Source organism: Poecilia reticulata, chromosome 16 (genome assembly GCF_904066995.2).
Source record: "Poecilia reticulata chromosome 16, P_reticulata-male-v2, whole genome shotgun sequence".
Classification (NCBI taxonomy): Eukaryota; Metazoa; Chordata; class Actinopteri; order Cyprinodontiformes; family Poeciliidae; genus Poecilia; species Poecilia reticulata.
In genome coordinates this window covers 28238104-28309770 of record NC_088845.1, presented here as the reverse complement: position 1 = coordinate 28309770, position 71667 = coordinate 28238104, and the positions used below count along the sequence as shown (strand labels likewise).

The window sequence follows — 71667 nt, the reverse complement described above, 5'->3', positions numbered from 1 at the left end:
CCTTCATGAATATTTATGACTTGTCATAAAGTGTCATTCGGTAAATTATGACACTTTTAATACAAAGTTGACATTAATCAAAATGTCTTTGTTATGACAACTTGGCATTAACCAAGAAATCATTCTTGGGCTAATCATAAGTCTGGCAACACATTGCTCCCAGAAAGAACTGTCATATCTGAGGAGACAGGTAATATATTATGAGACAATCAAAAATAATAACGTAAAAATAACAACTGTAATGCCATTCTGAAAGAATACAGAGTTTCTACAGACTCCATAGTAAGGAGAAACTGAAACAAAGTTTCCTCTCTGTCAATAGAGAGTCAAATCCGGTGTTCAAGTCATAAATTTGTTACCTTATTACAAATGATCACTACATGTTGCTTACACTGCAACATGTAGTGTAGGCATGTTGCTGTGCTTACACAAAACTGAAGTAGTATCAATTCACAGCCAGAAAAGGATTCCTAATTCACAAGTATGTAATTAAAAAAAAGCCTGTTAGTCGACTGAAGGACCAGTTGTAGACGAGTTTAAGCTGAAATTAATGAAATATATCAAAATAACTCAATCAGTTGGAATAGTTCAGCTTTCTCCTTCCATAAAACTCAACCCTAAAGGTCCTGGTAGATTAAAAAGGTCTATCTCGATACCAAACCTGTTTGAGGGTAAATGTCTACCCTGCTAATCAGGTATTAGCCCGTTGGAAGCAGTGATAAAACAACCACAGAGGGAACCTGCAGGAGAAACATATAGATCACTCAGTCAGTTGACGCCTGGCATCAAGTGGCCAAATGACCTCAGGAAAAAAAAATAAAAGGAAACTAAAGTTGCAGTGATTTCGAGTTGACAAATGTTGCAAAGCTATCCACAAAGAGTTATTCTTGAATGGAGAAACAGTAAACGGTAACCCAATCTGTGTCCACAGGCATTGCAAACAGAGCCACAGTGGCAACCCGGAGCTGTGTGGATGTGATTACCAGCCAATGTGAGCAACACTGATAGCGTAACTGAGCAGCGGAGCAACATGTTTCCGTGAACTCTGGGCCAAAGGTGTTATCTGGGCTCCATCACTTTCCCAGACTTGCAAATCCAAACAGATGGCAGCACTTAATCTGCTAATTTATATGTAATTTCCTTACTTACTGACCTGATTGTTGTTCCGTAAACATCCAGCTCCGGTGACATCAAATCTCTGCTTTCATGTGTCAAAGGGTAAGAAGGATCGTAGCTGTCACCCAAATGTAGATCCAATGTGCCACAACTCTGAGGAAACCATCACTCGTATTTACTTGGACTACACTTATGCTCAAATGTTTTGGAAAGATATATTTTTATTTATAAAAAGAACATTGGAAATGAACTGTAAAACTATATTAAGTCTCCTTTTTCTGTTTGAACACCCCAAATAAGAAAGTCTTGACATAAACTTAATATTAAAGGGGCAGAATTTATTTTCCATACACATAGAATCATTTCATAGCACAATCAAGTAACTACAGTACCTTCAGTTGTTATAAAAATGGGAAATACATCAAATATGAGTAAAAAATATATATGTTGTTGTAATCTGATGCTTTGGAATTGGGTCTGCCAGGGTCTGTGTCTCTTTAAAACCTTCTGCTTTTTCTCAAACTCCACCTCCAGGAAGTCATCACAACATGGCTCCTCTATCAACGCTTTTACTAACTTTGCACCGAAAAGTAGCTTGTATAATGAACTTGGCAGATGCGTTGTTCCACCAGGTGTTTGCTAATTGCTTCTGGCTAGTCTGAAGGAGTTGAGTGAGGGAGTCGCAGGGGAAGGCTGAGTAGTTTGGAAACTGCTGCTCTGAGGAGGAGCTGCGTGTGGAAGGCGGGGCTAGATTCACCAAGGCGTTTTGCTCAGCTGAATGGTTGACTAGTGAATGGGACAGCTGAATGGGAGACTAAAGGATTTCTCAAACATGCATGAAACTAATCAAGGCAACATGATTTTTTTAATGAAGTAATAACATTGTAACATGAGTAAAGCTCAAAAATGTGATTCTTACATGAAAGTGCCCCTTTAATAATAGTAAAATTTCATATCTACAACTGTACATTTTCTAAGCTAAACCCCACATTTAATGTTTTTTTTTGGCCTAAGTATCTTCCTATTTGTCTTATTTAAAGTACTGTACTAATACACAAGCCTTAGAGACTGTATCACTTTGTACCGGATATATAATCTAATCTGCCAAAACTTGGGTTTAATTTCCCCTTTTTCTGTTTGTAATCCTGTTTCTCTTGCAACATTCCTATCTTTGCATCTTTGTAATTTGTTGTACATGTTTTGTATAAGTGAAAATTTTTTTTTAAAAAAAGGATCATATATTGTGATTATATAATGTTTTTGCAAATTTTCAAAAAAAAAAGAAGCAAGTCTCACTAACTGCTTGCAGGAGCTCACCATGAACAGCAGCGCTCGGGCTGTACGTTTCTGCACAGGAAAATCTATCTGGGTTGGTTTATGGCAGCGGTGTAGAGGCTGCCTTTGAGTAATAGACGTGGCAACAAGCTGCCAAGAGTTTCAAGTTTGAGTTCAGAGGAAAAATCTTTCACGAGGCGAATGAGACTGGGCCAATTGATCAGACCAGCTATTGAGCACTGAGGAATCAATGTGAGAATCACCCATGTGTGCCTGATAGATTGTTCGTGGCTGAGGTATGCAGAGTGAAGAGCGTTAAATTGTGAGACGCAGACACAGATCTGTCACAGAGAGGGACAGACAGATTCATAACTAAAATGTGACGTAAGGCATAAATTGATAGACAACACTATGATTTTTGAAAGGTTTATTTTGTTTTATATCAACAGACTGGAGTTTGCATAAAAATAAAAACACGAGAATAAGTCAAAGAAATTGAGTTTTACACCCCGAAACATTCCAGCGATAAAAGGTCACACAAGAAATACGTATAATTTCAGAATATCCTTTTTTTTTTATCTCCGTCGAACTGTCTGGCATCTCTCCACCTATGCATTTTCCCTGCTGCTTTCCCTGCAGCCCGTGCGGCAGATGCCACGGCGCCGAGGCCGGGCTGCTGTCAGCTCAGATCCGTCTTTGTGTAGGCAGCCGCTCATTCATTAAGCGCGGCGTGGACGCCCTGCCTCCCGTCGAGCCATGTCGCGCTCGTGTGTCATAAATCATAAATCCGCTTTACGGAAGGTGATGAGGCTTCTCACATGCAGCCAGAGACGGCCCAAAATGTAGGGGGAACCCTGAAAGGAGTTAGGTTTGGGACTGGACCTCCGGCTAAGCCCATCACCTTCCTAAGAATTACTTGAGTGTTGTGCCACAAATTCAACACATTTCAGATCACTCTGCATTTCCATCGCAAATGTGCAATAAACTTAGTTGATACTCCGCTGATGTTGAAAGGGCACCATTTTAGTATTTGTTGTCCTTCCATTTAAAAAGAAACACAATTAAAATCACACGTGAATACATTTGTTCACGTGACAAGATGTTAACAAACATGCTAAGCCATGATTCTCCAACAGCTTCCTGTCGTCTTCTTCTTTGTGGTTTGTGCCAGTGGCAACATCTGGTTGCTAATCATTTGCAAAATAAACCGATATTGATATGGCTAACAAAACACTTCACCTTAGCGCTAAAACCTTTTATCAAAGACAGATTTTTTTTTCAAATAAGCAGATTTCCATTAAGCAAATTTATTTTGTCATTGTCAAATTGCGCAACTGATATCATAGTGACATTTTGTATTACTGCGATAACACTTGGAATACTTCTTCGAAGCAATATTTGGTAAGTTGTATTATTTCAAGTACCTTACAATAAACTTTGTTTTCTCCATCTTCTGTTGCTCTGGAGGAGAGACAGAGACTTTCCCTACATTTGTATTGATCATATAATTGCAATAAAACATTACAACACTTTGATTTGCTTAATGGAAACGCGACAATTTCAATAAAAAAACAAACAAGCTTTTCACTAAAAAGTAGAGCTAAAAAGAGAGTAGGAGGAAGATGATGCAGTGTGTTTTTAATGACTTCTTGTGTCAACTAAACGTATTCACGTGTGATTTCAATTCTTATTTGATGGAAACACAATTGCGAAATTGTGTTTTTTTTTTTTAATATTAGCAAAATATTGACAAAGTTTTGCACACATCTGTAATGGAAATTCACCTGTAATTATTGAGTTAAAATATTTCTAGGAATGATCTTGTGCAGATGAAAGTGTTTTGAAACCAACAACTCACTTCAGAAAAAACAAAACCGTGCCCAGGCGGACATGGACTGAGTTTCCCTCCGACTGGTATTCAGGATCCACATTCTATGTTCTTGAGGGTTCCCTACTGACCTTCCGGAATTTATTGGGAAAAATTGGGGAGACTTACGGCTCGGGTGCTTTCCATCCAAATGACAAGGAGTCAAAGCCCGGCATGCACGTGAAGATCTCACATGACTGCCGTTTGTCCCGTGAGAACTGGGAGACTCTCTTGCCACACAAGACTTCCATTTACATAGCGCGAGTTTTTTCAAAGGGAAAGGTCAGCCGCAGGGGCAGCTCGCCAGGTGTTTGTGGAGCAACAGACCAGTGCGGTGTGGTGAATGTAATTACGGCACTCTGACAATCCTATAACCTGGCAGTCTGTCTTTCAACACGGTGAAAGTATACACTGGCATATTAAATGTGGCTCTGCAAACACAGCCGTGAGCAAGAGAACAGTCCCCCATCACCCTTTACCCCCATGGTGTGGGCCACAGGCTACAGGAGGGAGGGATTTTAATGACTGTGTTTTAAAGTTTAATACTTTCAGCTCTCATTTTGGAGGTGTTAACCAATGCCAGTCCTCTATCTTGGTAAAGTTCCAATTGTGTCCACCCAGGGTGAGCGAATGACTGCCACCGCAATCATCTCCTCCCTGCTGGTTTTATTACTCATCCATCTCAAGTGCCTCAGAAAAGCTTATGGCCTGACAATAACAAGGAAAGAGATTTTTTTGGGGGTCTTTTTTGCTCTCGTCCTGAAGGCAGAACTTCTCCTCCGGCTGGTATGCCACTTGTCTGAAAGGACGACTGAAGTCAGAGCGAGGAGAGAAAGAGAGAGAGAGACTCGGGGTCTCATGGGAGTGCTAAAGCCACAGATTACATGACAGATAGTAACATAATTGGCTGCAGCCCCGTTCTGTGAGATGGATGTGATTCGCGTCTCGCTGGGGCTAAGAGACTCAAGCAAGCTTCAGTTAGCCGCATGAAGAAAACGGGGGGTGGGAGGGTCTTCAGAAGAAGCGGTGGTGGCTGATGTTTGAAACAGGGATGCAGAAATGCAAAGTCAAGTGGATTTGTAAGAAAGAAAGACTGACAATTGCATCACACGTAGCAGAAATGTCTAAAGATGTGCTAGTTGAAGCTCTTAGAAGAACAGAGACAATATGAGTATTTTAAAGATTTATAGAACAAATATTTGAACTCATCTCTAACCATTAACGTAGAGAAACAGTGGCCACACAAAGTTAAAAAAAAAAGTAAATGCTACTTTATAAAGATGTTAAGATTGATTGTGTAAAAAGACACACACCCTTTTTCCATTGAAAAAAAAAGATTGTAAACATGAGAACGCCATCAGATAACACTTTGAGGGGGTGGGAAATGTGCTTTTAGGAGTATTTTTACTATAGCTGCACTTTTTTTCTATGTAATATTACTATGAAGTATCACTGCTCTTACTTAAGTAAAATTTCTGGATCCTCCACCCACTGTAACTTCACTGAATACATTGCAAGCACATTTTAACCAAAAATTCACCAGTCAGACACGCACACACCTGTAGGTTTTGTTACAATTTCAAAGATTTTACATTGAAAAAAACTGATTTGGAAAGTCAGTCATTTTTCCAGATTTTATTTTTGTAATTATGTTATCTGCATGAATTATTCCCATTTTGGTCAACATTTCTACATAACTTTATATTTTAGTCTGTCTGCATTTTGATGTGTTTAGTTGCTTACTGTAGCCTTTTTATCAAACACTTTTACACTCTTACTCAAGTAATTTCTTGGACAACAACTTTTTACTTTTACTTGAGTAAAAATATGTGAAAATGAAGCTTTGGCGCAAATTCAATATGGAAGACTCTCTAGCCTCACCTGCCTCATCAATCAGCGCCTCCCTCTCATCACCCTGGACCTATCGGCACTGGATCAAGCCACGCCATGGCCAATCATCGATCAAGCTCCAGTGGATAAAGGCCTTCATCCATGGCCTCCTCCGCTTACCAGCAGCGATCAACCAACCTCTGCCACATCTCCACCTTCAGCTCCCAGCTCTTCAGGCCACATCCTTCTTCGACCTCCGCCACCAGTATAGGCCCCCGGGGGATTACATTCCTATGCAGCATCAGGAATGTTTATCGAGCTTATCAAAGTTCCAGCTCAACGTCCTCGGCCGGGGCCTGAATGCCAAAGGACTTTAATGTTTATTTGTCATTAAACTTTTTTAATCGCTTTCTTTCTCTGTCTGAGTCTCTCCAGATTGAAGTAGAGCTATGTACTCTTATTTCAGTAAAATTTTGGGGTACTCTACCCACCTCTAAATAACAATCTACATTTCTATTGATCATATGGAGGTTTGCAGCATCATGTTGTGAGTGTTTTGCTGCAGGAGGGAGTGGTGTGCTTCATAAATAAGACAATATGTCTGGTTAAAAACAATTGACACAACATCTCAAGAAATCACTCAGGATGTTAAAAATTTGGGCACAAGTGGATCTTCCAAATGGACAATGACTTGAAACATACCGCCAAATAAGTTGTAAGGTAATGTAGTAACAAAGTCAGTGCGCTTGAGAGTCCATTTCAATGCCTTGTTCTTAGCCCTATTGGAGTTTGTTTATATTTTTCTCTATTTATTCCGGCATTTAGCAAATATAAATAATTTTAGAGACCATAACTGAGCTAAAACAGAAAGGGTTTATTCCTATTATATGTCAGTAGGTGAGCATTATGAGTGTTTTAAGATTGCATTTCAATATCTGGTTTTGTTTGATATTATCACTCGCTACATTTGGTTTAAAACTTTAAGAGTGACAATACTAACAAACAAAAAAACCCGAAAACTATTTTACATCAAGCTGTTAAGATACCGTAGGCTGTTGGTAATTACAGAACCTATTTGCTACCTTTTGGCCTCAAGAGACATGTGTGAAAAGCTCCATTGCAACGTGACGGGCTGGCCTTTTTCTGTATGATGTTGCTCACAGACTCATTTACATAGCCAGGACATTTTAACTACACGTTCAAACAATTTTCATTTCAAAGTTTTTACCTCTAGAGGAGATTTTTTTTTCTTATTGCTTAATGCAATAAGCAATAAGAAAGAGGGTAGTGGTACCTAATAGCATTTAAAGTCATAAAGTTTTTTTTATTTAATGTCCTTTCAGGGTGACATCAGAGAATGTGCCATAGTGACAATTTTTCATCCATCCATCCATTTTCTTTACACCCTTGTCCCTTAGTGGGGTTGGGAGGGTTGCTGGTGCCTATCTCCAGCTAATGTTCCGGGCGAGAGGCGGGGTACACCTGGACAGGTCACCAGTCCGTTGCAGAGTGACAATTTTTGTTTTGTCTTTTTTTTTCTCTGTAGGGTGTATGGAGCATAGAGTAACTCAGCAGCGCCCCTCCCTGCCTGTTGCTGCTGAAAGAAGTGTAATATAAATCTAAACGAACGTGCCTTTTTGGTGATATTTTCAGCTGTGAGTAACACATACAGGTGTCACGGTGTAGAGGATAAAAGACTGGTTACTAAGGTAACTGCTGACTGCTAACTACAGTAAACAAGTTAAAAGTGTCATGTCGGTTAAGCAGCTGACTGCAGGCTAAGCTAGAGCAGATAGCCTGACTAATCAACCAGCTTGTAATTCTTGTGTTACTCCATATAGGAATAATATTAACTATACTAACTAATATTAAAATATCCTCAGGCACCGGTCTACCCATGTCTTATGTTGTTTGTTGTACAATGACAGTAGAGGCTGATTCTGACTTAAATTGAACAAATTTAAGTCTACAGTCATGGCCAAAAGTTTTGAGAATGATTCAAATGTTAATTTTTACAAAGTCTACTGCTTCAGTTTTTATAATGGCAATTTGCATATACTCCAGAATGTTATAAAGAGTGATCAGCTTAACAGCAATTAATTGCAAAGTCAATATTTGCCTAGAAAATGAACTTTATCCCCCAAAACACATTTCAACTTCATTGCAGCCCTGCCTTAAAAGGACCAGCTAACATCGTTTCAGTGATTGCTCCATTAACACAGGTGTGGGTGTTGATGAGGACAGGGCTGGAGATCAATCTGTCATGATTAAGTAAGAATGACACCACTGGACATTTTCAAAAGAGGCTGGTGCTTGGCATCATTGTTTCTCTTCTGTGAACCATGGTTATCTCTAAAAAAACATGTGCAGTCATCATTGCACTGCACAAAAATGGCCTAACAGGGAAGAGTATCGCAGCTAGAAAGATTGCACCTCAGTCAACAATCTATCGCATCATCAAGAACTTCAAGGAGAGAGGTTCCATTGTTGCCAAAAAGGCTCCAGGGCGCCCAAGAAAGACCAGCAAGCGCCAGGACCGTCTCTTAAAAGTGTTTCAGCTGCGGGATCGGGCTACCAGCAGTGCAGAGCTTGCTCAGGAATGGCAGCAGGCAGGTGTGAGGCGGAGACTCTTGGAGCAAGGCCTGGTCTCAAGGAGGGCAGCAAAGAAGCCACTTCTCTCCAGGAAAAACATCAGGGACAGACTGACATTCTGCAAAAGGTACAGGGAGTGGACTGCTGAGGACTGGGGTAAAGTCATTTTCTCTGATGAATCCCCTTTCCGATTATTTGGGACATCTGGAAAACAGCTTGTTCGGAGAAGACGAGGTGAGCGCTACCACCAGTCTTGTCTCATGCCAACTGTAAAGCATCCTGAAGCCATTCATGTGTGGGGTTGCTTCTCAGCCAAGGGAGTCGGCTCTCTCACAGTCTTGCCTTCAAACACAGCCATGAATAAAGAATGGGACCAGAATGTCCTCCGAGAGCAACTTCTCCCAACCGTCCAAGAGCAGTTTGGTGATGAACAATGCCTTTTCCAGCATGATGGAGCACCTTGCCATAAAGCAAAGGTGATAACTAACTGGCTCAGGGAACAAAACAGAGATTTTGGGTCCATGTCCTGGAAACTCCCCAGATCTTAATCCCATTGAAAACTTGTGGTCAATCATCAAGAGATGGGTGGACAAACAAAAACCTAGGAATTCTGACAAAATGCAAGCATTGATTGTACAAGAATGGACTGCTATCAGTCAGGATTTGGTCCAGAAGTTGATTGAGAGCATACCAGGGAGAATTGCAGAGGTCCTGAAGAAGAGGGGTCAACACTGCAAATATTGACTTGCTGCATTAACTCATTCTAACTGTCAATAAAAGCTTTTGTTACTCATAATATGATTGCAATTGTATTTCTGTATGTGATGAAAACATCTGCCGTACACACATGAAAACCAGAGGGCAGCAGATCATGTGAAAATATAATATTTGTCATTCTCAAAACTTTTGGCCATGACTGTATATGAAAATTCAAATCACAATAGGTAAAAATTTTAGAACAACATTAATTGTTCTATTCGTTCATGGCAGTAATAACAGGGAAGACATTTGCATTTGAATATACATTTCCTTTAGCATATTTTAAAATAGTATTTGTCTGTAAAATTCAAGTATTTTAATAAATTCAAGTGTCTTTATCATCATGGTTTAATTTTTATGATCATGTTTCATGACCCACTTCTTTGAATCATGAATTACATAAATACAATTGATCTGTTTGCATACAAACACTTGCTGTTCTCTTTTAGAAAACCATTATGTTATATATTTTGTTTTTAGATCACTTTCAGTAATCTAAAAACAGGATAAAGGAAGCAATAAGGTACTTCCATTATTTTTTTTTTAATTTTATTTATCAATCACCCTATATATAACTGATATTCATCTGTAAGCGCTCTTTTGACAGAATTCTCCTGCAGACATCCATCCAAAGATAATTCATCATGTAGCTATTAATGTTAAGACAAGAGGCAACAAATGGACAGAGTCCAACGTCTCCCGGTCGGTGTCCGTCTGCAAACCCAGCCGAACCTACGTCGGTCCTGCTCATGTCTAGAAATCTCCTGCCTTTATTAGGCGCTGACCCCAACAGCTGAGGAGCTGACCGAGACCCTCCGCCTCGTCCCTGGACCTCGGCTGACACCGTGACTCAACTATAGCTCGGCTATTTAGACATCCAAGCTGTTTGGGGACTTGTGCTAAGAGGAGCAGAAGGAGTCGGCTGATGGAGCCGGAAGAACAGAGAGCTGCTCTCCCTGCGCTCATTTATTTTACTTCCCCCCCACTTCTTCCACCACCCAATCACTCAGGCATTCATTCTCTCACCTCTTTTCTCTCTCCCTGTAATTATACCTGCTCTGCCAAGCGTGGCTCGAGGAGTGGCCGGGTGAAAATCACTTGTTAATATGACTGTGCGGTCGGTGTAGGTGATGAAGAGAAGGCCTCCTCGCTGGCTGTCTCTGTGGAAACATGCGGCTGGGGGAGCAGCCACGCAGCCTCCACGTCCCTCCTGGGACGAAGAGGTGCAGGAGGCCTCGCTTTGGGGAATAATAACGTGAGCATTGTGAGGGGCTATACGTTTTCAAAATGTGCCCGCGACAATTAAAAATCCATAATGAGGCGAAGCGGCGTAACCATGTAACTGTAACCGCCCTTTTGTCTTGGGATTGTTGAACAGCTCAGATTAAACAGGCAGAGCTGTACGGCGGCACGAGGAAAAAGTAGAGACGAATGATGGCAGATTCTCTTCCGAAGCTCCGCCTTTGTCGGAAAGACGACGAAGCGTTGCTACCAGCAGAGTCAGCATGTCGGACAGAAAGCATTTCTGTTTTTTAATGTCGGGAACAGTAAGCCTGGAAGGTATAGGCACTCTAAGCTGCTGAATAGCACCACCAATCCAGCACATTATTTCAAAACTTCACTTTTCTAGCTTGATTCAAAAATTAGCTTTCCTTTAGCTTTATTTCAAAGGTTTGTGAATAGAGAGTACCCACCAATCACACTGTGGATGTCATTAAGCAATTTGGAATTGACTGTGTTGTCTGGCAGTGGTGCTTCTTTTTGTGCAAGAGAACTATTCTTCTCCTCTAAGCCAAATAAGATTTCAGTCGGATTTTTCACATTTTGATTTTAAAAAAGGGTCAAACTTATAGTTTAGAGTCACGTGTTATTTTTCTTTTCCCTTCTGCCTCTTCTTACTTAATTATTTCATACTGGAAATAAGTTGATGATCTAATCTACAATGTGTAACCACCGAGGAGATGTTTTGTGTTTGACAACCGGCAATTTTAAACATTTCTCTGTATTTTGCTTTAAAGAAACGTGGTTATGAGTTCAATAAATGTAATCTACCTGCAGTTGATCACAGCTGATTATCTTTGATATTTCATGTTTTATAAGAGTCACTTATAAAAGTGATTACAAATAAGAATCAGAAACAAAATAAATAAGAGCATGACGTGATATAAAAAAAAAATCAGATAATGTACAATTTAATTATATTAAGTGACCTGTTACATTTAAGACTATTCATCACCTCAAGTCATGAAATTGTTTAACTTAAATGAAAATTACAATCCACAGCTATTTTTTTGCTATTAAGAAGAAGTGAACCATGTCATAAGATAAATTGCTATAATAAAATGTGCAAACAATCAAGTCTGGAAGGTTTCAGCATTATAGAGGATGGTAGGCTTACCTAGTAATGGGACCCTCAAATCAAACCATCCCTTGGGGCCTCAAATAATCTTTGGCCGCCTCTGTCCGTACCCATTGAAGAAATTGGGTATGGAAAAAAAAAAAAAGCTTACACTACATCCCAGCGAGAGCACACGGACGTGCAAACGACGTCAGACTGTGTTGGCGGCACACAGATGTTGCCAACAGACTAGGGAGATCTGGCCCATCCCGCGCCGCTGCGGGCGCTGTGTGGCCGCAGTCGTAAGGGACGCTGTGGGTTTGTGACAGGAGAGAAAACGGGAGAAGGGAAAGGACGGCAATTATTATTTTCCGTGCCCTCACCGGAAAAGGCAGAGAAAAGTTCACAATTCTTCCCGCGCAGATATACAACAAACATCATTAATTTGGACTCCTTAGACAGCAGCACGCATGGTCCGGCCTTCAAAGGAATACCACGCATTAATTATTAATCCCCACTACACTGGACAGCATGAAAAGAACAGCCTCTGACAGTTGGTTGGAAGCACTAATAGGAGACTTTTTTCCCCCCCTCCACTCTTCCCCATAAAACAGAGCGACATGAAAAAGCCAAGCGGCTTGAGCTCATTTTATTACAACCACAGTGTGGGCCCCCTGGAGAACCTCGACTTGGGTTTTGCCTTAATTTGCATGACCCACAGAACACCACACACTTTCCTCACCCGCCCCTCCCACCTTTCTCTGTAACCGAGCACTTTGAAATTACACGCTGGCATTCAATGACTAAAATCAGGTTATCTGTGGAACGTGCAATTTTGCAGCAGCTTGGTTGTTATAAACATTATCCTGAAGGGATAGCGATGACTTTTTTCTTTCTTTTTTATTAGATTCTCCCAGCAGGGAGCAAATTGAACAGGAGATAACAGCTGGCTACTCTCGTCACCTCTGCACATCCAGGTAGCAGCTCATTTACATTCCTCCAGAGGAGAGCGGATCCTCTGTTCGGTCTGTTAACGCACTGGAGGAGCTTCAACTTGCTCGTTAATGAAGATCACACCTAAAACTGTTACCGTGGAGATGAGAGTGTCGCACATTTTTCACCCATCGTTGAACTTGTTGACAGTTTGGTGAAAGGGGGTGCAGAGATTTGGCACTTGGCATGTGATTCGTCCCTCAGGAATGAACTGCACCCACCCCTCCGCCCCACCTCCATCTTTGCCCCACCACCAACGGAAATCCTCCTTCAAAGCCTCACATTCTTTTTAAGGGCCTTCACTTCACACATGAACCAGCAATCCAAATACTTTTTGTTTTTTTAATTTAGCTAAATATCCTTACAGGAAAAAAGAAAACAAAGCAATCACATAAATCTACAAAATCCATATACTATGCTATGTGTATTATAATCAGTCCAGAAAAAGGCATAGTCTGCACTGCATATGACATCTTTACATCCCAAAAAAGGACAAACTCAAGCAGTATAACATCTCTCTGCCGCAAGAGTCTCATCGTCAAGGACGCAATTGACAGGTGGTGTTTCACTTAAAAGTTGCAGCACTCCATTCAGTTGTCCTTGTAGGCAAGTAAAAAGACAATTGCAGGAGGTTTCCTAAAAGAAAAAAAATTGCCTTGATTCATTGTCCATGCAACGCAACACAGGAAAAAAAAACGCAGTTGGCATGACGGCCGCCAAACATTTGGGGTGAACATGCGGCAGAGGTCGATCAAAAGCGTTGACGGATGCAGCATCTGAATGGCGTTGTTGTGCTGTGTTTGTGGGGGGGGGGTCAAAAGAAGAAAGGAAGACTTTCATGCAAAAGTTGAACAGCATTGAGTCATTTAATTGCCGAGTGCCGAGTCCATGACAGTGCCCCCCCAACTTATCCCCTCCCACTATTTTGCCCACCCTCACACGTCCGAGTTGATGCTCAGGTTGGCCAAGCGTGGGTCAGAGTTGATCTCATACCGGTAGTGGTAACCCTCCATGTGGTCCCTGCAGGCGTCCCGGATGTTGTACATCCATCGCTTGATGCCCTTTCTGTTCAAGTAGAGCACCAGCAGGAATATGACCCCGATGAGGGCCAGCACCAGGCCCAGGAAGACGTACGACGTCTCCAGGACCCCCTCCATGTCGCTCGAGCACTTCAGCTGGGACTGCTGCACCTGCAGAAGGGGCTGGTGCCTCACAGCCTCAGGATCGGCGCAGGTCAGCTCGCCTGCGTCCACCACCTGGGTGGAGTTCTTCAGCCACGCCAGCAGGTCGCTGATGAAGCAGTTGCACCGCCAGGGGTTCCCTGCCAGCTGGACGCGAAGGTCGAGGCGGAGGCCAAAGTCCGTCATCGTGGCGGCGGGCAGATCCTTCAGGTGGTTGTCCCTCAGGTCGAGGTGACGCAGCGCCAGCAGAGTCTCGTTCTCGTCCACGTTCTGGAACATGATGAGGGAGCTGTTGCGGAGGTTCAGGGTGGCCAGGCTGGGGAGGCCCTTGAACATGCCATCCGGCAGAAAGAGCAGGTCATTGTTGGACAGGTCCAGGGAGGTTAGGTTGGGAAGGTTTGCATGGACAAAGAAATCAAGGGTGGTGTAATTGTTAAGCGACCTGCAGAGGTTGAGGAACTGCAGTTTATTATCATCAGGGAAAGCGCTCTCGCTGAAATTCTGGATTGTGTTGTTACTCAAGTCCAGCCGTACAAGGTTTGGCAAGTTTTTGAATGCCCCTGCAAGCACACCTTCCATCTCATTGCCACTCAGATACATTTCTGCCAGGTTTTCCAGACGGGTTGGGAAAGAGGAATCCTTTATTTGAGCGATTCTGTTTCCAGTGACGAACAGGAATTTGGTCTTGGCCGGTAAGGAAGGTGGAATCTTGACCAAGCCCTGGTTTTGGCATTTCACAGTTTCTGAAGTGCACAGGCATTTGTCCGGACAACAGCGGCAGGACAAGGCGAGCGCGAGGAGGAGCAGCAGGCGCGTCATACCGGATTTGTAAGGTCTCCCCGGGCGCATTTTTGGGAGGCGCACAAATCAGGGAGGGAAAAAAGACTGCTTTTCAACAAGCCACCGCTTCGTCACTCCGTCTGGAACAAAGTTTTTCATCAGAGTTTTTCTCCTTAATCCGATTAAAAACGGCTTCCTGTAGCACCTCCATGTAACCGGCCGCGTGGAAGAGGGGGGGTGTTACAAAAACTTCTGTATTAGAAGAGGCTACACTTTCAAGAAACTTCTGCGCACCTTCTCGACAGTTTTCACAAACATCTGCTTTTTTTCTCTCTCCGTCTTTAAAGCTGCGCGACGATCCTTCAGGCTCTGGGGAAGCGGGAGAAATGAAGTCAAACGCAGAAAGAAAGACGGTCCTAATACGTCACTCTGGCAGCGGGTTTCCAGACAAAGCCACTTTTCTCCCAGACAGAGGTGCAACGTATCTCTCGCTGTCTCTCTCTACCAAGTGCACTTCCAGCTTTCTGACCGCCCAGCAGCAGGAGGGAGCACTACATCACAAGGAGGGAGCGTACCATTACTCCCCCGACAGGAGGGGTGGAGAAAGAACGGGGCTTTTATTAAACCCCAACACCCAAACGTGTACTTTCCAACAAGTCTTCCTCGTGTAATCCCTGCACGTTTCCATTTCTGTGGAAAACCGCTCAGGTTTAAAGGGACAGAAACGGTTTGTGGAGCGCGACAGAAAACCCTAATAAATAAACCCGAAGAGGCCCCCGAAGGAACCAAGAAGCCAAAGGGCTGTTATTAAAACATAAATCTTCTGATTCACACTGATACTGTCACTTTTGACTAGGCTGTAGCAGTTGGGTGGGGGAAAACAGATTTAGAAAACAAAAAATAAGTACTTTGTAAAAACTGGTTAAAACATCCAAATTATTTGATTATTTTATAAACACAGTTCAGCCAAACCTAAAAACAAAATCTGGAATGAAAGAAAATAAACCTAACTCATTAAATCTTGTACATACACACACACAGTGGTGATTCTAAACTAACGGGGTGGGTGGGGGGGTGGGGGGTATTTCTTGGGGCCAGAGAACAAAAAAAATAAAAACAAAAAGCAATATTTCAATGGTGAGATGAAAACTTTGATCCTATCTTAAATATGGCTGAAGTACAACGTACATACTTGGAAAAAATAAAACAGAAAAAAAGAAAGTTAAGCTCATACTTGAAAAAAGTCATAATATTACCAAAATAAAGTTGTAATATTATAACTATACTTGTAACACTATGACTTTATTCACATATTATTTTGACTTTATTCTCATACAGCTTTATTTTGTAAATAGTATGACTTTGAAATATATATATATATATATATATATATATATATAAAAAAAAAAAATTCCCTTCTCACCCTCCGCGGGTGGTCTGTTTCATCCTCTGAGCTCGGGTCCTCTACCAGAGGCCTGGGAGCTTGAGGGTTCTGCGCAGTATCTTGGCTGTGCCTAGAACTGCACATTTCTGGACTGAGATGTCTGATGTTGTTCCTGGGATCTGTTTGAGCCACTGCTCCAGTTTGGGGGTGACTGCCCCGAGGGCCCCGATGACCACAGGCACCACTGTGGTCTTCACCTTCCAGGTCTTTTCCAGTTCCTCCCTGAGGCCCTGGTATTTCTCCAATTTCTCATGCTCCTTTTTCCTGATGTTGTAATCACTTGGTATTGCTACATCCACCACAACGGCTTTCCTCTGTTCTTTATCCACCACCACAATGTCCGGTTGGTTCGCCATTACCATCTTGTCTGTCTGGATCTGGAAGTCCCACAGGATCTTAGCTCGGTCATTCTCCACCACTTTTGGGGGTGTTCCCCACTTTGATCTTGGGGCTTCCAGTCCATATTCTGCACAGATGTTCCTGTACACTATGCCCGCCACTTGGTTATGTCGTTCCATGTACGCTTTCCCTGCCAGCATCTTGCACCCTGCTATTATGTGCTGGACTGTCTCAGGGGCCTCCTTGCACAACCTACACCTTGGGTCTTGTCTGGTGTGGTAGATCTGAGCCTCTATTGCTCTGGTGTTTAGGGCCTGTTCCTGGGCGGCCAGGATGAGAGCCTCTGTGCTGTCCTTGAGTCCAGCTTTCTCCAGCCATTGGTAGGTTTTCCTGACATCAGCCACTTCAGTTATTTGTCGGTGGTACATCCCATGTAGGGGCTTGTCCTCCCATGATGGTACTTCCAGCACCGTGTCTTCTGTTCCCCATTGCCTGAGACATTCGCTGAGCACATCGTCTGTTGAGGCTTTGTCCTTGATGTATTTATGGATCTTGGATGTTTCATCCTGGACAGTGGCTCTCACACTCACTAGTCCTCTGCCTCCTTCCTTACGGCTCGTGTACAGTCTCAGGGTGCTGGATTTGGGGTGGAACCCTCCATGCATGGTTAGTAGCTTCCTAGTCTTAACATCCGTGGCCTTCATCTCTTCCATTGGCCAGCTAATTATTCCGGCAGGGTATCTGATTACTGGTAAGGCATAGCTGTTTATTGCACGGATCTTGTTCTTGCCATTGAGCTGGCTTCTCAGGACTTGCCTTATTCGTTGAAGGTATTTGGCTGTGGCTCTTTTCCTTGTGACCTCATCGAGGTTGCCATTTGCTTGTGGTATTCCCAGGTACTTGTAGCTGTGCTCTATGTCTGCTATTGTTCCTTCTGGGAGTGAGACCCCTTCTGTGTGGGCGACCTTTCCTCTCTTTGTAACCATCCGACCACACTTCTCTAGTCCGAATGACATCCCAATGTCAGTGCTGTAGATCCTGGTGGTGTGGATCAGTGAGTCGATGTCTCGCTCGCTCTTGGCGTACAGCTTGATGTCATCCATGTAGAGGAGGTGACTGATTGTAGCCCCATTCTTGAGTCGGTATCCGTAGCCAGTCTTGTTGATGATTTGGCTGAGAGGGTTCAGGCCTATGCAGAACAGCAGTGGGGACAGAGCATCTCCTTGGTATATGCCACATTTGATGGACACTTGTGCAAGTGGTTTGCAGTTGGCTTCAAGGGTGGTTTTCCACAGCCCCATCGAGTTTGCAATGAAGGCTCTTAGAGTCCTATTGATGTTGTACATCTCTAAGCATTCAATGATCCAAGTGTGTGGCATTGAGTCATAGGCTTTCTTGTAATCAATCCAAGCGGTACACAGGTTGGTGTGTCGGGTTTTGCAGTCTCGGGCAACTGTGTGGTCTACAAGGAGTTGGTGTTTGGCTCCTCTGCTATTTATGCCTATGCCCTTCTGTGCCTTGCTCATGTATGTATCCATGTGCCCGCTTATCTTAGCCGCTATGATGCCTGACATGAGCTTCCATGTTGTAGAGAGACAGGTTATTGGCCGATAGTTGGATGGGACTGAACCCTTCGAGGGTTCCTTCTGTATCAGGATTGTGCGCCCTTCAGTTAACCATTCAGGGTGAGTCCCATTTTGTAGCAGCTGGTTCAGTTGAGCTGCCAGTCGCTCATGGAGGGCAGTGAGTTTCTTAAGCCAGTAGGCATGGATCATGTCAGGTCCTGGTGCTGTCCAGTTTTTCATACCCGAGACTCTGTCTTGGACATCTGCCACAGTGATGGTTACCGGGGCTTGTTCAGGGAGGTTGCTGTGGTCCTCTCGTAGAGAGGTTAGCCACTGTGCATTGCTGTTGTGGGACGCCTCCCTTTCCCATATGCCTTTCCAGTATTGTTCAGTCTCCAGCCTGGGTGGGTCTGCTCTATTGTTATTACCCTGCCATTGAGAGTACACTTTAGCTGGTTGGGTGGCGAAGAGCCGGTTAATCCTCCTGGCTTCATTCTCTCTCGTGTATCTCTTTAGGCGGCTGGCCAAGGCTTGGAGCCTTTGTTTGGCAGTTTCGAGTGCTTCAGGTATGGGCATCTGGCTGTACTTCTTGGGTACTGATCTTTTCATTGCACCCCTTTGGAGCTCTGACAGTTGACTCACTTCCCTCCTTGTTATCTTGATCTTAGCCTCTAACCGTCTTTTCCATGGTGGGTATTGGGTCTCATGGTTGCTCTTATAACCAAGCATCTCAAGGATCACTGATGCTGAGTTGTATATCAGCTCATTGGTTTCTGTTATGGTGTTGGTAGGGATCGTTCTCAATGCCGAATTCACATCTTCAATGAGACTTTCTGATGGTACTTCACTCAGCCGTTGTAATTGGCGTCGGGGTCGTCTGGTGTTCATTCGGGCCATGATTCTCTCTCTCAGGTCAGTTGCTGCCTCATTCAGCTCAGATGGTTCGTTCATTACTGGGGCTACATACCCAGTCTCTGGGCGGGGAGTTGTAGTTGACTCCCTTCTGACCTGGCATCCTGGCTCCTTCCCGTAGCACTTGTGTCGTACCTCGTCAATCTCCAGTTGTGACAGCAGTTGCCGTTTGCGGATGTTGGAACACTGAGCTACTAGTTGTTTGGCAGTTAGTGTTGACTGGGGATGTCGAGCTAACCATTCCTCCCACAGTCTTTGCATGTAGCCCTCTGACTAGGATTACTTGAGTAGTAGCATTCCAACAGATCCATGTTTTCATCTCTCGCCCATTTCCGTCTTGTTCCAGTAGCCCACTTTTCATCAGGGTGCTCTGGTCCCCCAGCACCTGACGCAGACCTTGTTTGACCGGGCGACGTCTGAGCCGGCATGTCATGCTTATTTGTGTCTCTCATGGTATGAGGTAGGCTATATAGCTCCAAGGGTCTTGCCTAAGGACCCACACTGACAGCTCAATGTCACCGTTGTAACTTTTTGCCCCAGCCCCCAGCCTGGCCTCGAACCCGGGTCTCCCGGGTGGAAGACTGGTGACTTACCTATTGAGCTATACAGTCAGCTATATATATATATATATATATATATATATATATATATATATATATATATATATATATATATATATATATATATATATATATATATATATATATATATATATATATAATATATATATATATATATATATATATATATATATATATATATATATATATATATATATATATAGTCCAGGGTGTACCCTGCCTCTCGCACCCCACTACGGGACAAGGGTGTAAAGAAAATGGATGGACGGATGGATTATTTTGTCATACTGAAGCCAAAAGTGCAACATCATATTTTTTTTTATTTTTAAGTAAAATCTGATTATTTGGATCTGATTAAATCTTGTTGTTTTTAGACAATTTTGCTAACAGTATGTTAGCATATCTGGTTAGCATATCACTTAGCTTGCCTGACTGGCTTTCAAACTTGAAACTAGAACCTAAAGTTAGATTTAATGTTTTTTTTATTTATTTTTTTTATCTAAGTTCTAATTTCAAAGACAAAGGAACACATGGAACGATTTTTTCCTCTTTTACTCTCATCTGCTCCAGTTTGTACTGAAACATCTCAGCTTTTATCTGGTGTACCTTGGTGCTGCAGCACACTTCATTCAGGTGTGTTTACTTTGCACAAGAACTGATGTCTCTCCAGGAAGTCCAAGCACCAAAAGAGGTATCAGTAGAACTGTTTCATGAACTCCTTCATATTTGAAAAGGATTAGAAAACACTTGTCTACCTGAATATTGATAAACAGTTAAAAAAAATATATATATATATATATATAAACAGTCCCTCTCTTTGCAGTACTGGTTCAGTGACAAGATTTGAGAAAACAACTTTTTTTTTCGTTCCCTGTTTTTTTAAATTCTATTTTATTTTACAAATCTCTGGAAAATCCCTACATAGAATAATTCTCTGTTGGTTTATGCAGGATTAAACCACTGAGCAGAAAAAGAAGAAGCAGAAGAAAAAAAAACTGTAGATGGGTTTGTGCTTGAATATTGATGGAGAGCCCGCTCCTCAATATACCATATTTGGAAGCCCCCTGATGGTGATCCATTGTGTGTAACCCTATAGCTTTTTACCTCTGTCTGGCCCCTCTCATATTCTTAGCCCTGGGTCAATGGGACAACCATCTGAGTAATTCCATCACACCTGGATTGTGGCTGAAACCGATACCCTCAACGTCTGCCGGGCCTGACATTGTGTTTTCCAAGAAGACGCATAAACTTTTGACACTTGACATCACCTGCTCACTCAGAGGCCAGAGTGCTCGAAAGATTTTTCTATGTAGGAAATAAAAACATGTCATCCATAGTAAATATTTGAAGGTGTCGTATTTTGTAAGCGCTAACTCGATTCAAAATTAAACTAGGGAATACGTTGTTCCACAGATAACTGACAGTTTGCTAATGCAGCATAAGCATCAGTCGCACTTCATTCAAGTGACAAAAAACAAAAACAAAAACATGAAAACAGCTATGGGCAGCAGTGAGAAAAGCTGTTGAATGGACAAAAGAGGACTAGAATCAGATGTTGGTAGTAGTAGCAGTCAGACCTCAGAAATATTTTGAAAATCGCCTGATGATGCAGCATAGCAACAATTGTTTCCTGCTTCAGGTTTATTATATCTTAGTGACACTTAGCATTTCCTTACTATGGTAGCATACAAAAAAAGACAAATTGGAGATCTTCTCTAAATATGTAGTCACACAATTAAAAGAAGAAAAATCTTTTCAATTTGTTTAAAATTTGTTTTATGAAAGTTGAGGAGTTTTTGATACCCTTAAGCCATAATAATCAAAGTGAACAGAAATCAACTCTTAATACAGTTTCTGAGTTTGTCGCTTTAAATTAAATTACTCAATTTGCTGAAATAAATTACTCATTTGGGACATTTTATTTATAAGTCAAAGACATACACTGCATTTTCTCATGAAATAAAGTGAGATTTAAATGAAAATTCTAATGCCATATTTAAGTATTTTCAACGGAAAGTCAAGGCCATTAACCAGAAAAAACACTATGTAAGGAAGAGACTAGAAATAATAATATTTGTGTAACTTTGAAAGTAAACTTTTAATAATGAAATATAATGGTTCAATTTAACAGTATTCATTATAGCTATCTTTTTAAGAAAATAATCCCTATTCTTCTTAAAAGTCTAGAAGTATATTATCTATAATTTTAGTTATTATCAATGCATAAGATTATGAAAAACCAAATTTGCATATGACATCATCTGGCAACAGGATCCTTCACTCGTTTGACGTACCCCCAAAATGAACCAATTGGAGATTAGCATGTTTCCATTTTGACCAATCGCAAGTCTTGATGTTAAGTGGGTGTTGTTACCTAACCTGCGGGATTTTAGCCTTGACAAAACTGGGCACAATTTCAAAACCTTCTAAAGTTTCTCATTTGCAATTATGACACCCTGGATATACGTCGCTAAAGTTACTTTCTCCGTATCCTCTTTTTTCTTCATCTAGCGGAAGGTAAGAGAAAAAAACATCTATCTATCTATATATTTTCCTCTACCGCAGTAGCATCATCAGGCTAGCTAGCAATGTTCCCCTAAAGAAAGCTAACACAACAGTGTTTATTAGATACTTAAACTAACGAGGAGAACAGTAAAGACCCCTTTATGTGTTTTTTTCCTGAACAATTGTCTGCTTCTATATTTTAAATTACACAACATTCTGAAACAATTTGAGAAGCTAACAGCTAACCGTTAGCTTGTGTGATAGCTAGTTGCAAGGTAGCTTAACGGCAAACATTTCCTATGTAATTAATATTCAATAAACTTTTATTAAGTTGAATTTGTTTTACGTGCATACAGTATTGGGATATTTTAGAAACTCAAAGAACCTTAAACTTGATGTTAGCCGGCTAATTTAGCTTGTTACATAATGCTGAAGTTGTGCATTTGTAACTTCGCATCTTACGTGTCCACACTCAGCAGATCTAAGCTTTTAAAGTTGATAATTAGGTCAAAGTTGTTATTACCCGAGTCATTTTGACATTCCGACTATGTTCTAAGAACTCACTCACCCTGTTCTGATACAGTAAATGCTTCACTAGAATGACTTCATGGTGTTAAAGGAGCCAGGAAAATATTTTGAAGTAGCAAAACGTTGTTTCCACACACAGAGTGTAAGTTTTTGTTGTCCTTTCTTAAATACTGCCTTTATTCTTCTCCCCAGGTGCATTCTACAATTATGGAGTTTTAAAACCAGGAGCGTGAGTTTTGGGGGGGAAAGGTGGCCTTTCCCCTCAAGTTGGATGGTTGGGTTGCTGGACGTGGTGGTCAGGGGGTTTTGAAATTGTTGCTATTTTTTTATTTATTTATTTTTTTTCGTAAATGGTTGGATAGAAAAACTATTTTTGCAAATTTTTTGAGATGTACATTTTTGTATGACGTGCATGTTAAGTTTTGTATTTATTGAATTCATCATGCCGGTGTATGCCGCAAGCAGCCTTGTGTGTGTTCGACCCTTGATCGAAATGGTGGACTGAAGGGAGCCACGGAAAAGGCTCTTGGGGTCGCTAGGGTGCGGTGGAACCTCAACACAAGCACAATTCTAGCGCTCCAAGCCACTTCGACAATTTTCAAAAACTTTCCTTTCCTCCGAGAGCTTCTTTTTGTTCTGCAAAATAATTGAGTCGCAGTGTTATTGGTTTGTTGCGACGAGTCTTGTTTACAATTGTGGGTGGTGGGCTGTCAGAAAGGCTCTGTGACAGAAGCGCAAGAGAGAATTTATTTTTTTTTGAAGAGGCCAGGATGAGTCTGGCACCTCTGGACTGCACCCCGAAATGCCGGTCCCAGCAACATGCAGACCAGGTGGTGGCGGCGCTGACCAGTGGCTCCGAAGGGAAGCTTCGGGCATTCCTGGCTTCACACTGCCACAATGCAACCAGCCTGCGCGACGCTTTTGGTCGCACGGCCCTTCACCTGGCGGCCTCTTTGGGAAAAAAGGCTCTGCTGGAGTGGCTGCTGAACGCCAAAGGGGCTGATCTGATGTTGAAGGATAAAGAGTCCGGCTGGAATGCGCTGCACCGCAGTGCCTTCTATGGACACATCCACTGTCTCATATCGTTGGTCAAGGTACGTGTTTACGAATTATGAACTCTTCTTAATTTTGGAGATTTTCTACAAAGTGATCTTTTCCTCTAATTTTTTTTACCACACTTTGCATTGCTGTAAACATACATTTCAATGTATTTTATGACTACTTTGTTCATTCTCAAGTGAAAGTGAAATAATGCAACGTTTTTGTATTTTTTGCTTTCTTTTAAACTTTGCCTCAGAGCGGGACAGCAAGACCAAATCTCTATAGCTGAACCTGCCGTAGATCAAATAAAATTCATGTGTTACAAAGGCCTAGTCAAAGTCCAGGTCTGAATCCAATTTGGAATGTGTGACAGGACTTCAGTCTGATGGAGTTTGAGCCATTTTGCACAAAAAAAGCTCTCCAAATCCTCAAATTTGTTGACATACCCCAAAAACGTTGCAGCCAAAGGTGATTCTAAAAAAACATCTACTCAAGCAGGCGGAAAAAAAAATTGCTTACCAATTTACAAACTTTATTTGCAAAGAACAAGATGAAAATCATTTAAGATATTTTTTTCCCTTTTATTTCTGTGATTCTTGATGCTGAACGATCACATTAAATCCTCATAAAATGCTTTTGGTAAGTCGGTGATAATTTGACAAAATAAAAAAACATGAAATGAACTGAAAGTGAAAGAAGCAAAGAAGCGATGAACAGAATAACATTGTGACACAGAAGTTGGTTGGACTAACTTCTTCCAAAGTGAATATTTTTATATTCATTTATCTTCTCTTTAATTATTGTTGTTGTTAATTTTTGATCATGTGTAGCATGGTGGACTTTTGTCCACCCTGGACAAGGAGGGTCTATCTGTCCTGGACCTGACGATGAAAGACAGACCTGCACATGTTGTCTTCAAACACACCGGTAAGAACATTTGAGACATTCTGCATCATCTACTTTTGTCTTTTTGGACATTAAACTATGCTTCCTGTGTAAATGAACATGTTTTTTATTTAGCTGCATAGAAGAAGAACATCAAAAGTCTTCTAATAGTTAAATAAACGTGTAGAGACGGTGTTATTTCCGTTCTTGTAACGATCTTTCCTTCACTGCAGACCCAACCGAAGTGTACATGTGGGGAAGCAATACTAATTTTAGTCTGGGCCACGGCAACCAGGACAGCCGACATCACCCTGAGCTGGTGGACGTGTTTGCCAGGACCGGAGTTTACATCAAGCAGGTAAGAAAACTCCTCACTCCTCAGGAGAGATTGACTCATTATTTCCAGCTCACTGCACTAAAAAGGACTTCAATTTCACCTTGTTTATCAAGAGATTGCCAACATATGTTACATCAATGTTCTTTAAAAAAAATTGCACTTGTGCTTTGGAGATAAGTTGCAATTGAGGCTTAGCAGATAACCACTCCCCTCCCTGGAGCCCAGCATTACACAACCTTCTCCTTAGGGTTTGTCAGCATGTTTTTTTCCCTTATGGCTGACTCATGCTGCCTCTTGCTTTTGAATCTGCAACCCTTGGGAATATAAGGTATTTTTTTGAAAGTTTTGACACTTTTTTTTTTTTGCTAGCAAGCCACTAACATTGATACTAAATGACTAAATGATTTTATTTTTTATTTTTTTATATGTTATGTTAACTGTCTCCACTGGCCTGGTCTCAGTTTGTGACGTAGTAGATTCGGGTTGTACTTTAACTGTTTAGAAATTTGAGGTTTGAGTTTGCAGAATCTGTTCTCTTTATGCCTAAAGGATAGAAATTTGAGTTTTAACATTTTAAGCTAAGAACACGCCATGCCACTCTCTTTGCAGATATACAAAATATTTGGATGTTTTTTTTACTGAGTGTTTCCAGTAAATCTTTTGACAATGTTGACGACACAATTTTTCAAACCAACTGAAGATGTTAAACTTGTGAGGGTGTAGGGTTAACACTTGAACCACCAAGTTCAAGGCAGATGTAGTCAAACGGAGCATGATCACCATCATTTTTCCTGGGAGGAAATTTAATGGAAAACATTTTATCATTTGCTTCATTTTCAGCAATCTGTTTGAAAAATTTATATCACCATGCAATTAACTGCTAATAATTTGTAGATTTGTGTGCAAAAGTACCACTCAACAAATTCCAAGTTAATAAAACAGACACTAAATAAGCTATGAAGTTTTGTGTTTTTGCTTCACAACTTGTGGAAGTTTTTCCAGGTAAGTAGTATTTCGCTCGCAAATATCGAGACTGTTTTGAATTAAATAAGTTTTGGCTATTTTAATGTCCCTTTTATTAACAGAAGAAACTTTCTCTACATGTTTCTTCTCGCAAAACGGTTTTCTAACATTCCCCGTGGGTCGGGTAGATCCGATGTCATGGCCACACAATGACCTGGCAATGTAGAGTGTAGGCTTTGTCTTTCTAACCTAATCCAGCAGGTGCTAGAGGTTAAATATTAATTCCACAAATGACATGCTTTTAATTAAATGAGCTACGCCGCTGTGCACGCGTGTGTGCGAACGTCCACATCAATGAGATTCTTCAGAAAACATCCCTGCGCTCTATTGAAGGCTTGAGGGGCCCAATGTATTAATAATGATGTTTGCTTTTCCACTTGTGCCCTGGCCTTTTATTGGTGTAGTGTTTTTAATGTCGCTACATGAGAGCTTGGCTGGATGTCATGGAGGGAGACTCATCAGAGCCTCCAACTGCGAGGTCAAAGTTCGAAGTATTGCCCAGTTACAAAAAGCTTGCTCAGAATATTGCTTTGTACAACTACAAGAAACGGTGAAAAATCCTAATTATGTATTTTCCTCCTGTAGGTGGTTGTGTGCAAGTTCCACTCTGTGTTCCTGTCTCAGAAAGGCCAGGTGTTTACCTGTGGACATGGACAAGGTGGAAGACTGGGTCATGGGGATGAACAGACCTATCTGGTGAGGTTTGACTCATCACTCAGCACTTCGTCACATACCTTTCTCAGTAACTACCAAGAAACACCTGATCTCCTCAGTCACTATTCATCCTATGAGCAGAGGAAGGCGTAGATCTAGATTGTTATCAAATTTGTGTTTTACTTGTGTTGGGTTTTTAAGTTTCCTTTATGTTGAGGGACAACATAGAGAAGTCTCAGTGCATCCACACATAAGTTCATATGTCTAAATTTAAGGTTTTAATGTCTTAAATTAATGTTAAGAAAGTCACTTTGCCTTAAGTGCATTAATCACAGGTCTTGAATTTTGTCTTGACAAGACTATTTAATCATATAGTCTCTGGACGTTTTTTTTTTTTTTTTTCCTCATGGGACTTTTCTATCAGGCAAAAGTTTCAGTCACACCCAGACATCTACATTTTGTGTGACGCTGGACGGTTGAGGCTACTAGCAACTCACTGCTAAAAAACCCTTGCTAGCTATTTAATTAGCTCACTTTTTTGTGTCTGTTGTAAGTGCAAATTTATCGCCAGTTGATTGGACGAAGTTCTTACATTTCTGTGGAGATACAGGTCTTGTATGTTTTTGCTCACATTGGTCTTAAAAAATCTTAAATTTGAGCAGGTGAAACCTGCAGAAATCTCGTTTTATGCTCAGTATTTAAAGCAGAACACAGCTTTGTGCTCTGAAGTTATTTAAACAGCAAACTGTAACCACCAGCGACTTGGCAAAAAAGAGACACAATTCTGATGTTAGGCTGCAGTTAATAGTAAAACTTATTTAAAGTGACAATATTCTAATGCATCCAAATATTTTCAAATATATTCTTATTCATTTACCTTAATTGTGTTTAATTTTGATGTTTATGTAAAGACCCATTCGATAAAGCAGAATATTGAACTTTCGCTAAGTGAAACACATTATATAGATTAATTGCACACACATGGATGTTTGAAAGCCTTCATTTTTTTGTTAATTGTGATTTTCCACTTACAGCTAGTAGAAACTTGACATTTAAAATTAGAATATTGAACAAAAACAACAATTAAAAAAAAAAACAGAAATGTGGGCGTAATGACTTGCTTAAAGGTTATTTTCAAAACCTTCGTCAAAACTCTGACAGAGGTTGTCCCAGCGTTGTTTGTCCTTCAATAGAAGGCAGCGTGACCCCAGGAGTTCTCTCAGCTGACCTCACGGCTTTTCTCTGGTCCTTTTTGTCTGAAGCGTTGCTGCTGTCACGTCAGAGAATGATGCTCTATCAATGGTGCCTCTGTGGAAAATGGAGAGAGATGCCGGACTGAGATGCGGCCTTTTTTTTAGGGTGCAGAAGTTTAAAGGAGGATTGTGTAATAAATCAATATCCCGAGCTTTGGACACGTTAAGGCTCAGGGTAACTCTACAGAACTCAAATTTTCCTTTTATGAAGGGAGCAAGAAGTTGTTGAAAAAACACAACAAGAAGTCATTTTTCTCTCTTTGACACAAGCCATGTAAGTGGCGCGGTCAGAGTTAATAGGAGGATTGTTAGAACTACATGGAAAGCAATCCTGGAAGAAAAGCTTTTAGACACAATAAAGGACTTGAGAGTGTGGTGATGCTTCACATACTCATAGGAGAGCAACTCTAAACATGAAACCAAACATGCGGTTGACTAGTTTATATCAAATAATAGTTGTGTGTTAGACTGGTCTGCTCATAGACCGATGTAGGACACCAGTCTTTTCAACAATTAATAACTTTTCATTGTTGAAAAGTTATTACATTCAATCGGAACTTAAGCTACTTTGTATAAAAAAAATTTAAAATAAAGGACTTAAATTTCAGTCTCTACATATGTAAAGATGGTAGAGGCAAACCCAGAAAGATCTGTAGTTGCAGTTGGAACGACTCCAAAGGTTTTGTTCGGGGCTGGATACGAATACCTGCCACACTTTTCATATATTTGTAAAATAAATACCATGTACTATTTTTCTCTCTGTTCATTTTTAGTCATTGATTTTTGTTGGTCCATCAGTCAAATACCTGCAGCTTGCTTTTGTAATGTGACAAAATGTGAACATTTTAAAGATGTACACATACTTATGAAGGCACTCTGTTTGCAAATATATTGACTTTTTTTCTGTTTTGTGATTTATTTATTTTTTTCTCCTTTCTGTTTGTAGGTCCCTCGCATGGTGGAGGGTCTGATGTCCCACCATTGCTCCCAGGTGGCAGCAGCCAAAGACCACACTGTGGTGCTGACAGAGGAAGGCTATGTTTACACGTTTGGTCTCAACACCTTCCACCAGCTGGGCCTGACTCCTCCCCCTGCCTCTGCACACGCTCCTAAACAGGTGAGGAGGGGGGGTAGCTGACCTTTCAGAACAACAAACCCCCCCCCCCCCCCCCAAAACAATGGGTCATGGCTTTCCTCTTTTTTTTGTTTTGTTTTGTTTTTGTTTCACGTCATACATGTGCTGTTTTTTATTTTTATTTATTTATTTTAATGTTGTTATTATTATCAGGTGTTCTCCAAAATGCTGAAAGGCAGGGCGGTGATGGGAGTCACTGCAGGGAGGTTCCACACGGTGCTGTGGACCAGAGAGGCGGTGTATACAGTGGGACTGAATGGAGGGCAGCTGGGTAAGACTCGGCACTGAAATCAACAAAACTATTTTCAGATGCAAAATATGACTGAACTATCTGGTTCGATTGGGATGAAAGCCTCAACATGTAGCACTGAAGTGTAAAAATTAATCGAGACTGAAATATTATGCAAAAAAACCTTAGCATGGAGCCTTGAATAATCCTTTTTTTTGTGTACTTCATAAAATAATTGGTGTAAAACATTAAGTATGAAGTATTAAAATGCATGAATGTGATCAGTGTGTAGCTAATTCGGTAAATTTCAGATGGATTTTTGCACCACTCTGTGTGATCTCTAGGTTACCTGCTCGACCCAAACGGGGAGAAGTGCGTGACGACGCCCCGTCAGGTGTCAGCTCTGCACCACAAGGATGTCGGCATCGCCATGGCAGCGGCTAGTGACGGAGCAACTGTGGTTGTGACTGGGAAAGGGGACGTTTATCTGTTGGCTGACTACCAGTGCAAGAAAATGGCTTCCAAGTAAGAAAAACAAGAGTAGTTATAGACATCTCAGCTTGTTTTAAAAAAACAAGAAAAACACTTAAAATAACTGTGGATTTTTTTTTTCTTTTCAGGCAGCTTAACATCAAAAAAGTCTTGATCAGCGGTGGCAGTCTAGACCATCGGGTACATCCGCAGATCTTGAACGACAGCGGAGGGGAAAAGATTGCCATCTTGGCATTGGATGAAGCAGGGAGAGTAAGTCAGAGCTTCTTACACACATATAAGCTGTTTATATAACTTCAGAAGCCTGAAGCTACAGATTTTAAACGCTGTCCTCCAAACACAACGGATCCTGTTTTCCTATATTTTCATCACCGCCTCACTCCCCCTATAGTTATCCAACCCTTTCTATACAGTTTAACAGGGGAATCTCTAAAAACAGCCGTACCTTCATGGTACAGTCCAGGTGTCGGCGATGACTAAGAGTTGTGTAACTCTCCTGTCTCCGTCAGGTGTTTTGCTGGCGTTCGTCTGGCAGCGCGGTGAGACAGTGCAGGTGGGCGTATTCGCGTCAGGTTTTCATGTCCGACATCGCCCTCAGCAAGAACGGCATGATGTTTGTGACTCCCGACGGGGAAGGCTTTAGCGGCGTATGGGCCGGGGAGTATAAAAAGTACGGCGAGAAAAAAGGTGAGGAGTGACCCCCCCCCCCTTTGTTCTCCCATTTAATTACATTTTATAATCCACTAATAAAGTGTTGTGGTTTATTTAAATACGAAGCTTAATCTGCTCCAGTTGTCTTTCTTCTTTTATTTTTGTCAGAAATATAGACCAAATATAGATCTGATTTGTTTGGGGGGTTTTTTGTTGTTGCTTTTGATTTGGTCACTTCTTACCTTGTTAGTTTTGCTGAACTGTTGATTTTTCCAGAGGTCAGTGTGGAGGTTTCTGGGCCATCGGATGCTGGCACCATGTACGAGCGAATCCGCCTGGAGAAACTCCCTTTGGTCCACAGAGCCGTCAGCATCACCATGGACTCCAAAGGACGAAACTTTGGAGTTCTTCAAGCTGACCCCAGAACCAGGTGTGAGATCAACCAGTTGGAGCACAAATTCACAAACTGTACAACTACTCATCCAGCCAAAGTGAACTAGTAGGGGGAGAATTTTTAATTTCTTTCAGATTTTTATTGAACTTTTACAAAGAAATGCAGATTCAGTGATGTCTTGCTACCTGGGGAAGTAAAATGTATTTTTAAAGTTATTTGCAGGTGCAATTTCACCAGCCAACAGAGTGACTTTTTAAAATGTTGACTTTAATGGATGTGGTGAGTGAGGAGTCCAAATATGACGTTGGCTTTTTGTGCATAAATGTAGCTGTTCTGAGTATGAGGGGCTGTTTAGGACAAAATCTATGTTTTGTCTCTCACACTACGAAAGACTCACGCACACTCAAAAAATACTCAAATTGCGCATACACACTACTAAAATGTCCCACACGCCCACAAGTTTTCTCCCACATGCATACACAAAATCCCAAAATTGCACATACACCACTAACATGTCTCACACGCACACAAATTTTCTTTGTCGCACATAAACACTGTACTAACATGTCGCACAAGCACACACAAAATACCAAATTTGCGCACACACGCATACAATATTTCTCTCAGGCATACACAAAATACTACAATTGCGCACATACACTACTAAAATATCACACACGCAAGCAATTTTTTTTGTCTTAGTCACAAGAGTAAGATTGCACATATAAACTAATAAAATATAGACCCATTATTTTGCATGTGAGAGACTCAGTTTTGTATGTGTGAGGGACATTTTTTGTATGTGTGAGAGGTGTCACGGAAGAGGCGGGGCATAATTTGGAAATCAGATCGCGCATGCGTTTTACCACCGTGAAGTTAGCTTCAATTTGGATATTGGAGCTCCTCAGTGGAAGCGACGTCTGCTCAAGGTTAATCCGATTTATGAACGCTAATTTCGGCCAGCCGTTTTCTACCGCTCCCTCCTCAAGGGCTCATCGGTTCTCTTAGGGCTCTACTCCGGCTTTAGAGCCGAAGTAAGCGGCCTTAGAACCAGCGTTATAGAGCCGGAGTAAACGGCATTAGAACAGGCATTAGAACAGGCGTTAAAGTCAGCGTTAGAACCAGAGTGAGCTGCCTTATAACCAGCGTTAGACCCGGCATTGGAACCGAAGTAAGCGGCCTTAGAACCGGTGTTATAGAGCCGGAGTAGATGGCATTAAAACAGGTGTCATAGCCAGCGTTAGAGTCAGAGTGAGCGGCCTTAGAACCAGCGTTAGAGCCGGCGTTAGAACCGGAGTGAGGGGCCTTAGAACCGGTGTTATAGAGCCGGAGTAGATGGCATTAAAACAAGTGTCATAGCCGGCGTTGGAGCCGGAGTGAGCGGCCTTAGAACCAGAATAAGCCCTAGGTGAACCTCCAAGCGCTTGAGGAGGGAGCGCTAGAGAACATCTGGCCGAAATTAGAGTTCATAAATCGGATTAACCTTGAGCTAAACGCCTCTTACTCTGTGGAGCTCTAATAACTAACTTGAAGCTAATTCACTGTGGTACAACACATGCGCGATCTGACATCCAAATTGTGCTCCGCCTCTTCCGTGACACCTCTCACACATACAAAAAATTAGGGCTGTAGTGATGCAATGATCTCACGATATGATGCACAATATTCTGCTCACGATACGATGTATATTGCGATATTCAGCAAAGGATACAATTCGATACGCTTTTGCAATTTTCTGAAAGATTTTTAGAGGGACGGAGTGATTTTGGTGACATTTTGTGACTGTTTATAGAGTTGGATTGAATTAATTTAACGGAAAACTGATTAAAAGCACAAACTACACAATACCTGGCTCTGGTTGGACATGGACACAGACTTAAAAGTCGACAGCTGGACAAAATGAATCAAAGAAGTGGTGAGAAAACATGTTTCTTTTAATTGAAACAGTACAAACTGTAGCTTACATGCATTTGTGAAGTAAATAAAGTGCACCAAGTACCCTGCTCTGAATAGTTTGATACTTTTTTAACCTTGACACTTAACATCTGAAGGAATCACTCTAAGCCTGATGACCTAATCACTCTCCTGGCAAAGCAAGCAGTGAGTGAGCAAGGTGATAGTTGGATGTTACGATACTTGCGGATGAATATCGTTTTTTTTCTAGAAAAGAAAATATCGATGTATATCGCAAAATCGATATTATTACACAGCCCTACAAAAAATGTCCCTCACACATACAAAACTGAGTCTCGCATATAAAAGAATGAGTCTATATTTTATTAGTTTATATGTGCGATCTTGTGGGTAAGACAAAAAAATTGTTTGCGTGTGTGATATTTTAGTAGTGTATGTGCACAATTGTAGTATTTTGTGTATGCCTGAGAGAAATATTGTATGCGTGTGTGCGCAAATTTTAGTATTTTGTGTGTGCGAGATGTTAGTACAGTGTATGTGCGACAAAGATAAAATTTGTGTGCGTGTGCGACATGTTAGTGGTGTGTGTGCAATTTTGGGATTTTGTGCATGCGTGTGAGATAAAATGTATATGCGTGTGTGACGTTTTAGTAGCATGTACGTCAATTTTAGGATTTTTTGAGTGTGCGTGAGTCTTTCGTAGTGTGTGAGACAAAATATAGATTTTGTCCTAAACGGCCCCTCATATCTAAGAGTCACTATCTACTTCATCAGAATTTAGTATTAATAGTAATTTTTTCTTTATGCGGGCTGATTATGAATTTGTCACAAAGTTGACAGTTATAACTCATTAACTCTTGTTTGTTTAAAAATATTTTTGGTAAAATTTTTTTTCCCACCTGTTCAAACATCTTCATCAGTTGTAAAAAAAAATCCTCTTACTGGAAAATCTGTGTGCCTTTTTCTTTATTTTATTACTGATTCCTATATTCTTTAAATGCAATTGTGTTAATCATAGAAAATTAGGAATATTTTCTGTCTAAAAGCTGGGCCAGGTTAATTAAATTGTTCTTAAACTGATTTAAGTTTTTATTTAAGTGTAGAAAAACGCTGAATGTATATAAATTAATTCTAATTATCCACATGGTTCCATTATGTAGGTTTAATCGGATTTCATACATCTCTGGATATGAATTAGATTCATTTGTTTAGTAAAGTGCTTTTTAACTGAATTGAAATTGAAAATGGATCAATTTCAGTGGAAAGTATGAGCTTCAGAGTATCAGAGCTAAAATACAAACAAGACAAGAAATGTGTAGTTGATTTGTTGTTAAGAAACGGAAGCGAGATGAGAAATCTCATCTCTACCAATAGATCATATTTTTACTGGTTACTGCGCCATCTAGGGGCGGAAACAGGGACATGTTCATCAGACATTTCTAAAAGGAATAAATGTTTACAAAAGTGCAGCGTCGCATAAGGAAAAAGTGCAATAAGAATTGTGACATGTTAACTTTTGAAAAGCCAGTAACGTCTTTCTGCTTTGAGTTCATGGCAAATATAGACCAAATATAATGAGCAGGACAGGAAACAAAATATCAATGCCAAATGTATTTATTAATATAGCACATTTCCATTAGCTGGAACATTTGCACAAAGTGCTTCACAAATGAAGGAAATTTGATTAGTAGTAAGTGAAGCATGAATAAATATATTTGATGTATATTTCCTTGATGATTTCGGTGGTGGGATTTGAGAAAATGCATTGTTTCGTAATTTGTGACTGTATTGTGTTTTTGTGATGTAAAGCACTTTGAACTGCCTTGTTGCTGAAATGCTATACAAATAAACTTGATGTGACTTTAATAACTAGCTAACTTTTACTGCAATTAAGTGAAATCTTTGAGATCTGCACTGTTCAATGAAACTGCGACAACAATAAACTTACAGTATGTAATCATTATGAAGACCGTAGCACTATATAGTCATGTTTCTAACAGTTTATTTATAATCATAGGAATAAAAATCTTTATTCCTATGATTATTGTTCAAAATGGCTTAATCCCAATCTGTCTGAAAATGTGTATCTTTTTGTTTTCCTTCTCTGTATCTTCCAGTTTGTTTGAGGTGCCCAGCATCTCTCCGTCTTCCTTCGCCCAGCACTTCCATAGTCTTCTGGAGGAGGCGGACGAAACGGACAGCATCCACGACGTGACGCTTCAGGCCGGCGAGCGCAACTTCCCCGCTCACAAGTACATTCTGTCCATGAGGTCCGAGTTCTTCCGGAAGCTGTTCATGTCTGAACGCTGCGACGTTAAAGAGGAGCTTGACAAGGAGGTGAGACGGGGCGAAGACGCCGTTGGGTGCGACTTGTTCATTCTGGAGAAGATCGCGGTGGACGTGCTGGAATACGCTCTGCACTTCATCTACACGGACTCTTGTGAGCTTCTGGTGCACGGGGCTCGACCCAGAGGCTCAGGGACGTCAACAGGCCAAAACCAGGTTAGTGGAGAGCTACATTTATTACATGTATTTTTTCTTTCTTTCTTTTAGGTACAAGATTTTTTTTTTTCTGAGGTTAGTGTGAGAATCGAGCAGCAATTACAGCCTGATCCAATATTATGTTTCTTGAGAATCTATCCCTGAATCGGTAAGATCAGGGATAGATTTTTGCTTATGAAGGCTGTTATGATCATGTTGTGGGAGATGAGGTTCCTTTTAATACATTTGTGTCAGACTACATTTCTCTGAAAAGTTTAAGATTCAGAATAACAAACTTTTTAAAGTAAAGTTTTAGTGTTGAAGTACCTGAGGACTGAAATATTATACCTAACGAGGACATTGTTGTGATTGTATTCTGGATTTGCTACATATCTTAAATACTTTGTTTATACGCTGTACCTGTTTTGTTCAATTATATACATTTAATCATTTAAAGTTTTTTTTTTATTATTCAAACCTACATAGAAATATAAAATAACCCAAGGTGGTGGTGGTGGTGGTGGTTGTTTTTTTTTTTTTTTTTTTATCTGTGCACATTCTTAATTCCTTAATCCTTAATTCATGTATATAAAATTAAGGTTTTAAAACATCTTAAATGAATTTTAAAAAAGTAAATTCACTTCAGATACATTAATCACAGGTTTTAAATGCTGTCATGATTTCACTATTGAATCTCATTCCATAAAGTAGTTTTTTTTCCCTCTGGACTTTTCTGTCACTCAAACGTTTAAGTCGCTTCTTTATTGCCTTCTGTAACTTGAGGTGGTCAAGGCTACTGGTAACTAGCTGTTAATATATTCTTGTTAACTAGCAAAGGTCTAGTTATAAGTCTTTAATAGCTGTACCCAGTATTGCTAGCAATTTTGCCTTGCTAATACTGCTGGCAAGGCAATATCAGTGTTTACATAAACCTACTGTGAGGAATTATGATCCTTTAGAGAACTCTAGGTGAGAGTTTAAAGCCCGCCGGGTTAGCTCTGGTTGCGCAGCTCTATGTGAACCGTAGGAATAACTCATAGCGAATTCGGAGGTCGCATTGTGGAGCGGTGAGAATGATTTATCTTTGTAAACGAACAATTATATGCGCCGTTTACATCTCAACACACTGCCCAGCGTGTGGCTCTGTGTCTGTCTTCCCTGTAAAGTTTATGGTCCCGGTTGGCCGGAGAGTTTGTGGATAACGAGCAGCGCTAACCTCATCATGCAGGTTCAGCCCGGTGAGGAGCTTTCGCGCTCTCCTCGTAGTCACGCATCACGCTGATTTTATATTATTTTATTGTTATTTTTAGTATTATTTTTCCGGTTACACGATGCATCAAATCATATCAAATGCGTTGTCTACTTAGAGTCAAAGCGCGCGGCCGCACGGAGATCTGAGAAACTCGTCCCATAAACTCAACCAACCAAAATAGTTTCTGTGACGATTAAAAACCTCAACAGACACAAAATGAAAGAGTTACTAAAACCACATTAGCAGCACTGAATTAAATCTCCCGTTTGTTGCGCATACCCATTGCTGTGTAGTGCAGCAGATTACCTCATCATGCAGGACCGGTCCAAGGCTGTATGAGGCCTTGAGCAGACTTTGACTTAGGGGCCCCTCTTGCTGCTAAAACATCAGCACCTCTAACAACTTTTGTGTTAGATTTAGTGAAATATGACAGAAGGAAGAAGTTTAATTGGCCAGCCTAAAAAGCAATAAGTTGTAATCGCAGTTTACTAATTTGTATTTGTAAATTCAAAGATTAAACTCACAGCAACAGATTGTTGCTATGGTAACAAAACAATCTAACTATGAATATTGTTCATTGAAGTTTTACAAAGTAACCTTGCCAGCTCCTTAAAATCTTGCATCTAAATGTTAAACAATTTAAAATCTTTTAATTTATGTATGCCTAAACAATTGAATCAAATTTAACAGCATTGATAATCTCAATAAACAAATGTTACATTTATGCATCTGTGGTCTGTTTTAAAATATAAGTGTTTATGGGGCCCTTGGGGGCCTGATGGAGCCACTGACTTAATTTGGATTAAACAGAAGTGCAAATTTGTTGTTTTTAGTCTAGTTGTGGGTTTAAATAGCATTTCACTGGAGATGTATTCCCGTAACGTATAATTACACAGTAATACTTTTACATTTCCTGTCAACTTAACATCTTTTAATACAAAAACATGGTGGACCTCCAGTGGACCGACTCGACGCCCTGACCACCGGGCTTAGCAAGTTTTCTGGGGGAAACCCTGCGATATCATACCCTTGCTAGCTAGCAAAGTACATTAGCAGCTATATCAGCAGGAACCATTGGTTCTGGTTCTGGTTCCTGCAGTGGAAAAACTGTCTAGCTAGCTCTTTTTTGTGTTTATCATGGTCTAAGTGCAAATTTATCACCACTTGGTTGAATGATATTCGTCTTTGCCATTGGCTCACTTCTGCTGCCATCCCCTATGATGCTACATTCATTCTGGCACTATGATGGTTAAAGTTGTTTCTTTTGCACGTTTCTGTCATGATACAGATCTTAAATTTCATCCATAATGTCTTAAATTTGAGTTGCTGAAACCTGAAGAAACCCTGCCAAGCTTGATTTTTTTTTTTTCTTCTTCTCTCGTCCATCTTCGGGATTCACCTGAACAAACCGTTTCCTCTGATTGTGCCAGGCTTATTTCATTTAGACTGTGTTCCTCTGTCTCTGCTGGCCAGGACTCAGAGCACGAGAGGCTTATCAGCAGTCTGCAGGACCTGGGGCTGAGAGGTTGCTCAGCCCTCGAAGTGTACCAGTCCCTTTCACCTTCAACCAAAGGTGACGCCGACAAGGCGAAGAACAAGGGCTCCAAGTTGAGCAAAAAGGGGAAGGGAGGCAAAGGTGACAAGACCAGGGCCAGCGAAGGAGGGGCTAACCCGGTGAAAACCTTACAGGCTGTGGCTAAAAAGCTGGGCCTGGGGAGCCTGTCGGCACGGTGAGCAGCTGTTTCCCCTCTCTAAGACAAAGGCAGAATTGATTTAATGCCCTCAGTTCTAATAAATAGATATTTTTATTCCCTCCCTTCAGACTGGATGGTGTGAAGTATGAGAATGGAAAGATTAACGTTGTACAGAAGAAAACTGGCAGCAAGCTCAAATTTTTCCAGAAAAAGTGGTACGTATAAGAGTTAATTTTAGTTTAATAAAAGTAAAAAAAAGAAAAGAATGGTAAACAATTAAGTATATACTTGTATGTTGTATTGTTTGTGCAGCACCTATCTTTGTGATGTCACTCTAAAATCTGATGATGGAAAAGAGTTTCCATGTCACAAAAGTGTCCTCTGTGCAAGACTAGGTAAGAAACCAAGAACGACTGCTGATTGGTAATTTTTCCTTACAAATTATATACAGCATTTTACACGGGGAAAGCCAATTCAGAAACAGAATGTCTTAGGTCGGGAAGATTATAAATTTCAATCTTCCCTAAAGTCTTTCCAATACATCTCAGTTCCCAATCATCCAAATTAGTTTGGTCGTTCCACTGAGCCGAAACTAGCAACTTCTCCAAGATCGATTCCATCCGGTTAGTGAGTTTTGGAGTCCTCATCTCTGTCCACACAAACAGCCTGAGTGTTTGCTAGTTCAGCCAAGTCCGTCACAAATTTGTCGATAAGCCAGGAATACACAAACTCCAAACAGCAGAAATCCTGTTATCATGAGTAAATCCAGGGTGAATCCCGCAGGGTGTGTCCCTGCAGGACATGAGGGCTCTCCTGTGCCCAGACTTCTCGTCGAAAATTTGATCAATTGCATTGAGAGATCGGTTGACCAGATCCATAATTTGTAGATTTGGATGAAGTGCAAAGAAAGGCTCCCAAAATCTAGAAAAAGACAGGACAAGAACAGAGCAAGCAGGGCAGACAAGGGCAGGGAGGGAGCAGAGGAAAAAAGTGTCCGCCTTCGAGAGCAAGAGAGAAGATTAGTTTTTGTTTTTTTTATCCTTCCACTATAAATATGCTCTACCTGATGCTTTTTCATAAAGTTACAGCAAAACTTAGTTAATATCATCATAACACGTCAGTTCAGACATTTTCAACAATTTCTGAAATTTTTTGCGAATATTTTGATCCTCATCCATCATGTTTCTGCTTTGTTCTTGTTTTTTTCTATCAGAATACTTCAACAGCATGCTTGGAAACCCCTGGATTGAGGTTCGAGATTTGAAAAATAAAATATTTCTGTACTCTTTACCCGCTGAGCATTTCCTTTAGCAGTTTATCTGACGTGCTGTGCTCCTCTCTTTCAGGCAACATCGTGCTCAGCTCTGGAGATGCCCACCAGCTCAGAGATCCTCCAGGTCATTCTGGAGTATATTTACACAGATGAGTCTCCCACCCTTAAAGGTCCTGACTCACATTTTGATTGATTTTTCTAACGGTTGCCGGATTAGGGTTGGTCATAATGGCTTTATTGTTGCTTGTTCTGGTCCTTATCTCAACAGAATCTCCCAACGTGGAGTTTGTGTGCAACGTGCTGGTTGTGGCCGACCAGCTGCTCATCACGCGGCTGAAGGAGATGTGCGAGGTCGTTATCACCGAGAACCGTATGTTCTTTGTCTTCCTCCTTTTTCCATCCACAGGAAGTGCTCTGCTATTCTAACCTGTGGGTGTCTTTAAGGGGGGTTTTATGTTAAAAGAGCAAATTCATTTGTCTTCCATTAGAAATTCTAAATTGGTTTAAGATTAATTCATGTTGATACAGTGTTTTTCTTTCTTTCTTTTTCCCCAGAGGGTATTTGGCTAATTTGCATATAAGCTGTTCAATCCAGGCAGTTTTTAATGTCTGAAATCAGTAGCTGGAAAGCCATTTCAGGATCAGAAAGCGAAGAAATCCTTTGGCTCTTTATTAGATTTGAAATTAATTTTGTGTGTTTATTTAACAAAGATAAAACGGCAAAGTGAAGAAGCAGTGCATGAACAGACTTTTGATTTGAATAGACTCCCTTTTGATTGTAGAGTAGTTTGGTTTACAGAGGAATTCGTGATGGATTCAGTTGCAGCAGGATGCTTAGGTCATCAGCCTTCAGCCACCAGGATTCACAGTTCAGGAGTTTGTTTCAAATTAATGCTTTTGTTTTTTGTGGGAACTTTACCACCCAACATGCTGATTTAGGGTTTTAAATACTAATATTTGGTTGTTTTTAAAAAGTGTCCTTTTTTTTAATTTCTAACTGCTTAATGTTTTGCAGAAATTAACCTTGATGTGACATTTCAACCCTTCTTACTTTGACCTTCCAGGGTTGGGGGCTCACTTGCAAAAGAGTATTTCTAATGTCTTTCTGTCATTTCTTCCCTAATGTCTTATAAACCTGGGGTTTTCAAACTGAGAGCTGTACAGCCTCCTCTTTTTATACATTAAAAAAAATTCCTGGGGCTTTACAGACATGTGCACAGTTAAGTTTTCTGGCTTACTTTTCCCTCATGTCATGCTCCCCATGCCCCACATTTTGAAAATCCTTTTATTTTCGTACTGCTTATTGATTTTTTAATTTTTTCCCCCCTAATATTTGCTAAGAAATAAGTTCTGAGTTGTTGATTAATGGGGTACTTACTTGTTGACGCATCTGTAACTTGTAGCTTTATAGACATAGTGTGACAGATATAGATATACTGTTGGAACAATGCATAAACTGTTGTTGCATTGATGCATATCTCCCCCCCTCCCCTCAGTGACCCTGAAAAACGCAGCGGTGCTGCTGGAATTTGCCACCTTGTACAACGCGGAGCAGCTGAAACTGTCCTGCCTGCAGTTCATCGTCCTCAACATTGGTGCCCTGCTGGAGTCCAAGTGAGAATCTGAGTCAATACAACAGCGTAGCTTAGCTAATTCATACCACCTTATCAAGTTTAATATTTTTAATGGCAAAGAAAATAAAGCTTGGAGCTACAGAATCTTGTGTTATTGTAGTATTTAACTTAATTCAGTAGGTATTTGGCTGAACTTTTGTGTATATTTGGTAAAACCTTTCTCTATTTATATCCTAATCGGTGTGATATTAATGTTAGAAAATAAAAGTGTGTGTGTGTGTGTGTTAACTCCTTTATGTGGTTGTGTCGTCCTCAGGGCTCTGGATATCCTCAGTGAGGAAGTCCTCGTCGAGCTTTCTGCAGCTTACAGACGGGCGGTGAGTTTCATCTCAGCGCTCCATGCTGTGTGCTCATCGGGCTCGTTACTTTGCACTAGATGGATGATTGTTTGGACCGGGTTCTGGGAAGCTTCAAGGCTCTATCAATGCCTCGGGCTTTTTATCCTTTTTCCTCGAGCCTGTCATTAGCAGCTTTTCCAGTTTGACAGAGGACATTTCTCTACTCTGACACACACACACAGCACAAGAGAGAGAGATTTATTTTAATGTTAATCTGAAAGAAAACAAAAAACACAACTGTCTCATTTATTACTTTAAACAGCTGCTGGGTGTGTTTTTGTATGTGGAACTGCTTGTTTTCAGATCCCTGCAATGCAAAGGCGAGTCATCACGCCGTATCCCGGAGCACCAGACCTTAGTGCGTATGAGGAGGAGGACCTGGACTCGGCATTCAGCCCCAAACCAGAGGGGGAACTGGATCAGTCTTCCAGGTACAATAAGCAATAAATACACTAGATAATAAACTTTTTTTTTATTGCAATGAATGCATATGTAGCTTTATTCAGAAATTGCAGTAGGAAAGGTTTGCAGTTTTATCTGTGTAATAAAATGCAAAAAGTTCCAGTCAGAATCTCACATACAATCATTATGGGAATGAATGCTGATTTTAAACAGTTGTTTTTCAGGGCATACTGATTCTACTGAAAGATTATTATTATTGTTATTGTCATTATTTTTTGCTTTTGTGTCAACAACTGGTGGCAGAAATGTAATTATTATTGCAGATCAGAGCCTCACAATTTGCATAGAGCTTCACATGTAAATACACCACTTTTTTGAATTTATGCAGATGTTTATTACACATAGACCTCTACTCCTCTGTAGAATAGTACTTGAATGTATGATCACTATTTTGGCAGAATTTTATTCATTTATTTTTTAGGCACTTATAAAAATGTTCCACAGATGTTTAATCAATTTGGGGTTATGGTCGTTCTAAAAGCATAATACTTCTCTGCTTTATGAATTTTAAAACACAGATTTAACGTACTTACAATGATGGTTAAATTTTTTTTTAATAAAAGTCAGTTTTTAAGACTAAAATACAATAATTATTAAGGCACCTTTATTAAAATAAACTATTTGGATATTGAAGACAATAGGAAAATACTTCCATACGTCAGTGTCACATTTTTCAGATGCAAATTAATTACTCAAGAAACCAATTTTTTTTTTCTTTGTGTAGATTAGTCCAATCATTAACTTTGTCCGTCAAGATAAAATTAACTATTCTACTTTCAAGGCAGAGTGGAAAATGGTTCCAAAACCTTAATTAATTGTTCATTAAAGTGAACTAAAAACACGAAAGTATCACTCTATATTTAAAAACCTGTAAATGACGGTTTTTATATGTGAAACTCACTCTCCAAAATAATATTCTGATCATATTTATTCATCTTCCGTTCTCAGAGAAGTTCTGTTGAAGAAGGCAAAGGTGAAGGCAAAAAAGAAACCAAGGAGACGCTCTGACAGTTCAGGAGGCTACACACTCTCTGAAATCATTCAGAGCCCTTCTGCTGCAGGTACGCGCACACACACACACACACACACATTTGTACCTGTATTATGTACATTTTGCAGCAAGTTGTTCTAGTAAGATGCCTTTCTTCTTTTTGTCCAGCGGTGTCTCCTGTTCTGGTTAAGACGGGGAAGGCCAACTCCGCAGAGTCTCTGCAGGAAGTCCTCACGTCTGACTCGGAGGGCAGCTACATGGCAGTCGGCAGTCCCAGAGACATGCAGTCTCCTGTCTTTCATGACAAACCGGAGGTTGTTTTAACATCTTCATTATGTTCAACTATTGCCTAGAAGAATAAATTCATATTAATTCTTAGTGGTTAAAACTTTCATTTCTGTTCATAGTCCACCTTTAGCTTTAAAGCACTTACATTCCGGCAGATGCTTCAAATTGTTTGAATAGTATGAATATTCTTAGGTCTGGTTTTCTAAAGCTGCTATTAAATCAAATACTTTTCCTGCTCGTTTCTGTAGGATGAGCGAGCGTTCAGTCAGAGACTGAAGACTCCACCCAGCACACCAACCTCCCTGAGATCCAGCCTTCCTGTTCTCCCTGCAACTCCCCCGACTTCCATCCCCAAAAACCTCCCCAAGCTTATTGCGTGGTAAGGGATATTTTCTCCATGATCCACGCATTTTATCACTTTTTAATCAAGTCTTGGTAGAACTAAGGCAACTGAAATGTAGATGGTGGATCTGTGGCACCGTTTCCTTGATGCCAACAACTCTGTTTCTACCACCTGCAGTCCCGCTCACGCTCCTCCAGTGTTGGATCTGAGAACCATCATGGATATGGAGGCCAGCTCTCTGCAGACTCTTGGTGCAACTCCAAAAAGCCCCGGAGTGTAAGGAGACGGCTTACATACTGAGTGGATCAGGGCTGGAATGTTTAATTGTGACAAATCGATTATTGGAATAATCATCAACTTTTTTTTAGTAATCAATTAATTATTAATTGGGGAATGCAGAGTCAAAACAAGGCCATGAGCTTGTTTTTTCGCTCCTGCAGGATGTCCTAATTCATCTGAAAGAACAATATTGTCAGCAGTAATTCAGCAAAAACTCCACAAAAAACATGCACATTTTGGATTTAAAATAATAATAAAAAAAACTTATTTGTAAATGTTATCTGCCAAGAACTCCTCAATTGGCAGATTTAGCTTCAAATGGTTCAAATCCTATTTAAAAAATCTATTCCTTTGCTTTTCATTTATTAATTGGTAAATCCAAACATAATCAACAAATCAGCCCTGCACTGTGTTGGTGCTACGTTGAGCAGAAATGGCTGAGCTTTTCACAAGTATCTATTTAACTGCAGATGTATCCTTTGCTGTAAATAATCAAGTGTATACAAGACAAATGTTTTGTTGCATTTTGGGCAATAAAATATTATATCTTTTAAGGCATTTCTAATTTTGTATTAAAAATGTTATAAATTCCAAATTGTGCCAATTCTTTTAGTTGATTGATCATCTGAATAATCAACAACTAAAATGATTTGGTTGCAGCACTAGAGCAGATGCATTTACACAACTATACATGGTGTTTTTAAGCTCATCATATTTTTAGATTTCATTGTCCTAATTCAGGTGTGTGTGTGTTTTCCTGTGTGCCTGCAGGGTGACCTCCAGCGTCAAACACTCTGCTGTTTCCTCCAAACTGTCCCAGAAGCAGAGGAAGATGTTGGCCATGGCCAGCAGAGAGGCCAGTGTGGATTCACCTCCATCTAAATCGGTGCCCATAGCAACGCCATCCAAGAGCAGCGAGAAGGCCTGGTGAGCCAACTGATTAAAAAAACAAACAAACAAAAAAAACCTTTTTAAATCGTGCTTTTATTATTGGGGTTTGTGGGATTCTTTTTCTCAACTCAAAGCTTTTTATCGTCGTCAATATTCCAGTATTTTCTGTTGCATTTCTGCAGGGCAACAGCTGTCCAGTCCCCTCCTTCTTCATGCTCATTTCGGGCTCTCGTGGAGGAGGAAGAGAACCGTTCAGCCAGAGTGGGTCACCCGGGACCCCAGCGGGTCCAGAACGCCTTGGGGACCTCCGCCAGTGCCACACCCGCTGCCCGGAGGGTCACGTTCAAAAACAACGATGGCGGCGAGCCGGAGAAGCCCACTGGGTGAGCAGGATGCTTTCACATTACTACGCATGTCACCGTGGCAACAAATTTTTACTTCAATTAAATTATTTTAAAGAACATCTAACATTAATACAGGAGGATATTTTAAATATCCAAAATAAAACTAAACTAAAATCAATAAATAAAACAAATTAACCCCTCCCTCCCACACACACACACCATAAATAAAATCCATTATGAAGTCTGTGCAAATAAAATATTAATCATCAAAATAGAAATTATTGAGCTCAATTGAATTTATCATGTGACTGGCTAATTGACAGACCTGCACATTGTCTAATTTAACTGGTTCAAATACAAAGGCCTGTCATGCTGATACATGGACCTGAAGTTATTGTGATAAACGATAATATTGTTGTTTTTGTGACCATTTTCAAGTAATATAGCGCCAATGTCATAATAATGCAAGATCACGTTCTCATCATACTTTAATTCTAATAAACCTTCAACACTGGAACTGGAAAACATTTTAAATATCCAAAAATAAACACAACAGAAAAAACTAAATTATGAAGTCTCTGTGAACAAAATAAATAAATAAAAAAGAAGAGGCTAGTTGAGACCAAAGCCCCAGACTGAAGACTTGTCATCCAGCTTTTGGTAAAAAAAAAAAAAAAAGAGGGGAAAAAAACAACCAGTTCTTCAAATGGAAATTGAGTTTGTTTTATTTTACCATGAGATCAATTGACTTATTGCTTATTGTGAAGGGTCTACAAGTGCGTTTTTAAAAAAAAGAATCTGACACAAGTTGGTATTGAAATTAGCAGAGCTTCTTGTTTTTTCTGCTGATTTCCACTTGAAGGCACTGTTGAGGTATTTATCACACAGTCATCACAGTCTGCGGTTTTTATTTTTACTTTACTGCATTTCTATTATATTATTGCTATTGGTGGCGTAAACATACTTAAATTGATCTATTCCAAAAGCGGATTCAACAGAGAATCATCATATTAACATGAATGTATTTTTTATATTTATTTCAGAGCAGGAAAACCAAACATTTTTCAGACGAGTTTTCATAATAAGTGGTGAAAAAAAAAATAAATAAAATGCCGTCGTATGTTACTGGTGGAGTCGTTGACGTTAAGTGCTGGGGTTCCTGGAGTTTCTCTGCTTGGGAGGCATGGAGTGAGGGAGGATCTGGGTGAGCCGAACGGCTCCGAGTGACCCGATGCAGCTGGGTTGACCTGCCTGTGGAGACAGAGTCACCCTAACCTTTACAGCCTGTCTTGACAGCTGGATAAACACAGTATACACACACGCGCGCGATATCCTGACCCGAGGAAATGTTGTGCTTTGCTGTTTATACGCTATCTGACCCCCAAAAGAAGTACGCTGTGATTATCATTTGTTTACTGGATTTGAAATGTCCTGCTATAAGCAGTTTTCATCCTGGATTGTAACAAAAACATAAATAAATAAAACATATTTCTGGGTGTTTAACAGCTGCAGGACTCAGTCAAGTGGAGGCGGTGATGCAAATCAGAAACGACAAGGGCAGTCCTTGCGTCACCACGTATCACGCAGAGCACGGAGCGGGTTTAACGTCGAGTCAGGAAGCCCTGGATAATCTCAGCCGTGCTTTTCCAGACCCACAGTCCGATTTAATAGAGATGCCTCTCTAATCTTTGATTTGACAGACCGTCAGACATTTTTTCCGTCTTATGTCTTCAGCGAGTGCTTCCCGAGGAAACTCCTGCTCGTATCATTACACTGGCCTGGCTGCGGTATCCGTATAACCGAATGCTTCTGACCACATTTATAGCGCTTTGCATAAGCGCTCATACCTCCTGTACTTTTTTGCGACATCACTGCCAGGAAATTCAATTTATTTCATTGGGATTTTTTGGGTGTATAATCATGAAGTTGAAGGAAAATGATCCCCAAAATGTGAGAAGTTTGTCATTTGTTTGCATACAATTTCTGTCAATGATTTTTAATATCAATTTGATATTGAATTCGATTCGTTATGTTTGGGATTATTTTACTGAAAGACGAACCCCTGCAAATAATTTTATTTTCACTTTTAGCAGGTTGTCTGCTCCAAAACTCTTCAAAGTTGACAGGAAATTTGAATGCGTCACTAAGGGTAACTAAGTGTTATTGGAAGACATTATTAACAATACCTAATCACCAACTATTAAGTCTCAAAACAGGCAAACATACATCAAATACAATATACAGTTTTTGCACAGATTAAACACAGGAGTAAAGTTAGTTGAGGTGTTGCCACGTAACGGTCAAAATCCATTCCTCAGCCTTATCCAGAAGTTTTGGCTCATAAATGAACACCTGAACTAAAGCGAGGTTGGAACGAAATGTGAGAATGATCGTCATTCAGAAAATCTGTATGATCTCTCGTATGAAATGAAGTCAAAGCCGGGAGTTATCGGGACGTTCCTCGTAGCGTGGTGTGCAGCGCTCTAACCCATCCTGTGCGTCTCCTCCCTCCTCCCTCCTCCGCCTCAGGCCGTGGGTGCTGGGCGCCGTGGGCAGCCCCCCCCTCTCCTCCCTGGTGACCTTCGCCTCCATCGTGGAGGAGGAGAAGCAACAAGAAGCTGCGCTGATCCGCAGCAGAGAGAAGCCGCTGGCGCTCATCCAGGTAGACGACAAACAAACGCACTCCTTCGCTCCCGTTTTGATTCTAAACTAGGACTACATGGTGGTGGAATGTCTGCTCCTTTTGTCTGCAATCTGTTCCCGTCTGGCAGATTTATCTGTGTAACATCTCCGTCTTGCGTTGCCGTCGAAGCCAGACTCCTGCCACTGCCTTCACTAAACACTTTTTTTTTTCTTTTCTCCCCTATGTGGCTTTCTGGTTTCCATTATCTTAAATGCTCCTTTACCGCTATAAGACTTTCACCGTCAGCGTTTCCCGTTTTCACCCACAAGTGAAATGTGCTTTTGCTGAACACATTATCCCATCTCATAATCTGTGGGATATTTTGCTCCCCCCCTGGTTCCCTCTTCCTGCAGATTGAAGAGCGAGCCATTCAGGACCTGCTGCTCCACTACAAGGCGCGGGACAACCCAGATGAGCTGATAGCGGTGGAGACGACGTCCAGAGGCCCCATGGCAGCCCCAACCTGGCACAAACACTAACGACGGGCGGGCCTGGGACGGCACATCAGCAAACCGTCAGAGCGAAGAGTTTGAATCCAGATCCTCCCCACTGTGTGTTTCTGCTTTGCTGCTGCTCCGCGTCTTGCTTATTTCAACTTGAGAGAGCGGCAGCTTCGCGTGTCACAAAGCGCTCCTAAAGCAAACGACTTTTAGAGCTCATAGTTCTCAGCGAAAACAGTAATAACAAATTTCCTTCATAAATCTCTTGAATCTCGTGAAGTTGCCAAAGAATCAGGAGTTTAAGCTGCAAAGTGGGTCCAAACTAAACAAAGGGGGCTTGTGTGTGTCTGATAAGTGAAAGTTCTCGGTTTAATTATGAAAATTTAAGAGTGCCAAACATCAGCTGGTAGAGCTTCAGCTTTAATTAGTGGGAAATGTCGTAGAGGTGCACTGATCGGCTTTCTCCGGCCAATACCGATTTCTTTCTTTCTTCTTTTTTTCTCTTTTGAGGTCTGATTTGCTGATTGAGATTAGTATCTGTCAACTAAAAAATATAGGCCATACAAAAATGTGCTTAAGGTTTGTTGGTAGATGTAATGTAGTAGTTGAGAAAATCCAACAGAAAATGAAGGAATTATAAGTTTACTCTTTTCTGCATCAAAGCACAAGTTCGTCACTTTTTCCTGAGTTTGCCCAAACTCTGAAACTGCATCAGCATTTCACGCATTTAATGAATCAGAAAAATTCTAAATTTTCTTCTTTTTTTTTAATGCATATTTCACCTGCTTTCTAAGGAGAGGTTTGGCCTTCTCGTCTTGTCAAATTGATGGATGTCCTTTTTTTGTTTTCTTTTTGATGGCAGATTTGCTCAGTTGCACTGTCATCAGTAAACTGATTACAAGATCAGCGTCCATAACGGCAACTAGTGTAAATACATGATTTGCTATAGTTACACGTGAATGCTAAACAAAGTGAGACAGCATGTTGTTGTGAAGCTGGTTTAAAACTGTGATTTAGAGACGGCGACGTGCGGATTTAAATCTTTAATTCAGTAAATGACATTTTAATTTTTTGCGTGTGGAAGCCAGTGTGAGTTTGGTACTTGAGCTTTAGACCACATCATTTCTTTACCTACCAAAATGTTTTGTTTTTTGTGTGTCTAAGACATAAGGATGTGGAAGCAAAACTGGCATGCAATAAAATAAAATAAAAAATTGCAAAAATTCATCTGTTCAATGAACTTGACGTGTATTTTTATATTGGATTTAAGTGATTTAGATTAAAGCTGACTTCCATCGTCTCAATTTCCCATCAAAACGTCCAATTGGTGTTTTTTTTTTCATCAGAAATAAAAATAACATTTAAACCCCCCCGACCCCCCTCCTCACATCTCATCACGCTACATCGGCCCTGAATGAGAGCGGGACCATTATGAAGTCTCGGTCTGTGATTAACTGCGATGACCCTGATCTCGGCAGAGAGGATGGTGATTGAGGGATTTTATTGGCCGTAATTGAACACGGAGCGTCTCGTCCGAAGTCGGAGAGCGACGACTCATGGGGAAAAATGTTAATGACGGATTAGGATGCATTAGCCGGGGCAGAGATGACACATTAGTTAGAGGGGAAAACGTCTTCCTTTTGACCTCGCGCTAATGCGATGTGCCGGGCGATTTATAATTTTTCAAGTGGACTGCTCATTGTGTTTGTGCTCGGAATAAAAATGTCGGTGTACAAAATGTCCGGAAATTGGTTTATTGGCCAACGAGGAGCTCTCCTTTACTGTGCAGAGATACTGTCAGTCCTCAGATTTTTTGAAGAATTTAATACGCGCATCTTGGTTTTTGTCACAACCCGTTGGATTAATGTTTAAAATATTGCACGTTGGTAATATAAAGTGATTTCAAATTTTGCTGAAATGGTCAAATAAACCAGAAAAAAAGCTTTTACAAAATATACATTTTTTTTAATTTTCAGGGACATTTTATATATACAGTGTGTATATATATATTTAAATGACAGGGTTGTTCGAGATTTAATAAATACAATATCAGAGTTAAGAATTTTAAACAATATTTTCTTTAATTTTTATCAATTCAAAGAGCAAAATTCATGCTCAGTTCTAGTTTAATTCTAATATCCTCGGTACAAATTATTGGCAAAATACACAGATGAGCAGCTTTTTTACAATAAAACAAATCTGTTTAAATAGCTTAGCAAAGCTGTTAGAAATATTTCTCCACATTAGACACTTTTTATCACCACTGCACTCAACATTATTTTTCAATGTCTTCAACATAACCGTCTTTGGTAACTAGGAGTGTACAATTGTGTTATGACCCGCCGCAAATCTGATTCATAGTCAATTGATGAACTGGAGGTTTTAGCTTGTTGGACGCAAACTTGACTGTAGGCGATTGGTTGAAAAGGTCTTCAGTTTAATAATAATATTACGTCCAAGAGATGCAGTCATCTTTTTGGTTTTTTTTCCCAAATCCATCCAAAGACTTTCAGCTTGATTCACCCCCCCCCCCCCCGAAAACAAAAAAAATCAAACCAAGTAATTTTGGTCTATTTTCTAGTGCAAATATCTGTGTACTTGAAATAAGGCAAAACTAACTTACAAGTAACTTTTCAGCAAGATGTGTAGGAGCTTTTTTTTATTCAATAATTCTTTTAATGTTGACGAAAAAGTACTAGCTATAAGTGAAGTAATCTGCCAGCATTCTGGTATTTATACTGGCAGATTATTTCACTTATAGCTGGTACATTTTCAACAATGTTAAGGAATCATTTACTTAACATAAGCTCCCATATCTTTCTGAAAAGTTACTTGTAAGTTAGTTTTGCCTTATTTATTAAATATCTAAGTTAATCAGACTAGACTTGTTTGAAGAGAGTGAACCTTTCTTGGCGCACACAGAACATCTGGATAGTGTAGCAAGATGTTGACATGTGTTATTGCCACTTTAGCAAGGGGCTGAACATTTATTCTTTACTTTGGATCAAATTGATTAATAACATTTTTTTTGTTTTATTCAGTTTCTTAAGTTAACTTTGCATTTCAGCTGCTTTGTTCAAGTACTAAAGCCATTAGCTCTATAAAGCACTGTTAATCCACTTTTGTTGCATCTTTTTGCTGTCCGTTATACTGAAAATGCGTTGGCCGTTGGCAACATTTAGAAATATTCAAGCAATTTATCCATTACTTTTAGCTGAAGAAACTTGATAAAAGAAATTTTTTTTGCCTCAGAGCTGCACAGTTTTTATTGTATCCTTTACTGCAGCATATCTTTGCACAGCTTTTAAATGTCAGATGTGACTACATATAGATGTACTGTATCCAGGTTGCTCCTCCATTCTGTCTCCAGAATATCTGTCCAATCCAACAGTCCATTCTTTTCCAATTGAGCCGTATGAGTATTTGAGAACCCCGGTGGGAATCACTGCTGTAGATTTCATTAGGGAGAAACCCTCCGAGATCAATCCGGCATTATGCAGCATTTGAGAAAGCCGAGCCCCTCCCTTTTAAGAGCGGGGCGAGGATAAGCCCTGGTTATTCAGCTTCCCTTCCAGGCACATGGGAAAGTCATAGGCCTGTCCTCCAGATGGTGAGGATAACGGCAGGATTAATTTGTTTATGGAGAAAAATTGACGCTCCAGACGCCCCGCGGAACAGCTGCCACATTTCCAACCTGCTCTGACTGGAGAGCGCCAGGTTAAAGCCAATCCATCAAGGTTCAATCGTTATTTATTCAGCCGTCACTTATCAGGTAACCTGTCAGCACCAGACAGTCAGTTGAATAGTTATAAGCAGACCTGAAGTTGATCTACCAACCCGAGCTTTGAGATGTTACATCCTGTCTGGGGGGGAATTCTAACGAATCGCATACGATGAGACTGAAATGGCCCAATAGCTGGATATTCATCCTGATTTTGCTAACAGAACTAAAGCTTAAGCCTAATATAGAGACATGTATTGAAATTAGTAGAAGGTGGGTGGATTTCTCTAAAATATGTTGAGGAAATGTTCAATTTGTTCCAGCTGGATTTATGGGGACAGAATTCTTTCTAATATTATTGATATAGAAGCTAAATAAACTCAACTAAATGGCAATATATCAAATCAATCAAATTATACATATTTGATAGAACATCAATTTAATTTCCCTTTTCCATATCATTTTCACAAATCATTCATTGTATCGCTTAGAAATAACATTTAGTAAAGGAATCAGTGTGACGTTATTTCATGACTAGCTGGATACTTCAGGGTGTTTTACTATTTCATTTTTTGTTTGCATAATATCCACAAAAAAAACACGCTTGTAATTAGTGATGCACAATATTATCGCCATGGTATCAGTAACGGCCGACATTAGCTGTAAAATTTCATATCAGACATCAGCCGTTCCGTCAAAATTACTCGCCAATATAAAAGGCATTTTTATACGACAAACCGGTGACAATGCCTGCAGGACAGCACAACGTCAAATTTGCACTGTTTGAGTGTTGTCATTGTCTTAGAGAGCAAATGTGTCATGAATAAATTTGACATTAAACATAATGCAAGTTGAAAGTGTATCATTTTCAACCTTGTTTGTAGCATTTGCATTTGGTAGCAGGCTAAATTGACAAAGATAAGACAGTGATTTAATGCCACGGTAGAGAAAGCCATACAGTTTCAATAAGTGGGTATAGGAAAAAAATATCAGTTATCGGCCAAATGAGTTTTAGTATATCTTCATATCGGATATCGACCAAAAATCCAATATCACGCACCCTATTTGTAATATATGTCTTTCTTGAGTGTACTTCAAAGCTTTATATGTACTTTGCTACCTTAGAGTGAGAGAAGAAAGACCTTTGACAGGGAGTCATGGTGGTTTATATAGGAAATATTGAATGCCTGATGACATGGAGTTAAAAGGAGAGGCGCAGGGTGTGAGAAGCTGCATATAGCTGTATTCATGTACAAAGTGCTCAAATACTGTGATGTGATCAGTTGCCGGAAGTGGTTTAAGTGTCTTGAGTCAAACTTCTCTTCAAAAGTTGAGTCAGAATTCCCTAAAGAAACGTGCTCGGCAACCCCTCTGTTCTATTTGGGGGACATAAACAACGATAACGCTGAATAAGCATGTTCCAATGTAGTAATTCTGAGTACTGCTGAGGCAAAGCAGTGTTTATCCGCCGTAGTTACGGTTACATCACGTTAAATCAGACGAGTCTCTGGCTGCATTTTTAGGCTTGCTGTCCTGCTTGAAGGCCTTCTAGCAGGTTTACGTCATGGACTGCACTTTGTTTTATACTGTAGATCTCCATCCATCTTCCTGTCCCTGCTGAAAGTAAACCATTCAGCAACATGATTCCTCCACCTCTTTATTCCATGTGAAATTTGAATTTTCTCCTTCATATTATTGCTTTGCTCGTAATTTAAAAATAAAAGTGTCATTCATGGTCCTGCATGACCAGAGGAACTTTTGTGTTTATTGTGCTCTTTTACAAGTCAAGACAAGTCTGTTAGTAATAATACAAGGCAAAACATAACACAGCCACCAATTATGAAACAAGCAACAAACAATACATTTTGCCAAATGTCTGGTTGGATCAAAATCACCAACCAGACGCATCAAATATATTGATCAATCTTCCACTTACTTAGAATCAAAGGCACCACTGAACAGGTGGGTCTTGATTTAAAGGACCTCTGTTTCAGTATCTTGGCTTTCTGAGAGGTTGAGATCTTTGAGGGTCTGCTTCTGACCGGCTCTACCACGCAAACCACTGCCCCCGCCTCAATTTGACAATCGACTGGAAAGAAATGTGGGACTTCTGCAAATAAATCGGAGATCATAATCTTCCAAAAGAAGATTATATGTCAGAGCCAAAAGAAATGCAGAGTGTTGGATGATGTTGACAGACGACAATCAAAATACTCCACCTGGCAGGTGAGCATTCTTTTGGTAATTTATCTCCATAATTTATAAAAAATACTTAGATACTACAAAAGATAAACTAATACGGTATGGCTTGAGCACAAAACGTGGAAGTGGAAGAAGGAAGGGATGAAATGACGATGCGTAGCAAAGAAATTGTGAACTCCCTCTGAGCTTCCTTAGAGAAAACTTTTAAATATTACATTGCATTGTGGTGCATAGAAGCAGCATTCAGCTTCTATGCACCACTCATCTGGAGCAAATGTCCAGAAAACTACAAAACAGCCAAAACACCGAGTTCCTTTAAATGGAGGCTAAAATCCCACTTGTTCAGAGTAAATGTAATATTTATTTCTTGTTTCATAATTGGTCACTGTATTATGTTTTATGATTTAAAGCAATTTGTTCAGCCTTGTTGCTGAAAGTTGCAACACAAATAAACTTGACAAATTAGCAAACTGACCCAATTCCTTGCTTTTCATTATGTTTTAGTAAACCTGTGACCAACGAGTTTATTGGATTTGGAACATAAATTTGCTAAAGTAACAGCTACAGCTACAGCCATGCAGTCACAAAGATTAGAAAAACACCCTGCAGTGGTTCAGGTGTGGTTATTTGGTGCGAGACACCGTCCAACCCTGCTTCAGCTTGCTTTGAGCCTTCGGGCTGGCAGGAACGGGTTAGGGTTGGGGTTGGAGTTCGGGACAGAAACGTTGTCACGGTGGTTCAAGAGGCGAGCGGTGCTGCAGAAAAATCTTGAACGTCTGTAGCATCTATTAGTCGCTCAAGTGCTTTAGCAGCACCATTTGAACGCTTTACTGTCCCCCAGTTCTGAAGCCTGTGGGATCGCGGAGACCCTATAATGAGGAAGATTAGGTGAGACGGGCCTCGCTATCTTCTTGTGAAACTTGGGCCTCTTCTGACTTGCAGCTTCGACCTGCCAACATGGTTTGAAACCAAACCCTGCGCTCAAGCGCCATCCCTCCTCGGAGAAGCAGACGGCTCCTCCGCGGAACAGATGAGCTCTGCTGCTTCACCTGGAACGCCGCCCCAGGTGAAATAGTCACGTCAAAAGGGAGTTTGACCGAAACCGGATGGAAATTTCATTGTTGTTCGCTGTGCCTTTATGATTCGGAACCAAAAATAATTGGGTTTCTCCCCAAACAGTACGGTCGGAGTACTGGGAGCTTCCTGGAGTACTAGTAAACGGAAAAGGGATGAACGTGGAGAGAGATAAACAACAGCTATATAAAAAAAAAGGAACCTATTTATTTATTTAACCTTGAAGCTTCTCCGTAGTTATTGGCTTCTTTTATTCTATTACATTTCTAACACAAAAGCAAATTGTAAAAACCCAAATTGACGATTGCTGATTAGTAATTGCAACATTTCTGTTTACGCCTTTGGGAATGTCTTCAGAATTCCTGTTTGGAAAAACAGCTTCAGCCCTTTTGATTGCTTGATTCAGTAAGAAGAGATCACAGCTGGCCAAGGCCAAGCTGGCTGGAGCTTTTTTCCACATTATCCCTCACATAATCTGTATAGTACACTCTGCTATCATCAGATCCCCAGGCAGCTAAACTATGGGCCTTTATACCAGAAGCAGTAAAAAGAGCTATATAGCTCTAGAGCTCAACGATGGCTCCCCTGTTTTACAAAAAACGAAGCTATCCCTGCTTAAAATATATCTTGTGTTTCAACAAACCAAAAGTTTAGCTCCCAACTCCCATTTTGTTCTCTTAAATATCTTCTTTTGATAATAGGTGATGAAAAGCTATGCAGATGATAATCTAGAAAGCCACCAAGATGAACATTCTCAAGCGTTCAGGTCCAGGCTCGTCTTTGGGTTCTTTATCTCATATTTTCTAAAGGTTTTTGAAAACATCGAGCGTTGTTCCCGTTTGCACAAACGTCTAGACGCGAGTGCGTTTCCTGCTGCCTTGCAGCAGTCGCGCAGATAAGCGGAGCTGCTGACAGAGGTGTTTGTGAAGCAAACACAAGGGATTCGTAATGAGTGCTGGTTTGTCTTTTTTTTTTCTTCCATTTCTGACATGAAGAAATCCCATTTTGATTCCGATGTAAGGGTGGTGGTGACCAGTCTGAACCCAATGGTGACATTTTTAAAGCCAACACAAGACAATCGTACAACTGATAAGTAGCAGATTTCTACATGTTGGTATAACTTTAATTTTCTGTTTTGGGGTGGGTGGATTTAAATGTATAAACTATTTCAAAAACCCTACATTTTAATGTATTTAAACTGGAGTTTTATGTGACTGATCTAGAATGCTTAAATTGGCTTTTTTGAGCTTAACATGAGGTCAGAATGTTATTCCCTCATCAAAAATATGCCTGGGGTGTTGCCTTGGGCTGCACAGTGACGCAGAGCTGTTGCCTTGCAGCAAGAAGGTTCTGGGTTTGATTCCCGGCCTGGGGTCTTTCTGCATGGAGTTTGCATGTTCTCCCTGTGCATGTGTGGGTTTTCTCCGGGTACTCCGGTTTCCTCCCACAGTCCAAAAACATGACTGTTAGGTTAATTGGCCTCTCCAAATTGCGTGTGTGTGTGCATGGTTTTGTGTCCTGTGTGTCTCCGTGTTGCCCTACGACAGACTGGCGACCTGTCCTGGGTGTACCCCGCCTCTCGCCCGAAACGATAGCTGGAGATAGGCACCAGCAACCCTCCCGACCCCACTGAGGGACAAGGGTGCAAGAAAATGGATGGTGTTGCCTTGATTCTTTCTTCCATGTCTGAGAAATCCCCATGGCAATCATTCAGCTGTGCAAAACACCCCTCCCCTCAAACTCTCTTCCTTGGCTAATTCGGACTAGCCAGCTGCAATTAAACATCCGGTGGAGCTCATTATACGAGTTCTCAGTGCAAACATGGTAAAAACATTGACGCTAAAGGGGTTAATAGAGGAGCCATGTTGTGATGACTACCTGAAGGAGGAGTTTCCGAAAGAGCAGGAGTTTTTAAAGAGACACAGGCCCAATTAAGAGTCGTTAAATCAGGAAGTAAAATTTATTTTCTATAGCATTTGTATAGCACTTACAACTAAAGGTGTAAATACTTACTTGATTGTGCTATAAAATGGCACTATGTGCCTAAAAAGTACATAATACTGCCCCTTTAATTGTAGGACGGAAGGTAAATAAAACATCATTTACAACTTTTCAGAAAGAAAGACCTGTAAATGATATGCATTTGTTTTACCCTGGTACACTAAATAAAATCCAGCGCAACCTACTGCCTTCAGAAACCACCTGATTTTGAGACACAGGTTTTGCTGCAGAACGTTGGTGAACAAAGAGTATCGTATAGAGCAGGGAACATGTGGCGGAGAGGTCGAGGGATAAAGCCTGCGTGAAGATTAAAGCAGAGTTGAGTATAAATCTCAAACTTTGGACATCTCATCTCTCTGGCTGTTTAATCTTTCATCCACAACTGGAAGGAGTTTGGCTGCAAAGACATGGCATCCACCGAAACTGACAGGAACTAACAGAAACAGCCAACAAGCCGATGGAGATCCTGGAAGAGCTGCACGGATCCACAACTATCGTGGGAGAAAGTGTTGACAGAAGAGCTAATAGCTGTGCACTCCACAAATCTGCCCTTAAAGGGTTGCGAGAACAAAGCTATCGGATGTCTCATTTGCAGTTTGTTACAACCGAAAACATGTGGAAGAGCGTGTTTTAATCGGACGAGAACAAAACTGATTTTTTTTTCTTTTTTTATTCCTGCAAAACTGTGCACCCCCATTGCGATGGTGAAACATGGTGGTGGCAGGATCATGTTTGTTTTCAGCACGGACAGATGGGTCCAGCTAAAAATCCTGGAATCCTAAAATAAAACCTTTCAGAAACTGTAATAAAGCTTTATCTTCCATCAGTGGTCCTAAAAGTACAGACAGAGCCATAAGCTAACGTGTGCATGAATGGCCCAGTCAAAGTCCGGTCCCTAATTCAATTGAACATTGAATCAGGGACTATGTCAATAAAAGGTTTTTTTTTTTTTTTTTAAATCACGTTTGGCAAAGCAAATGACTTGAGCTACTATTTTTGGAAGGTGACGCCATGTAACATAAATTACATGATATTGAGCATCTTTTCACATTGATCGATTATTTCAGGACTTCTAGATTTTTTTTTTTTTGCAACCAAAATTACAGATTTTGTGTTGCTAATTTAGAACTATTTGTTAAAATTTTGCAATATCTTCACTTACATATGACATTAAATGTGACTTTTTGTCACTCGCCATATCGATGACGGACTTTAATTTGACTTGAAGTAAGGCTGAGGCCGCAGAGTCATAGAAGAAATGAGTACTGCCACCTACAGGTGGGAGTTAGCAGTCACCTCAATCTAGTTTTTTTTTGTGTGTGTGTTTTTGTTTTGTTTTTGGCATTTTTGCTAAAAAAAAAATTGCAATTAACCCAGTCATGCAATAGCGCTAAAACAAAAATGGTCGGAGTATTATTGATTTTTGTGTGAATTTTAGATACCGCGGAATAAAAACTTGAAGGGACCGATTCTTTTCATTTGATTGAATATTTTCTTGTTCTCTGTGTAAATGGAATCAGACACTGTATTTAATCTGCAGCTTAAAACAAGAGGGAAACATGGCCTGTTTGAGTTCAATTGTTAAACACTCCAGCTCATCTCCAAAAGCAACACTGAGTGTAAATGAAGTGTCAGACAGAGTCTTTAAATTAATTTGGGTTAATTTACAGAATCCCACTTTGGAATTCTTGTTTTTTTAAAGTGATCAAAAATATATATATTTTTTCATCAACATTGGCACACAGACCCGATCTGAGGAGAAAAAACTTCAAAGGAAACAGCAAACAGAAACTTTATGGTCAATAACTGTAACTCACACAGGAAGATAAACGATGTTGGAAGGCCAAGAGACTCTTTTCTCCTTTTCTCTTTACCGGGCTCAGCTGTCCAGACAATGTTTCATGGACTCCAGGGAGAAACTTTGTGCGACTGTAAAAGATTGCTTTTCAAGGAGTTGAATACGTCCCTCTGCAAAGAAAGCAGGGTTTGGCTTTGGAAAGTTGTCTCTTTTTTTTGTTTTGTTTTAATTTATTCTTTCCTTGCAGAAAAACACAAACTCATTTGCTTGGGAAAGACATGAGCAGAGAGAGAGAGAGAGAGAGAGAGAGAGAGAGAGAGAGCAAAAAAGAGAGAGAGAGGAGGTGGGAATTCTATTTGATTTCCAGACATCATCATCATTGTCGTCGACTCATTCCCGTCTATCAGTAATCTGCAATACGTGAAGACCTCCATTTCACGATGAGTAATGAGGTGCCAAGTCGTATTTACACAAAACATCTCATCAGTGATGCTGTGCGCATGTGTGTGTGCGTGTGTGTGTGTGCGTGTGTGTGTGTGTGTGTGTGTGTGTGTGTGTGTTTGTAATACTTTATGGGGACCCTTTTCCTGACACATACTACGGTGTGGGGACCCACTGCTCCTTGTGGGGCCTGAAGCCTGGTCCCCACGAGGGGAAATGCTGTTTTTGGCTCAGTGGTTAGATTTAGGACTAAGGTGTGAACTGAGTAGGGGTTAGGGTTACGGTTAGAGTTAGGATAAGGATAAAGTTTAGGCTGTAGAAATGATTGGAGGTTGATGGAAAGTCCCCACAAAGATAGCCACACAAACGCGCGCGCACGCATGTGTGTGTGTGTGTGTGTGTGCGTGTACCTGCTGTTTGTCTCTAACGGTGACTTTTGTTTGGCTCTGAACTGATGGTGTGGATGTGGGAGCTGGTCCAATCCGTAAGCGGCCGAGCCTCCGCACCTGGGAAACGCATCGATGAGTCTGCTTCGGGTCTACTGTAACTAGTTCCACATATATTTCCAGATGTGGGATTCGGTTTCAGAGAGTTGTTTTCGTCCGACGCGAGCCAAGTTAAAGCATAGAAAAATAAAACAAAAGATTGCAGGTCTTCATGAGAGGACAACGCTTTCACCAAGTCAATCTGTTTGGCGACGGACCTGAGAAACCAAGACTGGCACTTGAGTAAAACTTGTCTGGCAACACGATGTAAGGTCAAAGATTTCAAAATGCAACAAATCTAAAAGAAAAAAATCAAGAAGAAATGAGAACGTTAATGGCATTTTCACTTGGGTTGCAAAACCATCTCAGAGAATATTGACGACTCTAAAAGGAGGTCATAAAAAAGAAGCGGTAATTGAATGTGTTTAATACTCGACAATTAGAAAGAAAAGTGGCCAAAATAGGTGTTTTTGGTTGTAAATTCAAAATACAACACAAAGGTCTGTCTCACATTTACCAAAAAAACAAACTTGACATCAAGTAAGGCTGAGGCAGCGGTATCATAGTTGAAAGAAGTACTGCCACCTACAGGTGGGAGTCAGCAGTCACCCGAATCCAGTTTTTTTTTCTTTTTTTTGTCACTTTTGCAAAAAATTTACAATGAACTCAGTTTAAAAAATATTTGGATTACTTTTGATTTTTGCGGAATTACAAAAAGCTGAAGGAACTGATGTATATAATTTGGAATCAGGAGTGTAGAGGTCCATATACAAAAGTTATGGCGGGCCGTATTTGGCCCCCAGGTTTGACACATGTGCCTGAAGTAGTCCATGTATGCTTTTCAAAACCTTTCAATGTGGCTAAAATTAGAAATGATTCCTCAAAGAAGAACGGGACAAAATTCCTCCATAGTAATCATTAAGGATAATAAATAATCATTGAGTTTAATGACATTTTCACTCTGCCAGTGGTGGAACAGTCTGTTATTACGTTTTTGTTTTTCCCACAGGACTAAGCTTGGTTTGGATAGCTTTTGCTAATCAGGAAACACTTGATGGCACTTAAGGACGGAACAACGGACTTACTGCATGCTTTTATTTCTGCAAAGCATGTCTAAAGGTCACATCACACCGTTTTTATTGGGTTGAAGTCTTAACTTCAAAAGGCCTTCAAGACCATCGTCCTTTTCAGCAGTTTGGTGACAGATTTGCTGCTCTTTCTGGGATTATTTTCCTCCTGGTGAGATCTGACAGGAAGATGGCCTCACTTTTCACTCTCTGTTACATGGAGGGGTTCTCAAAAAGCCATTGGTGGCAATTTAAGTCATTCATTCCACACGTCTGGCTGTTTGTTAATGTTGTGTTAACTCAGTGTTTGAAATTTGTTTGAAATAAAATTGCTTGATTTCAGAATTGCGTTATTCTTAGAACTGCAATTAAAATCGCATGTAAATAAGCTTGTACACACTAAGTCATTAAAAAAACATGCCGTCATCCTCCAACTACTTCCTGTCGACTTCTTCTTCGTAGTTTGCGCCAGTGGCAACTTCTGGTTATTGATCACATGACTCATGTGAGGTGAAAAAGTGTCTCCACTGCAGTTTTGCGAAATAAACCAATTTTGATATGACCAACAAAAATACAAAACAGCACAAAAACACCTTGTCACAATGCAAAAACTTTTTTAATCAGAAAACGAGCCCCCTTTTATATTTCCTTTTCAAAATTACCATGTTTCCATTAAGCTATTTTCTTTTCAGAATATCAAATTTTGCTATTATATGGTCTATGAAAATGTACTTATTCTAGCACAACCACTTTTTATCGAAAACATGTTTTTTTCGAAATTGGAGTGTTTCCATTAAACAAACTTATTTTCATTCAATTTGTCCAATTTTAAAGGTCAATGAGTTTGCTACCCCAGTTATAGGTTGAATGGAAAATAACAAAAGAGTACAAAAACAGGTTTTTTTGTGTTTGAGGACTTTGAATCAACTGATTCCTGCTCTGTTTTAATTTTTCTTTTTCACTGTAGATTTGAGGGCGTTTTTACAATCTTCGTCCATCTTTAGGTGTCGTTTTGTTATGTAGAAGAGTTCATGGTGACTATCCATCACCATGTTAGACAGTGAATTGAGCTGTTAGTGCTGCCATCTGATTTAAACGATTCAGATGCGAGTACTCTTTCTCCGAGCAGATTAACGGAGTTCAAAGTGTCTGAAAATGGCCTTGTACCCGCCATGATGGACAGCACCTAAGAGTTGTTCCTTCCCACCATCGCCGCATGCTTGCTCTGGAGGACGGATGTCCGCTAGGCCATTGATTCAGACACATTTTGAATTCTGGAACATTGTGATTAATTGCGATGTGTTGAACTAGCTTAATGGTTGGCTACGTGAACTAAATTTGGACCGTTTAATTTTGTGTAACTGCATATGAATTGAACATATTTCCAAAGTGAAACAAACTGAATTGAATGGAACAATGGCTTTCCATAGGTCACTGCTGCTGATGTCTGTAGTCGACAGTATTTACACTTATTGGGGATCTTTTAATGAAATATACTTGAACAGAAGCTGCTACTTCCCATATGACTTTCCATTTTGGCTTAATAAATACTGACAGAGTAGATTCTATCGTCCGTTTTCTTTTTGCTCTTGGGGAAGTTATCATTTTAGGACCTGGTAAACCACATCAACTTTAATATGCCGTGACCCTGGCATGAAAATGATGTATTTACTTTTTTCTATCCGGGGTATGTGACTGTACATCTGTCATTGTGGCTCTTACAGAATCTCTAGGGTTGCATTTCATTAATTCAAGACCAAAACAAGCCCACAGGGGGCGACATAAGGACACGACATGAACTGCAGAAGAGGCAACAGACGATTGGGAGATTAGAAAAGGCTCTAATATTTAGAGTCGTGATTATTTTTTTTTTCAATATTTTATCAGTTCGGAAGACTTCTCTTTTTTTATAAACAATAACGACCCTGGAAATCATAGGCGATATTCGACTTTGAAAGTGAATTTTATTGAATCATTTTTGCATTAGCGCCACTGTAACGTGCTCTCCTTGTGAATGCGGGCTTCGACGTACTAATAAAACGCATTAAAGGGCTGCAGCTGCTCGTTAGGTTGTTATAATGTGGAGCCGCGGGCTCACAGAGGGGCGGGCTGAGACGCCGCTGATATCCTCAGACTTTCAGACCCAGCTCTTCCAGAGCGCTGCTGCGCGTCGAGTGGGACTGGTAACGGCGAACTCTCTCGTCCCCCCCCAACAAAAGTGGGGGCGAAAAAAAAAAAAAGGAAAAGTTAAACCGAAAAAAGTCAAGAGGAAAGCAGCAGCCGGCGCGCACACGAGCTGTATTAAAGGGATCATTTCCTGGCAGCGGGGGTGTGCGGAGAGAGACATTAAAATGATGCATGAGCCGTGCGTAAAAATCCGAAAGATTCCTCTTATGGGCTGACCGTTGGACGGAAGAGAACTGGGCCAAAAAAAAAAAAAAAAAGCGCGACGCGGAGAGAAGCTTTATTCATGCAAATTCGTGAAATCATAGGCGTGCCTTCGGGCGATGGAGTCACAGCCGGAAAGGCAAAGCCCCCCCAGTTGGATCATCCCCGACCTTCAAAGACTGTGAAGCGCGGCGCGAGGACGCATTGACGGCCACACCGGGGCAAATGTTCCAAAAGCAAGAGGTCTCTTTCTTTCTTCTCCGTGTTTTCCGTTGACTTGACTGGCTGCTGTTCTCCCAGAAGTCCGTGCAGCGGTTCTTCTCTCTCAACTGGATCACTACTGAAAACTTGCCGCAGCAGTCATCACTATCAACAGTTGGTTCTTAATATATATATATATATATATTTTTCCCCATATAGTCATAGATGTTTACACTCACTCGCGGAACATTCTGAGAAGCCCCGATGCAGTTTATATTACCAGCATCTTTATTTGCACGTTTTGTCGCCTAAAGACTTTAAACAAAAAAAAAAAAACAAAAAAAAACAATTCTTGAGAAAACTTTTTCATTTTTTTTTCTCTCTCTCTACCAAATCGTCGAGGATTTTGTTTTTCCTCCAGCCTCCACCACCATGTCCGAGAGCGACAGCAGCTGCTGCTGCTCCAACCCGGGCGGCGGGTTGTGCGACGCGGACGCCAACAGCGTCAGCGTCCTCAGCTGGGAGCAAGTGCAGCGGCTGGACGCCATCCTCACGGAGACCATCCCGATCCACGGCCGGGGGAACTTCCCCACGCTGGAGATGCAGCCGCGGCAGATCGTGAAGGTGGTGCGGAGCCGGATGGAGGAGAAGCAGATCCACGTGCGGGACGTCCGGCTGAACGGCTCCGCGGCCAGCCACGTCCTGCACGAGGACAGCGGGCTGGGCTACAAGGACCTGGACCTCATATTCTGCGCAGACATGAAGGGCGAGAGCGAGTTCCAGACTGTAAAAGACATCGTTTTGGATTGCCTCCTGGATTTTTTACCCGACTGTGTGAACAAAGAGAAAATAACCCCGTTGACTCTGAAGGTATACTCGCTACTTTATTTGCCGCCTGCTTTTAGAAGATGCTGCACACTGACAGTAAGAGCACGTATAGGTTAGAGAAATGTAGAATTGTACAAAACACCATAAAAAAAAAAGTGCTGAGGCAAAGAAAGCTATTCTGCGTTGTTTTTATTTGGGTCAATGCCATCCTTAAAGGCTAAGAAGGAGTTGATTGGCCGCCTCAAACATTTTTGCCTTTTAATATGTGTTTGTTTATACAGATTTGAAAGAGGAATCTTGCTTAAGACAAAAGAGAGAGAGAAAAGACAGAGAACACAAAAACAACAATCTGTGCAAGTTGGTTTTTAGGAGGTAGTTTGTCTTGTCTATGTATTGGTTTTCACCAAACAGCAAAAAATAGTTTGAAAAAAGTGCCTTTCGATTGGTTTATAAGATATTAGGATTGATTTCACAGAGGTTATAGGCTTTAAAGTGCAGTTAGGGGTTTTAAGTGATAGTAAAACAAAGGGGGTTAAGAGGATAGAGATAAACCAATTTAGAAGGGATCTCCCTCTTAGGCTTTCTAGACTGTAATGTCTGAAATGTTTTTAATTCAATAAAAAACATGTCATAGTTACATGTCTAACATTAAAATACTACTTACTGTTACATAATTAAAACTCAAACGTGCTCATCTTGTAGATTTTTCATTGCTTAAGTGTTAACGTCACCTCTCTCAACCCCCTTCCTCTCTCAACCACAGGAAGCCTACGTGCAAAAGATGGTGAAGGTGAACAACGACTCGGACCGCTGGAGCCTCATCTCTCTCTCCAACAACCGGGGGAAGAACGTGGAGCTGAAGTTTGTGGATTCCCTCCGGCGGCAGTTTGAGTTCAGCGTGGACTCCTTCCAGATCAAACTGGACTCCTTGCTTCTGTTCTACGAGTGCTCTGAAAACCCCATGTCCGAGACCTTCCACCCCACCATCGTGGGCGAGAGCGTCTACGGCGACTTCAGCGAGGCCCTGGACCACCTGCGCCACAAGATCATCTGCACCAGGAACCCAGAGGAGATCCGAGGCGGGGGCCTCCTCAAGTACTGTCACCTGCTGGTGAGGGGTTTCCGGCCAGCGTCAGAGTCCGAGATGAAGTCCCTGCAGCGCTACATGTGCTCTCGCTTCTTCATCGACTTCCCAGACATTGGAGAGCAGCAGCGCAAGCTGGAGTCCTACCTTCAGAACCACTTTGTAGGGCTGGAGGACCGCAAGTACGACTACCTGATGACCCTCCACGGAGTGGTCAACGAGAGCACCGTGTGCCTGATGGGACACGAGAGGAGGCAGACCCTCGGGCTCATAGCCATGCTGGCGGTGCGAGTCCTCGCAGAGCAGAACGTCATCCCGAACGTGGCTAATGTGACGTGTTACTACCAGCCTGCTCCTTATGTGGCAGACGGTAACTTCAGTAACTACTACATAGCGCAGGTGCAGCCGGTGTTTGCCTGCCAGCAGCCTGCATACTCCACATGGCTGCCCTGTAACTGAGTCGACCCAAAGGGAAAGGAGGAGGGCAAGAGTCTGATTTCTTTAAACAGGAGTGAGTGCAACCATTATGGCCTCAGATCTGTCCGACGTGTTCGACGGCTGACAGAAGAGAGTCCGCCGTTTTAATGTTTTGCATCAAAGCTTCTGTTTTAGTTCATACATAAAGTATGAATGATACATCCAGAACAGCTGCCGTGTTTTCAGCGTGAATATTACGCTTTTGTTTTCAAACGCCGACCTCACCTCGTCCCACCGAGGCCAAGCGGGGGCGTGGGGTGGGGGGCTGGGAGAGAGGAGGTGTTTGTAAGCAGCTAATTTTGGGTATATTGAAAGCGACGGCTGAATGCAAATTTGTGCCTAGCCTCGAAGCGAGCAGCAGAACTGTCACAGAGACTGATCGAATCTGTCACAAACCAATTAGGCTGCCGACCGAACGGCTGCATCGCCGTCCTCGAGCTGACAGCTAACTCCAGCAAAGCTTTTATGGGTGGTCTGCTCAGTGCAAATTAACACTCACACACACGCACAGACATTCAGAATGAAATCAGAGGTGTGCGTGTGTGTGTGTATGTGCTTGTGTGTGCAAGGCTCCTGACCAAGTACTCGGCATCCCTGAACCGAAACCAGTTGCCTCTTGACTGGTCAACTATGTCCACCTTGCACCGTTGCAACCAAAGAATCTTTTTGGACCACTTCTGACATTGCAACCCAATTTTGACCTGGGAAAACTGAACACAAATATGAAGCTATTGTCATACCTGTTTGTATATGTGAACATGTATTAGTTTCTAAGTGCCTCTTGCCTCTGAGCGGACAAGGAAAGCAGTGAGCAGGCAATGTGACCCCACTCTGGTAACACCCCCATATGCTTCTGAATGTATTTGTGATGTCACACACAGTCAGTGTTGAAATGAAAAAAAAAAAGGGGCACCATGCTTTGGTGCTGAAATTTTCATTAAAGTAGCAGCCAAGTGTGTGATTGAAAGGTATTTTTGCAATGTTTACATTCTTCAGATTCAAAAACGTTATCCTCAGCGAACGATATTCTATCCGAGTACTGTTGCGGCAGTTAGGAGAAAGGTCAGATCACCAGCAACGACAACCAAACAACTCCCAACTGGTATCTTATCTTCTGTATATGTTGTACAGCGGTGCTTCTCTTTTCCCCCCCTCGTCCGAGAAAAAGCAGATCAAAAGCAAGAGAGGAGAGGGTCCGAGGGAGATCCCGCTGTGTGTGGTCGCTGGGCTTCATCCCATAATAGCAGGATATTTCCAGAGACACCTCAGATCAAGAGATTCTGTTTGCTGTAACACCCTCACAGTGAATTCCTCAGCTGCTGCCGAAGAGCTCAAAAACTCAGCCAGGGTTGGGGGTTGGGGGGTCCGCCGGGTTCAGGGTTCAGTGCCAGACACCTTTAGCCGCACCCCTAAAGTTTAACAATGTGCTGATGGGAGTGCTGAGCCTATTGAAGACGGAGGGGGAGAACCGGAGGAGAGACAGGAAGCAAAGAAGGGGAAGAGTGATCAGTCTGGAGAGATGGGTGCAGCTGGTGATGGGGTTTTATCTCTTTAGGACGAGTGCGCTTTGCCGTAGTGAACGTGTTACACTCACGCTTATATTTCAACTTGTAGCAGCTTGCAACCTTTATGGCGAAAACAAAAATGGTCTATTTTCAGCACTTGCTCTGTTTCAATGAATGTTGATTAAGAAAAAGGGAGAGAGAGAGAGAAACGAGTGTGGAGACAGAAATCCACATACCAGCCACAGGAGATTTCAAGTTGCAACCTGTGTTTCTTAGGTTACCTTATTTGGTGTTCATCAGTGTTCTTTTTGGTGTTCATTTCTTGTTCATTTTGACAAAACCTGTATACATCTCTATGTATATATCTACTTTTAGATATATGTCTATAAGTAGAGAGTGGGGAGAGAGACAATTATTCACTTCACCTTAAAACATAAACTGCACTGCAGCTTTTTGAAATGGCAGGTAGAATGTGAAAACTTAGGGTTAGCCATAGAGCCGCAGGTTTCCCCACCAACGCATCACTTTTACGTTGTCTCTGAAAACACACTTTAGTCTTCAATGCCCATGTTGATAGATTGTAAAGGTGATGTTCGTCGATCTGCACTTAATGAAGTCCTGACAGCTAATTAGCTAGCTAGCTCCAGTCTGCCTGTCACCTCTTGTGTTAGAGATCGTGGGTCTCGAGTTTGTTTCGGATTTTTCACAGACTTTTACAAAAACCACACGTTTGGAAAAAATTCTTGTCTTGTATGTATATTTTTTATGATTGTACTTCTTATAAATGTATCAGACACTGCAGATGTTGCGGTGCTTTTGAATCTGTGATCGGGCTTCAAAAGGATATGTTCTCAATAGATGTTTCTTTTTTCTTTTTTTTTGCTATGTTATGTCGTGTTCAGTTGGTTAAAAAAAAACAACGAAAAAAAAAACTAAAGCTGTTTTATTCAATAAAAAAGAAATAATATGAAAACCAGATTCATAACGGCTTCCATGACTCATCTGTTTGAATCTAAATCCGTTGGGTTCAGACGTTCACCAATGCGCAATGATGTTCAGGTGGGTTCTCTCAAATCCACACAGTGGCCCTCTGGGTCCAGAGGGCCCAGCCAGAATACAGTCCAGAACTGGCCATGCTGAAAGCCAGAAAAAGCTGTTGAATGTGGGGGGATTTACATGGACCCAAAAAAAAGAGTAGAGCTCATCAAATTCTCTTCTGAGGCAGCATCCACCAACAGCAAATCAGCAGTCTGACCAGTGATCAGCACTAAGGCCCGCTGCGTGGCCCGGTCCAACTGGATCCCTGGCTGGCTAAAATAAAACTGTCAGTCACTCAAGTCACATGACAACCTGTCCTAGATCCAAACAGCTACAGAGGAGAAAACGCACAACGAGAACGAGACTCACCAGTGACACCGTTCTAAATATAGAAGATGTGATAATGATATTACTCCACATAAGCTGTATTTACAGCTTATTACCTGAGCCATTAGAGGAGCGGCTGGCCGATCCACACTCGGCGGCCATGCGCGGTAGTTATTGTGTATGACTTTTTCCTGTTGGCCCTTTCCTTCTCCAACAAAGAAATGCCAAGAGACCACGTTCATGTATTTCAAGTTTGCCTGTAAGAGGCATCTCCAAACGGAAACAGAGTGTTTTAACGTGACTCCTCTGAAGTCCCAACACATTATGATCAGGTCTAGACACACTTTGGTACTGAAGAAAGACTGTGGCTTTTATCTTTTATCTTCACATGGTTTCAGAGTTTCTCTTGGAGTGAGTCTCTTGACCACCAGTAGAGACAGTCAACAATGCTGCCAGTTCACGCTGGTTTGGATGCATTGTTTTACAGAAGAAAGCTGGGAAGCCATCCTTGTCCAAAACCACACAGGCTTGAAAAGGAGTACACTGACTGTTTGGAAGCAGACACATGTAGCCCTTTAAAGAAAAAAATACGTTGTTGCTGAACATTTGCTCACCATGACCCAACTTTAAAACAATTATTATTATTTCTGACTTTTTCATTGTACTGTAAAGGGAAAAAAAAGATGAAACAAAGGGATATTCTGTGAAAAGCTGAAAAAGGGCTATTGCCTTCATTATAATGATTAACCATAACTTTCAGGAGTCACTTGTGAGAAAAACACCAGAAAAAGTTCATAGACTTCACTTTCTTCTCAACAATATTGAATGTTTCAAAAACTTTCTCAAAGGAATAGGTCTGCATTTTCTGAAGTAAAGTTCAACTCTTGGCATATACTATATTTAGCATGTAAATTAGTTGGTGTCAAAGGCCAAACGTAAAGTGTAGTCCATCTGAAGTCCCAACACATTATGATAAAGTCATAATGTGAGTCTCTTGACCACCAGTCTCTTGAACTTCAATCTGAAAAGCTAATAATTTATCTGAAAGCTGTTAAGCCATTGGCCATTTACACTGAGTGGTATTTTAGTCAGTCAGTCAGAAGACCTTTTATTACATGGGAAACAGAGGTTGGAAGAGGTGAAGAAGTCAGCCATCAAAAATGTTCCTGTAAGAAATCTACTGAGAACAGAATGTGTAATGTTTCTAGTCGAAACATCTGTCAAATAAAAATTAAGTGTCAAAAATAAAGTTTTTGACATTCTTAAGTGTTTTACTTAGAGTCTAAAACACAGTTTTAGACAGTTTTAGACTCTAAATAAAACTGTGTTTACTTAGTGTGTCATAATTTTAGCACAGCCTTTTACACAGCTTTACTTTCATGTCAGATGTTAACTCTGACAGGAAATGCTTTACATGTCTCACTCTCAGTAGATGCTTCAGTCAGGAAGATAATGGCAATGTGCCACCTCCAACATTCATTTCCTGCTTAAATTAATAATACAAACATATACCTGTTTACAAGGTTAGTTTGGATTCTTAAAAGTACGATACTGTGACATTATCAGAAATACGTCCCTCACCTTTAGCAGAAAAACGTCATGTTTAAAAACCTAAACTGAAAATGGAAAAATTTATGAGATACGATGCTGTTAGCAGATGCTAACACGATTTCACAAGAGACTAATACTAGGTTATCATTGTTTTCTCAAGTTAACAATTCCTAATTACAAGGCTAATGGTCACTGATGCATAAAGCTGCATCAATCCACCTATCTTTTTGACACATGACATTGACTGTGGAAATTTTGAGGCAGAAGATGTTGCATACATTTATTTTGGTCTAGTTAATGGCTAGAGAGAGCAATAGTAGCTAATGGCTAGAGAAAGAGAGAAAAACTAGCTAATGGCCACAGAGAGAGAGACTAACTAATAGCTAATATGTCAGATGAGCCGTTAGCTTCAGCCTTGAAGTCCAACTAAGGTGAATTTAGACTAAATGAAGAAGACACATAGAGAAATATAAGCACTTCACATAAAAAATACATGCTCCTCCAAATTATTGCCAAAACAGCTCTTATTATGTTGCATCTGTGAAACAGCTGATGGTTGAAAAACTTAGTGCCCAGAGTATGAGTCTGCTGCTGTGTTTACACCCTGTTGCCTTTACGCTTGACTGGTGGGCTTAGATGGGATAACGGGGGCTTATGAAGGCCACTCATACTTGCTTTATTACCAAAGGCTTGGTATAATCCAAACTTGGAATTACATTAACCAAATGAAAACCTTCATCTAGTCACATAGTTAGCTGTTTATTGATAAATTTCCCACCCTTAGTTTGAATCTGATTGACTCTGCGAGTCTTCGTTTTAATTCCCACCATGAGAGCCCTTAATCCTCTCTAAATATCTTGTCCTATTTGTGGTGTCCCTTAAAAAAACACATTGATGTAAAGGCGCCAATAAGCCTAAATCTCTGCTCCTTAATTTTAAGATGCAGCATCAAATGGAGAGGCCCTCTTAATTTCAGAGGAGCTTTTGATTTAAAGTTGTGAAGGAGTCTCACCGCAGTTGCTAGCTGGCACAGGGAAAGCGCTACTGTAAATCACACCAGAGTCTGTCAGGGAACGTCTTCGTAATTACCTGTTTACCTTCACATGAAAGCACAACCGCATTTCTGCCATTCACCCTGCAGTTCTTCGTTCCTCCTTGTTGTCTGGAAGCTCTTCTGTTCTCTAATGGCTTTTCCACGGCAGAGATCGGAGAGTGCCTGGCTTCGTGGGATTTTTCTCCTGTTTTCCTGGCCCTTTTTTTTCCTGTGAAGAATTTTTTCCAGATGAAAGATTTTATGGAATAAAGGGGAGCTGTTAAGAGGGCGCCTTCACCAAAGTATGTCCCAGTCAGACTCCAGCACAGCCTGGTGGCGAGGAGTGATGAACATAGTCAGGCCAACTCACTGCTTTGGTTTTCTGTGTGGCTTGGTCTTTGAAAATCTAGTAATAGAAACATTTTTACATGATCATTTTT

The 71667-nt window shown here is 40.9% G+C and overlaps 3 protein-coding genes across 5 annotated transcripts; 2 read left to right on the top strand and 1 right to left on the bottom strand.

The window, feature by feature from the left end:
- Positions 1–13098: 13098 nt before the first annotated feature.
- tpbg (trophoblast glycoprotein) lies at positions 13099–15340 on the bottom strand. The gene has a single exon (XM_008431924.3). It carries the CDS (start codon positions 14798–14800, stop codon positions 13706–13708), a length of 1095 nt encoding a protein of 364 aa, XP_008430146.1. The 5' UTR covers positions 14801–15340; the 3' UTR covers positions 13099–13705.
- A 6568-nt stretch (positions 15341–21908) lies between these two features.
- On the top strand, positions 21909–49233 carry ibtk (inhibitor of Bruton agammaglobulinemia tyrosine kinase). The gene is made up of 29 exons (XM_008431925.3): positions 21909–22089; positions 22798–23699; positions 24477–24573; positions 24765–24889; positions 26477–26587; positions 28745–28915; positions 29087–29204; positions 29507–29687; positions 29783–29906; positions 30164–30341; positions 30582–30735; positions 34731–35115; positions 37820–38076; positions 38169–38255; positions 38353–38435; positions 39254–39291; positions 39387–39483; positions 39582–39683; positions 40810–40927; positions 41204–41264; positions 41589–41716; positions 42696–42808; positions 42907–43052; positions 43275–43405; positions 43547–43645; positions 44420–44575; positions 44722–44922; positions 47413–47545; positions 47920–49233. Exons 2-29 carry the CDS (start codon positions 23376–23378, stop codon positions 48043–48045), a joined length of 4044 nt encoding a protein of 1347 aa, XP_008430147.1. The 5' UTR covers positions 21909–22089; positions 22798–23375; the 3' UTR covers positions 48046–49233.
- A 7113-nt stretch (positions 49234–56346) lies between these two features.
- On the top strand, positions 56347–68256 carry tent5aa (terminal nucleotidyltransferase 5Aa). Of its 3 annotated transcripts, none has more exons than XM_008431927.3 (3): positions 56347–63558; positions 63806–64254; positions 64976–68256. In XM_008431927.3, exons 2-3 carry the CDS (start codon positions 63817–63819, stop codon positions 65753–65755), a joined length of 1218 nt encoding a protein of 405 aa, XP_008430149.1. In that variant the 5' UTR covers positions 56347–63558; positions 63806–63816; the 3' UTR covers positions 65756–68256. The 3 variants fall into 3 exon arrangements, with proteins under 3 accessions (XP_008430149.1, XP_081472881.1, XP_081472880.1); XM_081616755.1 differs by having other exon boundaries at positions 63787–64254; XM_081616754.1 differs by having other exon boundaries at positions 56347–64254.
- The last annotated feature ends 3411 nt before the right edge of the window (positions 68257–71667 follow it).

Excerpts from the sequence above, each read along its gene's own strand:
- ibtk (XM_008431925.3), top strand. The coding sequence starts at position 23,376 with ATGAGTCTGGCACCTCTGGACTGCACCCCGAAATGCCGGTCCCAGCAA. Across the intron at positions 23,700-24,476 it reads GTCTCATATCGTTGGTCAAG|CATGGTGGACTTTTGTCCAC; the intron begins GTACGTGTTTAC and ends GATCATGTGTAG. Across the intron at positions 29,205-29,506 it reads ACTGAATGGAGGGCAGCTGG|GTTACCTGCTCGACCCAAAC; the intron begins GTAAGACTCGGC and ends TGTGATCTCTAG.
- tpbg (XM_008431924.3), bottom strand. The coding sequence starts at position 14,800 with ATGCGCCCGGGGAGACCTTACAAATCCGGTATGACGCGCCTGCTGCTC.
- tent5aa (XM_008431927.3), top strand. The coding sequence starts at position 63,817 with ATGTCCGAGAGCGACAGCAGCTGCTGCTGCTCCAACCCGGGCGGCGGG. Across the intron at positions 64,255-64,975 it reads TAACCCCGTTGACTCTGAAG|GAAGCCTACGTGCAAAAGAT; the intron begins GTATACTCGCTA and ends TCTCAACCACAG.